Here is a 71,118-nt window from a genome sequence, read left to right as displayed (position 1 = left end):
TGGAGACGGGTCATGGCAGGGGGGGGGGGGGGGCGTCCACAATCACTCCCTGGATGTGTGCGACATTATCCCGACAACTAAACCTCCCTGGAAAAACAAGCACGGGAGGACGAGGAGGAGTGGAGGAAGACGAGGAGGACAAGGAGGACCAGGAGGACGTACAGCGAGCGACCACGTTTCCCCACTCTCCAGGAGCATGAGGGACGAAGCAGGACAAACACACTCTGGGGAGGTCGGTCTTTGTTGTGTGAGGAGCAGGACGGAGACTCCAGGGAGGAGACGGACACAAGCGGTGGCCTGATGAGGCGTGGCTAATTGAGTTTTGTGCAGCATGGCGGGGTCAGGGGTCAGCTGAGCGACAGACTCCCCTCGAGTGGCGACTCTGCCAAACAATAGCTCATTAAAGCAGAACGCGTCTCACACACACACACACACATAAACACACACACACACACACACACACACACACACAAACACACACACAGCCTCAGTGGGCAGTGAGGCAGTTGATCCGCTCAGCTCTGCTCTCCACTGTCAGATCTGATATGGAGGGAGAGGAGGAGGAGGAGGAGGAGGAGGAGAAGGAGGGGGAGGAGGAGGAGGAGAAGGAGGGGGAGGAGGAGGCAGAGGAGGAGGAGGAGGAGGAGGTGTATTCAGGAGGATGAAGAGCTACGTCATGTGGATAGAGAGAGAAGAAGCAAACAGTGAGTGGAGGCTGATGTTAGAGTTTAGCTGCGAGTCAACTAGGGTTGCAAAATTCCGGGAATATTCAAAGCTGGAAACTTTCCATGGGAATTAACGGGAATATACGGGAATTAGCGGGAATTAACGGGAATAAACTGGAAATTGTGTGGGTAATTTATACTAACTGTATTTACCTTGTCATATACAGACATAAATTTAAAAAAAATTGATTTGTCATTGGCTGATTTCAGCCCTGAGGAAACTTTGGGCACTTGACTATATGCTTCTGCCTCTTTGTGTCATTCTTAACGTAGGTCTTTGCACAGTACTTGCAAATGTACACAGCCTTTCCTTCTACATTGTCTGGGGTGAAATGTCTCCACACATGCAACCCTACTCAAAACACTGAAATGTTTTTACCTAAGTAGAATCCTTGCAACGTATAAAAACAACATTAAACACGTTCATTCACTCTGACGTCATGAAAATGCTAATTAGCTCGTCTCCTCTTCCTCCTACTCTCAAGAAGATGAAGCCAAAATACACCAGAACACAAATTATGCCACATTTTGATCGATACTCTTGAGCCGTTTTCAGACGTGACCTGTGGGTAAAGTCCAGAGAATTGGATCCAGAGGTCACCCAGAGGTCGATGTACAAATATCAAATACACTGAGTAAGGAAGATGTGTCATGGCTTGAAAATGGTCAAATATATAATAATATAAAAAATCATCTTTCATTCACGTCTCCTCTCTGAGAAACGTTGGTATAAACCCACTGTGCACACGCAGGATACATCCGAGCTGCGCCTGGTAAATCGATGACTGATTGTAATCTGCTAATAAACCGAGCATCTGTGCAGCCGACAAACACCAGTGAGGTTTCATCGTACAGACGTGAAGCATTACTGGAAACCACCACTCACCACGAAACCACAGCCACGTCCGTCAGAGACACACAACACAGTGAAATGTGTGTTTGTTTGGTTGAGGTTCATTTTGCTTGGTTACAGCTTCTGGACCGAGAACTTTTAACTGAGTTTAGAGAATTTAAGGTTAGACTCTATGTTATTGTTTGTTTTATTATTTCTGATGTAAATAGTTGGTAACCAATGATAACCAGACGTTGCTGTTGTATATTTCATAAACCCCGCCTCCTCCATGTAAGCAGATGGGACATGGACTAAAAAATGATGACATGAGATGAGATAAAAAATCAGATTAGATAAATGTTTCTCAAAGATGGTTTCTCCTATTTCAGGTGGATCTCATCACACTGATGCTTAAGTGTTGATGTTTCTGATAGATGTGGTTTTATAGTTATATATTTGATGATATAGAAATTATGTGAAACATCATCCTTCCATCGATCGCAGCTGCACAGCCTCTCGCTCCGATTACATCTTCGGCATTAGGTGGCAGCATTCGTCATATGTGAGTGCGTCATCCATCTTTATTTACAGTCCATTACTTTGAAACTGGACAGAGAAAAGATCAGATGTAAAGACTCAGGGCTCAAAAGATGATTTCCAGGAATCACGTAACATTAGAAACAGCATCACCGTATCGATAACTGGTACAAAAGCTTAAAAACAATAACTGGATCTAAAACAAAACCTTGCAAAAGTACAAACTTCTGATTGTCTTTGTCCTGGTGTGACCCCTGAGGTGATTCTACAAGCACCACAGGAAACATCATCAAAGTCCCAACAAGGTGAAGGACAGAAATGAGAACATCTATAGAAACTGCTCCACTTCCCCAATTCACATTTTAAAGATTCAAACCCAGTTCAGAACAGACTTTCTCTGAGTTTTCACTGTCGTCTCCCTTATTTTCACCTCCCTCCTCCTCCTCTTCCTCTCTATAACACCTCCCCTCACCAGTCCTCCTCCTTCCTCTCCTCCTCCCCACCTCCTCCTCTTCATCTGACAGCCTGATAACAACCCTCCTCCTCCTCACTGCCCCCATCGCACACACATTCAGGACTAATGGCACTTCAGTAGCAGCCTCTCTCCCACTGAGGGGCTGCAGGGAAGATGGTTCGGTGTGTGTGTGTGTGTGTGTGTGTGTGTGTGTGTGTGTGTGTGTGTGTGTGTGTGTGTGTGTGCGTGTGTGTGTGTGTGTGCGTGTGTGTGTGCGTGTGTGAGAAAGGTGAAAGAACTGGGAACTAAAAGTGAAAATAAAATAATTTGTCTACTAATAACTGTTGTTTTCCCCACCTACACCAAAGTGTAAATCCATTTAGGCTGAACACCCGCTCAGAATTACACATATGACGTTAAATTTCCAGTAACTCCATGCAATGTCCTCATAAGTGTGTCTGTGTGTGTGTGTGTGTGTGTGTGTGTGTGTGTGTGTGGCGTCATTGTGTGCACGTGGCAGCTCAGTTTCCCGCTCTCTACTCACCGCGTCAGTCGCTAACGCTAATCCTCTGCACACTCGATTAGCCGTCTCACTGGCGGCAATACATTATGGCACACACACAGACACACACACACACACACACACAAGACACACACACTTGAACGTACACACTTGCACAGCTTGATTCATATTTTTATTTCATGCCCAATTTGTATAATGATGCATGGAGATAATAAACGAGTGTGTGTGTGTGTGTGTTTTCAGTGTGCGACTGGGTCCCGTGTTCATGTTTGAGTTGTTGGTCTCTACTACTAATACTCAAGTACCAAAACACAAATCTGTGGAAACTTTGAACGTTTTTCTTTCGAAAATATAACTTTTACAGAACTTAATGATGTCAAAGTGAAGTTAACCTTTGACCTTCAGTAGTTAACGAGTCATTGATTTATCCTTTTATCCATTTAGACCTTTGTTATCATTCATAAGTGTGAAAAGCTTTTGCAAATCAACACAATTATTGTCGTCTCTCTGCTGGTGTCTATCATGAGTATATTCTAAACTCCTGAGGACAATAACCTGTTTCTAGAAGTCACTGGTCCCAGTGCAGCAGAAACCATCTGACTCCTGCTCTTTACTCTTTCCTCTGATTAGACTTCACACACTCGCAGACACACATTCCCCCCCGCTCTCTCTCGTTCTCACACACATTCCTCTTCTCTCTGCTCAAACAGCCGAGCTCATCAGGGCATCCATTTTTCAGCGCTGCCATGACAATCCGACGATTGGGGGGGGGGGGGGGGGGATGCAGTCACCTTGATAAATGACTCTCTTATTGCCGACTGTCTCCCAGGGAATACTGTACACACACACACGTCTCTATCCAACACACACACACCACTAACTCTGTGTCCCCGAGTGGCCAGCACACACACACACACACACACACACACACACACACACACACTCACACACACACACACACACACACACACACACACACACACACACAGATCACTTTACATGCTAATTGGGCGACAAGCCCTTTAACAAATAGCAGTTTAATGAGTCACTCCTCTCCACTGTCTGAGTCCACAGGGCGGTCGGCTGGTGAAGCTCTGGGGGGGGGGGGGGCTCAGAGGTCAAAAGGTCACACTGGCCACGTCTACATGGAACAAGCGGTTGTTGGTCCTTCTCTGGTGTCGTTCAAATCACCCATGGGAAGAGTTCCCCTGCAGAGAGTTGGAATTCTACCAATCTGGGTTTTGTTGTGAACAGAGATTCATCTTTCTACAAACAACGTCGTGATTGATTCTTATTCTTAAGTTTCTGGACGGCCTCGTTTTCCAGACTGTGGAGGTGTTAGGGTCAAAGTTCAAGTTGTCGCTCACACTAGTGAAGGGAAGAGGATATCGCACCTTCTACAGATTATTGAGGTAAATGTGTGATTTGTGAATACGGGTGGTTTTCACATCACTTATCAATGTTTTCAGATCACTGCACTGATCCTGGGTCAGTCTGCTGATGAGAGCCACTTCTGGGATGGAACAGAACCACTGCTGCTCACCACCAGGTCCCAGAGTTCACTGCTGACGGTGGTGAACCAGGAGACAGCTAGATGAGAAGTATCTTCATTGTGCCTCATTGTACAAGACACAGAATTGGACCAATCACAAGAAGTAGAGACAGCAATAAACAATAGAAGAAGAAGAAGAAGAAAAAGAAGAAGAAGAAGAAGAAGAAGAAGAAGAAGAAGTCCTAGCATCACTTGAACCTGTGGATTCTGCTGAACGCTCCCTGTCCACCGACCCACAGCAGCAGCACTTCTGTCTGAGACGCGGTTCGATGCTGAGCCACTTTCCTCCGCTTCCCCACTGTCAGTTGCTCTTAGAGAGAGAAGCTGTGACCCTCTCAGCGACGTCAGGGGACAAACGGACAAGTGGCTCTGAGATGTTTCCAGGCCATTTCACTTTGACCGGGAGCCCGAGCCCCCCCCCGTCCCCGATCATAGAGCGATCCGCCTCAGAGGGGAAAACATCCTCCACGCTACAGTGAACCAGAGGAGGACGGATAGTGTGTCTGTGCTGGCACCGCTGACAATCATCAATTATTCACACACAGGCACTCTGGAACCTGGAGTACACACACACACACACAACACAAACACACACCACAAACAGGACACTTAGAGAGGCAAACAGATAAAGTGTGTCCTTATCATATTTTGATATATAAATTCAGATTTTCTTAGGTTAGAGTTTCAAAGGAGGACAACCTCGTGTTTCTAGACTCTATTTATGGGACAAGTGGGTCGATACCATAAGAATCCATCAGTGAGTCGTTATTTCACACAAACACAAGTAGAACCTCTCTGGAGGACGGACCAGGAAACCAGCAGCGTCATCAGGAGATAAGAGGAACTTTGGATCTGAGCGCTCGTGGGCGTGCACGAGGCGGAGGGAAGATTAACGACTCCTGGAGGTTTCAGGAAAACTAGATCAGTGGGTCAGAACGAGAAGTTCTCTCAAAATATCTACAGCGACGTGAGTCACTTCTCAAAAAGTGGCACCAAACGTTTATCTGGAAGGGAGAATATAAATATTAGATGGATTGATATTTCACTTTTCAGTTTAAAGACGAATCGACAAAGTGCTTCAGAGAAATCTTTCAAGGCCTTTTTTATCTGAATGAATTAGATTCAACACTTTGATGTTTTTGACATATTAAGGAGCCTCCTTGTAAACTTACAAATATAATAATGTTCACTTTGTTTTACTATATCATGTATTTATTGATGAGGCTGCAGTTTGTCTAATGTTTTGTCCAAATCAATAATAAACATGAAGGAGGAAGAACAAACACATTCAGTACAATGCAGTTTGTCTATAGCACCATCTTCAGCCTCATATTAAAATCCACATAGTTAAATTAACACGTGTTGGAAAGTTTAAATAAATAAATCTGAGTCATTACAGAGAACACGATTCGCCTCATTAAGGAGAAAGATTTACTGACGACCCAAACACGAATAAAATGAGATTTACTACGATGTTCTGAACCTTCTGCAGTTTCACTATATGAGTTCAGACCAGATGCAGAAGAGAGTGAAATGAAATAAAGAGAACGGAGACATGGATCTGCTCTGAGAGACGATGAGGACGTGTGAATGATATAAACATGGAGATCTGGACCAAAAATAAAAATAAAACCGATTAAATGTGAAATTACAACAGGGAAAAAAGCTGGAAGAGGAACGATGCCGCAGAGCAGCACTGTGAAGAAGGTGTGTGTGTGTGTGTGTGTGTGAGTGTGTGTGTGTTTGTGTGTGTGTGTGATGAAGTTAAACAGACGTAAAGAGACCTAATGAGCACCAGAGAAGAGACACTGCAGCAAAGCAGAAATGACACAAAGCCACACACACACACACACACACACACACACACACACACACACACACACACACACACACACACACACACACACACACACACACACATCCTATCATATACAAATTGCAGATATCTGTGTTTTCACATACATGTGAGGACCTTCAGGCTCTGACCTATAAAGACCAAACATAGAACCTGGTCCTTCACATGAAGCAAGGTGCCGTCACTCTGAAGGATTCCCCTCATCTCACATGAACACACACACACACACACACACACCTCTCACGTGAACACACACCTCTCATGAACACACACACACACCTCACGTGAACACACACACACGGTCAGTGTACTCACAGCCTCTCGGTCCCTCGGGGGATGTTCTTGGGCACCGAGTGGATCCCCAGGCCGTGGCAGTCCACCGTGTTCCCCAGGCAGCTGCACAGAGCCGGGCACGCCTCCGCACATCCTCCTCCACCGGCCAGCAGCACCACACCGGCCCACAGCACCATCCTCCACAGCCCGGGGCCAGGAGCCCGACCAGGGGCCACCGCCGGCGTCCCCCGGCCCGGTCCTGACCCGGCTCCATCCCCTCCTCTCCCAGCAGGCATCCTGCGGCACCACACTGCAGACACTGGTCGTGGGATGAGTGACCACAACCAGCAGCACCTTGAAGAGGGAGAAGTGGAGGAACAAAAGCCTGAAGAGGAACGAGTGAGACGCTTCAGGAGACGGAGAGAGAGAGAGACGAGCAGCCAGGTGAAGTTGAGCTGGGACTGAACGGCTGCCACTTGATCCCAGAGTGGCCTTTCAGAGAGAGAGAGAGAGAGAGAGAGGAGGGGGGGAGAGACCAGTATATCCTCCCCTTCTGTTGTCCACAGCCTCACAGCTCCCTCCAATCACCTCCCCTTCCTCTTCTCCTTCCTCCTCTTCTTCCTCTTCTTCTTCTTCTTCCTCTTCCTCTCTGCTCTGTGTCCTCTGCTCCCTCTCTCTCCCTCATGCAGACGTACAGTGTGCTCGCCCCTCCACTTTTCATTGAGTCATTGTGCACCGAACAGTGAGCCACTAGAAAAAAAGAAAAGGAGAAGGGGGGGACTCCCTCACTCCCTCTGTCTCTCTCTCTCACACACACACACACCAACACACACACACACACACACACACACACAAACACACACACACAGAGCAATCATCCATCAAAAGCTTTTACAAATAACAGCACTTAGACTCCTCCCATAACACCCCCCTCCACACATATACATACACACACACACACCCCTCCACACAAACACACACAGACACACACACACACACACACCCAGGGTGAACTCACATCTCTTCAGTGACAGCAGCAGCGGAGGAGCCGGCACCTCCAGTGACAGAAGTATTTTCCTCTCTCTCTCTCTCTCTCTCCCTGTTTCTGTCTATCTCTCTCGACCACATGCTCTCTCCTCCCTTGACGGTGGTGGGGGGGGGAGAGAAAGGAGCCTAGGGCGAGACGGACGTGATGAGAGGAGAGACAGAAGAGGGGAGGAAGGGGGGGAGAGAGAGAGAGAGAGAGAGAGAGAGAGAGAGGAAATCGTGATGAGGCTGAAGCATCCGACCGGGAAGCTCCAGGGACAGAAAGAAAAAAACAATTTGTGTTGCGATGGAACAATAAACGTGAAATGAAAGGAGACGCAGGCGGTTCAGCTTCTGGTAAAATGTGATAACACATAATAACAATCTGGTGTTTTCGACTCAGTACCAAAGAAAACTGCAGGAACTCAGAGGAGGAAGGTGTGCGTTTGGGGGGGGGGGTCTTCTGAAACTGGCATAACTGGAATGCCATAAGCTGCCACAGAGCTTACTCAGAAGTCTATTATGAATTCACTGGCGAGGCTTTGAAATTCAAATAGGGCTGTTTTCTCTTTTTTTTTAAATCTCCACAGAAACGCTGGCTCCAGCTTTTGTGACATATTACCAAGGAGAGGAGGAAGGGGGGGGGGGGGGGGGGGGAGAGAAATCTGAATCAGTGGGGAAAGCTAAACAACAACCAGAACCTAAACCTCCTGTGAGACTCCAGCTTCCCTGTTTACTACGTGTGTGGCAGCAGGTCTCACTGGTTCGATTCCCTGCTCGATCAGAACTCGCCCACGAGCCACAGGAGAAGTTTCAAACCCTCACACGTGATCTGCAGCTTCTTCTCTCCATGAACAACAGACTGTGACAGATTCAACCTTTTTTAAATCACAGAGAACAGATGTCCCAGCAGCAGTCAGGGCAGATATTAAAGATGGAGTCCCTGTTTGCAGCAGTTGTGGTATTTATCACCACATCAGGCGGGTACGTGGTCTATGAAGAGATTCCCCCGGCTCACAGGTCTGATCTGGTTTGTTTACAGTACGGAGATCAGCAGCCGCGGGGCGGAGTTTACCAGGCTTTTTATTTACCAGCGTACGTGAGTGATTATTGCTCGTGGCCTCACTTTGTCTTCTCCCTGCAGAGCCGCGATGACGGGTTCATTTAACCAGGCGCTCTTCAGAAGTGATGGAAAACAAATTGGCCACAGGCAGAGTCCCGGCTGCTTCCTTTGTGCGTCTGGACTGAACGACTCATTCAGCGATAATCTGCAACAAAGGGAGGGACGAGATGTTGACATCTCCAGGGGGGGGGGACCCCCTCATTCCTGGGGCCATAATAGCTTTTTTCTAAGGCAGGGGTTGGTGGGTGGGGGGTGGGGGGGGGGTTTCTGCAGACGCGTCTGAATTGATTTCTTGGAGGTCGGAGCAGATGCTTTTGTCTCAAACACATGAATTCACAATAACCTCAGATTGAGAAAAGTCCCTGCAGCAAATATCATGTGACACCAAACAAGAGGAGGAAACCTATTAATAAACTAATAAACTATTAATAAGCTAATAAATAAATCATTAGATTAACCTGATGAATCCAGAGGACGTACAGGTGGTAGAGATGGAGCAGAATATCTATACAGGAATATAGATATGAGTGATATCTACATATTGTGCGGTGTGGCCTAGGGGGTAGAGTGGTCGTTCTCCAACAAGAAGGTTGCCGGTTCAAACCCCAATCTTCCCTAATTGCATTCCGAAGTGTCCTTGGCAAGATACTGAACCCCTAAATGGCCCCTCATAAATGTTGAGTGTTCTAATTGTAAGTCGCTTTGGACAAAAGCCAAATGACATGTAATGTAGTATTTCAGTCATATAGTTATATAAATATATATATTGCACATTATGGATGTTTTAAATTATAACGATGGCAGATGTGGACATTGAGAAGTTACAGTGTCTTTGTTAAAGACTAAAGAGACATTAAAATAAGACTTGATGAAACCAAATCACAGTGAATTAACACACATCCTGCACTTCACCTCTTTTGGGGACATTTTGCATCTTCTTCAGTTTGACAGATTTCATGATGTATGATTCTCTTGCATTATATCGTGGAGTTATCGTTATCGTGGGACATGTAGCGCGTATCGTGAGTTAACCTGCGATTCCCAAAACTTCTAGAGACGTTTCAACGTGAGATTTCTAGAGCTGAAACAATCTGCCTGTTAATTGGCACCTTCTCTAATAATTGATTAATCAACTTAACTTATCCTTAAATTATATTCAACATAGATTTTATAAAAGCCAAACATGGTCATGGTCAATCTCAATTATTCTGCACTTGCATCCAGACACTGTTTTAAAGACTTTAAATTTGGTGATTTCTGCTCATTTACTCTGAATATGTTTAAATGTTAAGTTTTGATTTAAGAAACTCTACCAACAAGTTAAGTCAACACATAAATTAAAAGTTTATTTCCCAATTGAAAAGTCTCCCTGTGATTCTCTGATGTCAGGTTCTGAGTTATTGGCAGTTATGTGATGTTTGCTTTGTACAAATAGAAAGTTAATCTTACTTCCCTTTAAACACACAGGTGCAGGTTCATTACAGTGGAGATGTAATAAAACTATAAACTATAATCACATCCTGTGTGTGTTCTACTGACTGATGAGGTCTTTGCTCTGCACTCTTCACAGACGTGTTTTCTTTTCTCTAATTTGTGGGATTGTGTTGAAGCCACTTCAGTAAAGCTCAGTTGTGTAACTGTCACTGAAACAGGAACGTTTCTTCTACTCTACCTCTAAACAGGAATCAGGGGAGTGAAGCTACTTGTTCTGTGGAGTCAAGAAGGACGATGTGCGTCTCTGCTGAATCTCTACCAGTCACTTCACTTCCTGACCTCTGACCTTCCTGAAAGGGGGGGGGGGGCACACAGTGTCTCTGATGAGGAGTTTGAACATTTAACAGAGAAGCTGAGTGTTGACTCAATATTATTATATACTGTTATCTAGATATGTCCTCCTGATATTTAGCAGATTGTGACTTTAACTTGATGTCTGTGTTAATTCAGCTTGAACCAGATGAACACTTCTCTATGTTGTCCAATAACTCCCCCTGCTGAGCAAACAGAGGCACTACAGAAACTAAAAGCACAACCTGCAGGACATTTGTTCAACTTTACTTTTAAATAAAGATGGACGACTCAGCCAAAGCGTATGATCGCCCCCTGGTGGTTGGGGATTGTATCCAGGGTATTTTAGCTTATTTTGAAGATAACGGGAGGAAGTGGAGACGAGTCGTCCATATTTAAATAAAGTCTAAAATACAGTGAGAAGTAAGAATACAGTGGAAACAACTGAGACATTTAAAATAAAAAATAACATCAGACTTTCTGTAGTAAACATAAAAAAAAGGTTTAATCCAAAGCGGAGCATTCGCCAAGGAATCCAATTTACAGGGTTAAATTATTTTACACAAAAAAAACTAAAACAAAAAACAAACATGTTACCACAGTTTGAACCACACGGTCCAGCAGTCACTGACATGAGTTCATCAGGACATCAGGGAGTTTCAGTTCAAAGTCAAACTGACATTTCAACATCTTATTGTCTCAGTAAACAAACGGATCAGACGCTGGTCAGGGAGAGTTTTTAAATGTACACATGTCCCCCTGATATCTAGTGTTGGTCTTCATTTTCACAGCGTGCACAGGAACTCAGAGACGATGCTCAACAAGCAGAGGAACTTCCTGTTTCACATTCATGTTGAAGTCACCGACAGAACAGCTCCAGGGAAACAGAGGAGAAAATGACTCAAAAAGAAAAAACAGTGTCACTTAAGTCTTTTTAGGAAAATACCACAGATATGCAAACTCTGTGTTATTTTAAATAATCAAAGTTGCAAGAGGAATAAATACAAGAGAAAAACAATTTGACCTTCCCTCAAAACTGGCTCGTCAAACTGCAGAGAACCGAAAAACTGATGAGGAGGAATCTTCAGAAGAGGAAACTGAGACAAGGAGACGTCTCAGTTCAAAAGCTTGTTTCTCCTCCGAGATGAAATCAGTCCAAACAGAAAGGAAGTAAATCTGTAGTGTTTATCTGTAGAGGACGTTTCCCACTTCTTCACTTCCACAAACCCATCGATACAACATCCACAAAACCTTCAACCACCGGATGCACCAGACACACACTCAGCAGAACAGACACATTTCAAAACAAATACACAATTAGAACCATGAGAAAAAAACAAACCTTTTTAAAGTTTTATAAAAAAAAAAACTACTGAACACAGAGTTCTGGGTTCAGCAGGAGAGCCGAGGGGCCACTGAGCAAGGCAGTGGACGCCCACCGGCTCTGGAGTGTTTAGAAAAAAAGGCTGAACATAAAAACAAATGTATTTCTCTGGTGCTGGAAACTCTGGTGCATCCGAACTGACGATACAACAAACTGACTCAGTTTAAATCAAACCATGAACAGTGAAGTCGAGGATCTGAGAACAACACATTTAAAAACTATTAATTATATAGTTCAAAATATATAAAAGGGACATAAAGTAACAATTTTAGTTTCTGTAAATACAAAATAAGTTTTCTGTGTGTTAAACATCACAGAAAACCTATTCCTCCATTGCCATCTAAACCGTTAATGCTCAATAGTGAAAAAATATGAGAAAATATTCCAAATTGATCAACTAATTAGACAGATGTTTGTGTTAATTCCTTATAGACGCTCTTATTTTGTAGTTTTGGGGGAGAATCATCATGTCTCTCCAGAACTCAAAGATTCATCCTGTAAATTACTTAATGTCCCTTAAATCACACAATCCTGAAAAACTCTGTTCGGGATGAAACACATGAAATCAAAATCTGTAACAGTCGCATGTTTTATCAGAACACATGAACGTGACGTGTTAATAAAACAACCAGGTGACGCCGTCCAATCACATCGCGATCCTTTCTTACTTCACTCAGACTCTTCTTCGTAACACAATCACCCTTCGATAGAACACAACATGCACACACAGAGGAAGACTCTTCATCTGAGGAAGACTCTTCCTCTCTGTAACAGATTGCTTATGTAAAAACATAAAATCCTTTCATTTCAACAAAAACAAAACCCTCAAGCACTTTTGTTCAAATTAAGACAAATGACTCCATCACCAGCTGCAGTTAAAAAAAAAAAAAACTAAATTAAATTAAAAAAGCTCCTCGAGATATTCAGGGAAAGTTTCATATTTGACAGATTCACAGGGATCCCAGTCCGTGGGATGATTATTAATTATTGTTTTTCATATCAGGAGGAGGAGATGTTTGAAAAATTCAAATCGAGCTGATTCCAGATCAGCAGCACAATCCTGAGACATCTTTCACCCAAGTGTCGTACCCAGAGCGCTCATCACAGTTCCCATAAGAATAAAGTGTAAAAACTTTCAGAACATGCATATCACACACACACACACACACACACACACATATTACAACATATATATACATATTCTACCTGCTCCAGTAAACTATGAGCTCCGCTAACTACAGGCCGGTGATTCTGATACAGCAGCTTCGAGCCAGAGACGCAGAACCAAAGTGAAGAAGCTGCTTCAGATCAATCGTTGTTGATTAGATCAGAACTGAAATTTAATATCTTTCATGTTTTAATGTCTTAATAATGTTAAAATATACTGTTAGAACATTTAAAACGTGAAAAAAAATCATGAGAACAATAAACTTTTCCTGCTGCAACAGGATATTCATCCATTTTTCTTTTTCTCAAGTCGCAGCAACAAACCTTTTGGTTGTCATTACACTTGTTGAATTATTATTTCCAAATTAAAAACAAACAAAATGCCTAAAAATGACGTCAGACTGATTCTCAAAGTATTCGAGAAGTGCACTGTGGGGTCTAAAATTTTAATTATTTAAAAGAATATTAACGTCTTTAGCATCTAAAGACAATATTAGATCTGAACTTAACCATATAAAACATGAGAAACCCTTTTAAGTCCCATGTTAAGTGCAGCTGATGATTCCAGATTGTTGATTTTGGCCTAATTTCAAATCAGAATTCCCCAAAAAACAAACATTAAAAACTATCAACCATGAATTTTCTTCACCATCCTTCAATCAACAGCATGTAGAATAAAAGCTGCTGGTACCAGTTAAGTTCAGTGGTGAAGTGAACCCAGTGGCTGACTTTGGTTCAGCTGCTCTGGCTTAAATCTGCTGAATATTACTCACAGTTAAATCAGACTCACAACAATGAATACACAATGACACAAGATGAGGGTTAATTAAACTAATCCGGTCTGAGGTGAGAGGAAGGGGTCGGGTTTTACAAGGAGATCTCCTGAGCAGGAGAGAAACACATCCTGGTCACAGGGAGGGAGGCCTGCTGAGGGATGGAGGGGAGGAGGGAGGAGGGAGGAGGGAGGAGGGAGGAGAGAGGAGGGAGGAGGGAGGAGGAAGGAGGGAGGAGGGAGGACGGATGGAGGGACAGAAAACAACACTTTAACAATCCACCGTCATGTTCAGGAGAACTTGAAGCACACGTTGTTGGTATTTAGAATCCTTCAACCTCTGAGATTTAACAGAGGTGATGATACACAGCAAGTCGGAGATCACCACAGGTTGTGTGTGTGTCCCCCCCCCCCACCAAGTCTTTGTTGGTTTGTTTGTTGGATTTTACTTGAGGTTCTTTTTGAACGGTGATTTTTCTACTTTCAGACGTGAAGAAGAAACCGTTTCATACCTTGGAAACCTTCAGAGCCTTGTTCTCTGTAAAAGTAAAGTCTGGGTTTTTTACCACCAGTCCCAGCTTCCCCAGCACAGGACCAGTTAAGGGACTGTTCACCTGCACACACACAACACAACAACACTATTATCACTCTACTGTGACAGATTAAATAAAAAGGGTAAATAACAGAGATGATCCCAAACCAGAGAGTTTAGTGTCTCACCCCTTGGAGGATGACGTTCTCTTTCCCAGCTTTCCTTCCAGGCCGGTTGAAGGCGTCGGGGGAGATGTGCCGGACCCGCCTGTCCTCCGTCAGCTGCTCCGCTCGGGCTTTACGCTGTCAGCAGAGCATCAGGTGTGAAGGTTAGAGAGAGAGGTCAGAGCCGTGGAGAACACAAACCTCATCGTGTGTACGTTTTGAGAATCGATCACACAGATCATTGCTTTGTTTCTGTCACTAAACCTCTGATTGATAGATAGATAGATAGATAGATAGATAGATAGATAGATAGATAGATAGATACTTTATTAATCCCGTGGGAAATTCAGATCATCCAGTAGCTTGTACACTAAACACCTCACTGACATACATAAATAAATTACATACGCAGAACATATTTACAGATACAGAATGGAATGCAATGATGTGATTGTGTCAGTGTCCAGTAGGAAAGTGTTCTTGTGCTACTGGAGTGAAAAGTACAATAAAATATAAAATGTATATATATAAAAACAGCAGAAAAACATATATATATAAATATATAAATATATAAGAATGTGTAGTGGTAAAGTCTGTGCATGGGGCTAGTATAGCCAGTAAAGGGATGGACAGTGGGTTGGTATATAATAATGAGATGAGAAGAGAAGAGTAGAGTAGAGAAGAGAGAGAGAAGGGAGAGAGAAGAGAGAGAGAAGGGGAGGGTAGACTGAGGTAGACTCATGCAGGGAGGATCCCCCCCCCCCTCCTCCTCCTCTTCTGAATGGCGTTGTGGACCTCCATACCTTGATGAGGCCGCCGAAGGACCGTGAGCGGGGGTGTTTCTTGCTGGGAGCTATGGGCGCCTGCTGGTGCTCGTTGGTCGGCGTCCCTGACGTCGTCTGTTTGACCAGCTGACCACAGGAAACACAACATCACCTCATGCTACAAGACATTCAACACTCTGAGACACTCCCCAGCCGGACGGTGGGACGGAGGGAAGACGCTGAGGCCAACCTGTCGGACGAGTTTCTTTTTCTTGGCGGAGTCCGGCATGTTGTGATGGACGTGTCTGAAGAGGTCCTTCAGGGCTTCCTCTGTGTACTGCTGAGCCGGGGACTGGCAGGTCTCCGGAGCAGCCGTCCTCTTGAGGGGCAGCACGGCACGCCGGGCCGGAGAGCTCCTCGCCGCCAGCAGCTCCAGATCGTCCTGAGAGCACAGAGCTGGTTTAACTGGTTTGACTCAGAGCTTTAATCTACTTCTCAGTTCTCTAACGTTGGAGTTTTAAATGAAAAGGGGCCGATCTACTGTGACTCTGTGAACTCACCTTGGTCTGAAGAGCCTTGGTCCCAGCGAAGTGAACTCTGGCATAATCCCGTAGGTAAACTGGAGCCTGAGCATCGAACCGGGGACACGTGACACACTTCAATCATTACAACAGACACACACTGTATCTCCAGGACCTGGTTTTAAGAGCATATAACTGATGTAGCTCTACTGGTTTGGCCGTGTGGTCAATAATCACCCTGAAGAGCTTCTGTGAGTGTTTGATGAGGAACGCCATGCTGCTGTTCAGTTTCTTCAGGTTGTCTTTCAGGTCCCCGGCCGTCATCTGGAGGACAACACAACAACAGAAACAAACTAAATAACACACATTTACTACATATACAGATTTTCCTGATCAAACATCCTGTGTTCAGCCTCTGGCTCAGTGTTCTAAAGTCGTACGTGTCTGGGCCACAGGACGTGCGGCGCGAACATGAGGGCCAGGTTGAAGGCGGACATCTTGTTCTTGTCCTGCTGCTTGGCTGTGTAGTACAGCAGGTCCAGCAGCAGCTTGAGCAGCGAGCGGTTGGCCTGAGGCAGCAGCAGGAAGAGAAGCTGCAGGGCCTCGATCTGACGCTCCTTGTTGGGCGCCTCGGTCTTGTTCCCCTGCTCGTCAAACAGAGTCATGTCTGGGACAGAGAGGATGATGGAGGATGTAGAGTTAGACAGGGTTTGACCTTTTCCCGCTCGTTATCCATTTCCCAGGGACATAAACATTTAAAAAACCAAATGTCACCTAAAATTTTGAACATCTTGACTACTTACAGAATACTGGTATATGTGTGTCTGTTTGTGTGTGTGTCTGTGCTCCTACCAGCTATCTTAAGGTGTGCATGGAAGTGTCGGTGTGTGAGCAGTGGCTCGGGCAGCTCTCCCAGGAAGGTCTTGAGCAGCGTGGCCACGTCGTTGGGGTGGAAGTCTCCAGACGCCAGGTCCACGTCGGCGCCGCTGTTGAGAAGCTCCTTCAGGGTCTGCTGCCGCACGCTGTTCCCCGGGACCCGGAACAGACCCTCCACATGCAGGTCTGAGGACGGAGGAGCAGGGGCTGAGCACGGCATAGAGCCAGGATGGGTTAAGTTGCTTTTTCTGAAGGACAAAACACTCACTTTTGCTGAGGTACTCGATGAGCTGGTAGATCTGAGCGATGCAGCCTTCTGTCAGCGGGGTTCCGAACACAGCGTCCTTATCTGTGATGTACAGGGAGATTATTTGAGAGTGAGCGATTATTCTACAAGTTGCTGAAGTTCCCATCAAACAAACTGCTCCGGTGTTTCTGCTCCAGGCTCGTCACAGACGCACAATTTCCTCAAAAACAACCTCAAAGCTTGAAAGAGTGGTGAGGCCTCAACTCAACTCACTCGACCTCTCACCTTTGCGTTTGAGGAAGTTGAAAGAGCGGAAGAAGCCTCCGTTCCCCCCCGTCGGGGTCTTGGGACTCTCCTCGCCGAGGAGCTGGGAGAACTCGGTCCCGGGAAGGTCGATGAGGCGAGTGATGTTACTGAGCACCAGCTCCAGGAACACCTCCGGGCTCTCGTGGCGCAGCTTCTCCACAAAAAAGTCTGGATTGAAGATAACAGGCGGTCGACCTGCTCGAGAGTCGCCCGGTGATTCCTCTTGATTCATCACCATGCTGGACACTGCACCTCTGAGGAGGACACACACACACACACACACACACACACACACACACACACACACACACACACACACACACACACACACACACACACACACACACACACACACACACACACACACACACACACACACACACACACAATGTTGTCAACAATTTTTGATGGATCCAAGTCTGCTTTACCTACAACTGGAGTTTGGTAATAAAGGAAAGGAATGGGACCGGAGGGTAAATAGATGGATAGAGTTCTTTATTAAATTCCATAAAGTAATGCCAGCTGCCATTTCAAATTAATCAAGAAAGAAACAACACAATTAAATGTAGAGACTCAAGATAAACACGTAATAATTCTATGTGCTGAACATACACACTGTCTTTATGTGATGTCGTCTTCTTATGTTTCATTGCTTTTATGTAACGTCATCGTTGTAACGTTGTTGTGTTGCTATTAATGAAAATGATATCGGGATAATTCTGGATATTGTTGTGAAGGTCTGCTGTGACTGATGTCTACTCAGTCCTTTGATGTCCTGATGTTATTATGAGCCCTCTGAGCTGCTTCCTGGCCTCGGTCCATCATCACAGGAGGATCAAAGGCAGCAACATGGTTCTGATCACACACAGCCACACACATGTGCGATGTAAACATGTAAACAAACATGTAAACAAAGCGTGTACACACCACACTCCATCACAGTGCTGTGTGTTTAGCCGGTTAGCTCCACAGACGCTAGCACAGACGTGTGGGAGCTCCCTGGGCTAACGGGGCTAACGTTAGCTAACCCCGACGTGATTTCAAAATAAAGGTTTAAATCACGGACACCATCGGAACACGAACTTCTGGTCCTCGTGACGTCAACGCGGTTTGTCAACACGTCGGGTTGAGCTAGGCGAGCTGACGTCACGGGATGACATCCCTGCTCGATCGGTAACGTGACGTTTTTCGTCTTTAAATCGCGCAGGTGGAAGTTTCTCTGTGAGTGAGGGGAAGTGCGCGTGTAGCTGCACGAGACTTCACCGTCACCCTCACGTGCACATCCTGCTCGGCTCGCGCTTACCTTTTGTTTTGACTGTTTTCATCGACTTGTTTCCCAGCAGCCATTTTCACTTTGAATCCTCCGCTCTCTGCTCACAGGCCCCGCCCATCGAGGCTGCCAATGGCTGTTTTTCGCACGTAGGCATGGAGGGATTGGCTCCGATTTGCATGTTCCTCGCTCTGATTGGTCGGTTTGAATTCACAGCGTTTGACAACGGGATAACAATATGAACGCGTTGATGGAGAGAGAGGAAGAGAAAGAGAGAGAGAGAGAGAGAGAGAGAGAGAGAGAGAGAGAGAGAGAGAGAGAGAGAGAGAGAGAGATGGATAGATGAATAGAGAGAGAGAGTGAGTGTGTATGAGAGAGAGAGAGGGGGGCGGGGAGAGGGAGGGATGGATGGAGGGAGAGAGAAATGGAGATGTAGAGAGAGGGAGATAGAGAGAGGGATGGATAGATAGATAGATAGATAGATATAGAAAAGAGAGAGTGAGAGAGAGAGAGGAAAAGAGTGAGAGAATAACACAAAATAACACAAAGTCTCCTACACAACAGGCCCAAAATGTCCACTGTCTTCAGGACATCATGTCTCATACACTTTCTGTCCCTTGTCTCTGCTGGGAACCTCCCATCATCAATTATTTCCCAGCATGCTGCTGTTCCCAGAGGCCTGCTACAGTCTCCCCCTGGTGGTTGTTCTGAGGTGGTGGTCGAGAACGTACAACAAGAATCTTCATCTACGTTTGTATAAAACGTCCTCGGGTCAGTTTTCTATTAAATATGGTAAAATGTTTATTAAACAGTTTCCTCAGAGACTTAAAGATGCTCTGCTCTTCATCGTCTCTTCTTCATCCTGTAAATGTCTCATTCACTTTTCTTCTTATTGTTTCCATTATGTCAAACTGGTGATTTTGTTCTTTTACCTGCACCAAGGACGAGATGTTTCCACCAGTTTGTTTGAAGAGGAAAGAAAAGCTGAGTCATGATTCCAGTGAAGTCGGTGGAAGGATGTTTATTGAGCATTAAAGCAGAGACAAGTAGAAACAGAACTTTTCTCTCTGGGATGTTTTTCTTCTCGTTACATCTGGTTTGTCACAGAGGAAATGATCCATGTGTTTGACTCATAGACTGAATATAAAGGCTTTGACTGGGATGTGCTGCTGTTATACTGCAGCGCCACCTGTGGGTCAAAAGTAGAAAAGCCACCACCGCTCTGCACCTGATGCAGAAATGAAAACGTCAAATTTTTAAGTCCAGAGTTTTGATCTTTTGTGTCAAAGACAAAACTCTGATTTTAAACTCAAAGTGATTTCAATGTGTTGAACTTTGTGTTGAACTAAATCAATTTGTGACGTGAATCCAGGAACTTTAAGATCATAAACAAACATATACACAGAATGTGGTTCTACACACATGGAGACACACTGAGGGACAAAGGTGGACAATAATAAAGACAAACTTAAACACACTGTATGTGACTCTTTATAGAGGGTTTATATATTCTGCTTGTGTTGTGTCATTTCAATAAACACATTCATCATGTGAATAAACACAATCGGGGCAAGAAGGTTGCTGGTTTGAATCCGGTTCAGATGGGGTCTTCCTGTGTGGAGTCTACATGTTCTCCCCGTGTTTTCTCCAGGTGCTCCGGCTTCATCTCACAAACACATGCAGATTAGGGGTTGTGTAGATTGGAGACTACACACAAGCTGCTGCTGCTTCAGCCTCTGGATCCTCAGGACACAGCTCAGCCTCCGTCCACACACACTGTCCTCTTCACACTGTCCTCTTCACTCTCACCTTCGATAAGATATCTTCCACCTGTTGAGAGAAGAAGACATCAGTGTCACAGAGACTCTCTTCATCAGCTGTGAGTCAGTGATGCAGCTCATCCAGTAGAAAGAGCAGCAGGGACTTCAGTCCTGTTCAGAGGTGGAGCAGCTTCCTCTCTGCTTCATGTTCACGTGTTGGAATGAACACGCTAAGAGCTCAGTGTGTGTCCTCTGCATGTCAAAGTGCAGAGTGGACACCTGAGAGGTGGATTTACTGCTGTTACAGGTGAAGCCATGTTTCACTGTGTGTTGATGAACATCTGCTTCTGACAAACTGGGACCAGAGGAGACAGATGGACCTCAGCAGAGGTTCTGCTCTGTATAAAGAGCTCCTGGTTACCATGTGATGAGGAGAGGCTTCAGTCCCACTGATCTCAGAGCTGTGACAAAGATCCACCTGATCAGTTCTTCACTGATGAAGTGAGAGAACAAACTGTCTCAGATCAGATGAAGACGACACCGTCTCTGTCCCTCGTGTGAGGCTGTCAGCTGTGGTCCAGCTTGTGTAAGTTACAGCGCCTCCTGGTGGCATCTGGTAAAAACGAGCTCTGAATCTGTTCTTTACTAACAAGACGATACTGTATGTATATACTGTATATATTATTGTTCTATATTGTTGTTTTTATATTGTTGTTTTATGTACAGTGCACCAACCAAACAAAGGCAATTTCCTGTATGTGCAAATATACATGGCAATCAAAATAATTCTGATTCTGAAGACAAGACTATTCTTGAAGAGAAACGTTTGAGTCCCAGGATGTGATACACACTGTCTCACTGTCTCTGAGGACACACACATGGACCTGTCTCCAGGAAGCTGAGGTCCTCTGGTGTTTTGGGGACAGGATGAGTCTGGAGACATTGAGATGTTCTGGGTGAGTTAGAGATCAACTGAACCAACCAGACGTTGATTTAAACTTCCCTTATCCGTCCCTTTAAGGAGAGTGTGCACCACACAACAGGGTAGAGTCACTGTGGTCAGTGGGCGGAGCTTCTATACGGGTTGATCTCCAACTTAACCTGGAGCAGGTTAGCTGTTCATCAGAAGTTACCATGGTGATTGACCTGGTTAAGAAGTGGACGAGCTTCGTAGAACTGAAAAAACTAAACCTGAAGTGAACCTGATAACCACAAATCCTGCTTGGTAGCAGAGACCCTGGATCTGTGATAAGGACTGTGTTTAGTAAAATACTGATGAAAGCAGCGTGGACTGACTCCAACCATCTACTGACCTCAGAGTCTCCAGTCGACAGGTTGGACTCTGCTGTAGATCAAGAAGCTCCTTCACTCCTGAGTCCTGCAGGTTGTTGTCACTCAGATCCAGTTCTCTCAGATGAGAGTGGTTTGACTTCAGAGCTGAAGCCAGAGAAGAACAGCTGATCTCTGACAGACAGCAGTCCTTCAACCTGGATAAAGAAATATGAATATTAGAATGTGTCCTCCTGTTGTTGTGGATCGTCATCATGTCAACACAGACTCTCAACATGCTGCTGACCTCAGTCCAGTCTGTGACCTGAAGATAAATATCAGATCAGACATGTTGGACCATTGTTTCATTCATCAGCTTCTTCTCTGTGTGTTGGTCACTGAGCAGGTTTGTGTAATTAAACACTGTTCAAAGTAGGGATGGCTCCTGATGTCACTTCCTGTTTGTTTCTATACTTATCAACTGTCCAATGTGTTTCAATAAGAATGTGTCTTATTCTGAAAACCTGAGGAGGACGAGTGCTCGGCCTCAGTCCACATGTTATTTACTGTCACTTTCTTAGTGCTCAGGAGCAGGTGAGTGCAGGTGAATGGAGTTGATGAGGTGGACGTGACTGACAGGCTGGGTGAGTGACAGATGACTGAGGGACAGTGAGCAGAGCAGAACTGAGACAATTTAAATAAATAATGACCCAATAAGATAGAAAGTCTGAAAAGTGAAGAAGGATTTAAGGACCTCAGAGTCTCCAGTCGACAGTTTGGACTCTCCAGTCCAGAACACAGCAGCTTCACTCCTGAATCCAGCAGCTTGTTGTTTCCACTCAGATCCAGTTCTCTCAGATGTGAGGGATCTGACTTCAGAGCTGAGGCCACGACTTCACAGTGAGTCACTGAGAGGTGACAACCCACGAGTCTATAATTAAAGAAAATATCAAATCAGTGAGAATTAAATCAGAAAACACAACATTCATACAAAACGTGATCATGTGACCCTCACCCTGGTAAATCCCCTCTTTGTTAAAAACTCCTCAAGAGAATCCTTTCAGATTTGGTCCAAGCGTTCATTCAGACTAACAGAGCAACTCATTAGATTCAGGTGGTCAGAGGTCAAAGGTCAAGGTCACAGAACATGTTCATGTCCTCTTGAACATGATATCTCAAGTCTGTCTTTAGGGGATTTCTTCACATTTTGACTCAAAGAGAAACTGATTAGATTTCAGTGGTCAAAGGTCAAAGGTCAAAGGTCACAGTGACCTAATTTTGTTGTGAAGTCAACATGTCAGGAACCTGGAGGGATGGACACTGCACTGGTTGGTGGTGGAGGACAAACTCAGGGTGGGAACTCTTGACAAGAAAGATATATATATATATTAGTGCTGTCAAACGATTAAAATATTTAACCACGATTAATCGTAATTAAGTGATTAACCGCGAGGACACACACACACATACACGTGTGAGAGTTGGCAGCTCTGCGTTAATCTCGCTTAAAAAATTAACGGCATTAAAATGGGTTTGCGTTAACGCCATTAATAACGCACTAATATATATATATATCTTTCAATTTCTATTTTACTATTGTTGTGTTACAATTCACAGCTCCTGTATATAGGCATTCCTCCTTGTATATACTTTATTTTCTTAGACCGTTGCACTGTTGCACTGTTTGTATTGTTTTGTGTTGTGATGTGTATTCACACTGAGAGCCACTTTACCGAAGCAAATTCCTTGTTTGTGCAAACTAACTTGGCCAATAAAACCTGATTCTGTCAGGTTTTGATGTCTTATGGTTTGTGGAGGAAGCTGGAGAAGCCAGAGAAAACCCTGCAGACACCAGGAGAACCTCCTCCTCACAGAAAGGCTGAACTAACAATGTTGACCACTGCAACACCATGAGGATCATTTAACACTGAGTGTATTTGAAGAACGACTCATCTCCACTGATTGAACATGTTATTGATCATGTCTGGACTCACTCAGCCTTCCTGCAGTTCCTCACAGCTGGGATCAGTCTCAGTCGACCCTGGACTGATGTGTTGAACTTCTTCAGGTTCAACTCATCCAGAACCTCCTCTGACATCTGCAGCATGTAGGCCAGAGCTGAGCAGTGGATCTCAGAGAGTTTCTCCTCCGATCTGTTCTCTGACGTCAGGAACTGTTTCATCTGCTGATGAACAGAGTGGTCGTTCATCTCAGTCAGACAGTGGAAGATGTTGATGCTTCTGTCAGGAGAAACGCTACCACTCTCCATCTTCTTCAGGTTGTTGAGGACTCTCTTGATGATCTTTGAATTGTTCCCTGTCCGACCCAGCAGGCCTCCTAAGACTCTCTGGTTGGACTCCAGACTGAGGCCGTGAAGGAAGCGAACAAACAGGTCCAGATGACCATTTGTACTGGTGAGGGATTTCTCCATGGCTCTCTTCAGAAAGTCATCCAGGGACAAGGTTCTGTCTGTGTTCCCATATTTTCCCAATAAGTTGTTAAGTTCTTCTTTGTTACTCCCGGTGTAACAGTGGAACATGTAGACTGCAGCCAGAAACTCCTGAACGCTCAGATGAACAAAGCAGTAGACTGATTTCTGGAAGATCACACACTCTCTTCTGAAGATCTCAGTACAAACTCCTGAGTACACCGAGGCCTCTGTGACATTAAGACCACACCGCTCCAGCTCTTCTTGGTAGAACATGATGTTTCCTTTCCTCAGATGTTTAAGTGCCAGCCTCCCCAGCTTCAGGAGAACGTCCCTGTCAGCCTCCGTCAGCTGCTGTGGACTCGTCTCATGTCCCTCACCGTACTTGATGTTCTTCCTCTTTGTCTGAACCAGCAGGAAGTGTGAGTACAGGTCAGTCAGGGTCTTGGGCAGCTCTCCTCTCTGGTCTGTGGTCAACATGTGCTCCAGAACTGTAGCACTGATCCAGCAGAAGACTGGGATTTGACACATGATGTGGAGGCTCCTGGACGTCTTGATGTGTGAGATGATTCTGCTGCACAGCTCTTCATCACTGAATCTCCTCCTGAAGTACTCCTCCTTCTGGGCGTCAGTGAAGCCTCGTACTTCTGTGACCCTGTCAACACATGCAGGAGGGATCTGATTGGCCGCTGCAGGTCTGGAGGTTATCCAGACAAGAGCCGAGGGAAGCAGATTCCCCCGGATGAGGTTTGTCAGCAGCACGTTGACTGATGACCTCTGTGTGACCTCAGACACAAGCTCCCTGTGGTTGAAGTCCAGAGAAGGTCTGCTTTCATCCAGGCCGTCAAAGATGAACAAAGGTTTACAGACAGCGAGCGTCTCTGCCGTGAGCTTCTGTAACGCTGGATGGAAAACATGGAGCAGTGTGAGAAGACTGTGCTGCTGGTCCTTCACCAGGTTCAGCTCCCTGAACGAAAGCAGAGTCAGCAGACCCACATCCTGGTTCTCTAAACCCTCTGCCCAGTCCAGAGTGAACTTCTGCACCGAGAAGGTTTTTCCAACGCCAGCGACGCCGTTGGTCAGGACGACTCTGATGCTGCTCTGCTGGTCAGTGGAGGCTTTAAAGATGTCCTGGACCTTGATGGGAGTGTCCTGGAGGATCTTCATCTTGGAAGCCGTCTCAAGCTGCCTCACCTCATGTTGAGTATTAACCTCTTCACTCTGTCCCACTGTGATGTAGAGCTCAGTGTAGATCCTGTTGAGGAGGGTTCTACTTCCTGTTTCATCACTTCCTTCAGTCACATGTTCACATCTCCTCCTCAGACTGAGCTTATGTTCATCTGAAACCTCCTGCAGACCACGATCTGCTGAAAGACAAGAAACAATGTGAGACACAGAGAATCTGAGAATCTGCTGATTGTTTTCATCAGATACAGAAAAACTACAGAAAATAAAAGCTTTTTAACTTTGTGCTTTTCTAACGATGTTAAATGTTGATGCTGTATGAAGGAACAAAATAAAACCACATGTGCTGTTGTCAGAAGTGAAGACATCAGCAGACACATGTACAGTGCTGCTCCGACCGGCTGTCTGACCTCCAGCTCCTGTTCTGGATCTTTGTCCACACTGGGGACAGGAGGAGTCTCCTGAAGAACCAGACTGGTCCCAGTATGAGGTGATGCACTGTCTGCAGAACCAGTGTCCACAGCTGGTGGAGACTGGATCCTTCAGGACGTCCTGACACGAAGCACAGCAGGACGACTGCTCCTCCTCAGAAACATGACTCCTCTTCCTCTCCCTGTGAAGACATGTCCTGATAACTCACATGTCACAGTCACAGGTTGTCATCACTTCTGTCAAGGAGGTTTTGTTTTCACCCAGTATGTTTGTGTGTTGGTTGGTTCGTTAGTGGGATCATAAAAAATGACAGATTACCAGTAAACTTGGTGGAAGGTTGTAGTCAGTGAACCAGATCGGAGTGTGGGGGGGGGGGGTCCTCTTTCACAGACATGTTCAGAGGACTGATGTTTACCAGTGTGTGGAATTTGGTGCAGATCCAAATCAGAATGAGTCTCTAGTGGATTTCAAAGTGGTTTCATAAGGAGCGTGTTGGTTCTTGGTGGAGGTCTGAGCTCTTTGAGTGATTCTGAGAGATTAGTCACCAACTTCAATGAAGCTGTGTCCTAATGCAGGGGCCACACTAGAGGAAACTAGATCCTCTTCAGAGCAGGTCCCAGTAGAAACAGTCTCTTACTCTGTGTGTGAGGGTCCAGGTTCTTTACTGAAGTTTAGAGGAGGAAACTCTTTGGACATGTCGCTCTTCAGAGACAGACAGCTGGACCCTGGAGACTCTGCTCTCAGTCTGTGGTCCTGACCTCTGCAAACACAAACGTTTTTTTATTCAGAACACATCATTCACTGGTTCATTCTCTGAGGATTCAGTTTGGAGGTTCACATGTTTGTAGCAGGTCTCTTACTTTGAGTGTGAGGGTCCAGGTTCTTTACTGAAGTTTATAGAAAGTCCTTTGGACATGTCACTCTTCAGAGACAGACAGCTGAACCCTGGAGACTCTGCTCTGTCCTCTTCTTCCTCATAACCACTCATCTTCAGTCTGAGAGGAAAAACACTGTGAGCTCAAACACAAACTTGTTTTTATTCAGAACACATCATTCACTGGTTCATTCTCTGAGGATTCAGTTTGGAGCTTCACATGTTTGTAGCAGGTCTCTTACTTTGTGTGTGAGGGTTCAACTTGCTTTGAAGTGTCCTCGTCCATGTTGCACCGGCTGCGGCTCAGTTGTGGTTCAGGCCACGCTGCTCTTCTAGATATTCAAGGTCCGGTCTATTTCCTTCTGGTTCTGCGCTCAGTTTACAGCAGAACACAGTGAAATTATCTTTCACACCAGTTTCAATGTTTATCTGTTGAAAACGTCACAAACACAAATATTTGCAACACTTCCTGTAGCCGACCCATTTCAAAATAAAAGCACTCCAGTTTTTCTGTCGACTTAATCAATTCATTTATTTTTTAATGTTTTTATTGGGAAGTAGATGCAGGGCTTCATAGTTTGTAGTACCGGTATTTATTTGAGTACACAGGACTTCTTATATACAAGGAAATACTGTGATCACATCAGAACTTCAGGTGAAGGACAATAGTCGTAGTATTGTACCACTCAATAAGGGTGTGGAGGTGGACTATTGTACAAGTACAATAATAAAGTTCCCTTTCATGTAATATTGGTTTATGCCAGTTGTAAATCCACCAATAAACCTGCATAGCCACAAACAAACGTTGAATAACAAAGTATTTTTGCAACTTGAGCATTTCCTAATCTTCACTCAAACCAATCAACTGCATTAAAGTTAATGAATAGAAGTGTGTGTGTGTGTGTACCTTGCTCTGCAGGTCGATGTTCCTCACACCTCAGCCAGTGAGTCCAGAGCTTTACTGGGATCCACAGTGAAGACTCTCCACTGGTTGGTGACCACTGCTGTAACGTATGATTGTGAAAACACGTTGTGTTATTAAACACTTGATGAACAGATGAAGATAAAAAGTGAAGCTGTGAGTTAACTCTGTTAATTAGTCCTTTGAAGTTTCTTTGATCCAGACCTGCTGTTCACATCTGTCTCTGGGATCCGATCACATGACGTCTGTCACCAGGTGTGAACTGACAAACTTAGAGTCATGTGATCAGCAGACGGATGTTAACAGCAGGTGTGAGAGTGAGACAGTGAAACTTTCAGAAAGTTGTGTTCACACTCACCTGCTCACTTTCCTTCCTTCTGCTCGTCCAGGTGAAAATGGAGTCTGACCGCTCCCTGTTCTCATGCTCCTCCTCCCTGTGGAACCAGTTCACTCTTGAAACCTCCCAGTTCAAAGTCCAGTTCATACCCATGAAGATGAACTGATTCGCAGTTAATGTTTTATTGTGATGTTATGATGTAGATAACAAACTTAGGATCTTGTGTTTAGTTAATAATGGACGGTGTGGTATCATGAATCCAGATCTTCACTTTCACACTGAGTCCTGACTGGGAGCGTCTACTGGGACTGAGCCGTACAATGTGATTCATCATGATGTTTAAATGAGCCTCAGAAACTCTGGAGTCAAACACGTCTTCATCATGTGAACTCGATGAAGACGTGTTTCCTTGAGATCGGTCTGATCCGTCAATAGTTTGTTAACATGTGGAAAACTCCCAAACGGCCCAACTCCATCAAATGAAGCCTGAGCTCAAACCCATGTTTCCTCCTGTGAGTTGAAGGTTGTTATATTTGGTGTTGGAGCTGAATGTGTGACTCCATCTGCAGAACTCTGCCACGTCAGGTCACATTCATACAGTCCAGTCACAGTGTTGGTTTATAGATCTAGAGAAATACAGCTGCATTGTGATGCATCATTTGACCGTTGTGTATTTCAATAACTGCTGAGATTTGCATCCCAACAGTAACAGTGTTTGACCACAAGGTGTCAGCCAAGAGCCAGAGTACCTGGCTGCAGACAACATTGTTTTCCCATCAAGTCTAAACTGGATTAACTGGAATTCCACCAGAGAAACTACTTTCTATGAAAACAACAAAATAAAACTGATGTGAGTGAAAATTCTATTTCACAGAAAACTTGACCAAAGCCTTGATCATCTTTTCATTGGATTTGACATGTAAGTTGTCATTTAGTGTTTTATTCACATACAGTAATAAACAAGTTGATCTCAAAGCTTATTGGAGAATCATGACTTAAAAAAACTGTTTTTATTTGATTCAAAGAAAAACACACGTTTGTTTAAATATAAACACAAAATACTAAACTGTAACACATGAAGGAAGAAAACCATAGAAAATAGAGTTCTTTAATATACATCGTCGTGAATAATAATTATTAATTACATGGCAGAGCTGATAAGATGTACATACCAGGTATTTACAACCAAGGTCCATTTCATGTGTGTCTCCGCACAGGCCTTTAATCCACCCACTGTAATAATCCTTATTAATCAGCATAAACAAGTTCTCGATTTGTCACAGAACATAAAACATCTTGAAAACACCACAGGTCATTAAAAGAGTCCAGGTCACCTGCTGCGTTATAAAAATTAAAATCAACCAATATTCTGGATTTAATCATGTTGACACAGACAAAGACCAACTCAATGTGGACGTCCTGCTCTACCTTCCTCTTCCTGGTTATATACACGGCCATCTTAGCCTGCCCTAAAACAAAGTTTAAAAGCTGGCTTTTCTGTTTTGGTTGGCGAGTGTATTTAAAACCATAAATAAAACCCGTCTTCTAATTCAGGACCAGCTAGCTCCACCACCTGGCCAAGCGTGGAGACCCCAGCAGCCTTCAGCAGTCTGGACAGGGTGCCTTGTGCCCAGTGGGGGGGATCTAAAAAGGTCCCATACAGGACATGCTCCTGCAGCAGCCAGTGCAGGGAGTCCCCCTGTTCGTTCTGTTTTTAAACAGACTTTAAAAACACTTATAAAAACCAGGAAGAGATGGTGAGACGATCTTGTTATCGCTCATTAATAACAGAATAAAATCCAGACCCAGGCTGTTCAAATGTTGCAGGATGCATCGGGACAGAGGTCTCCACAGAGCGTCCCTTGACCCGGTTGTCACAAATTCACCATCTTATTAATATTTTCAGTTTGTCTATTAAGTGTTGTATACTAATTCCCTTGTCTTTTCAGAACTCTGCCACTCCCCTCCTGCTCTGCACCTTCCTCATTCCTATGATCTCTTCACCGGCTCCACCCACAGACGCACCGTTCTTCCATCTTCTCATTAGTCTCCCCTCTATATCTGCATGCCTGTTCCCCTTGTCCTCTGCCAGATCGTTTAGTGTGTTCGAACCTCATCCTTCCAGCGTTTACCTCCTGATTCCTTTCCTGCTTGATCTCCACCGTGACCTGTCTGCTTTTTCCCTGGACTTCTCTTCTGCCTGCCCCTTGTCAGTTTTGTTTGCTTCGGACTGACTACCTGGCTCCTGACCCCTGCTCTGTGTTGTGCAATAGTAGTAGTAGATTTGACGATGGCTAATCAGGAGAAATGATTATTAAAATAGAAATTATTTATTAAAAATAATTAAAAATTATAAAGCTATTAATTAAGAATAGTAAAATAATTAATTAGAAATGATACGGTTATCCATTAATAATGGTTAAATAATTAATGAAAACAATAAAATTATCAATTAAGAATAATACAATCTGTAATTATTGCTTATCGTTGCGGGGCACCACCCTAGTTACAGGGACCAACAAGTCAATCTCTAAATATCAGTCTCAAGTGATATACGTTATATTAATAATCTCAATAATCAATATTAATGATTATATAATAAACAATGAAGGGTTTTAAGTTTGAGCACAGGCTATAGTAATCCAGCTGCATTCACATACACATGTACAAATAATCACAGAAATACAAATGCTTTAATTACAAAAGTATCTATTAAAGGGAAATAAAGTTAATGTTATTCCATGAGTCTTCATTTAACAAACTCCAATATTTCAAAGATGGCAACAGCAGCAGCAGCACTTATCACAATTGTCACACATGTAATACTGAGTATCTACTGGTGTGTGTGTGGTCGTGTGTGTCTGCCTGTCTGTGTCTCTGTGTGTGTGTAAGAGAAAGGGGAGTGGCTATGGCGTAATGACAAGATCACGTGGTGACGTAGTCTGGCCGTGATCAAGATGTTACGTACAAGATGGAGGTTTCCTAAGTGAAGCCACGTTGCGAAAAGCAAAATGGCTGCCGGTCACTGACCTTAACAAAGGGGATCTTTAGACAAAGAGATTTCTTATCTCCTGGTTCTGGCGCAGAATGGCGTCGAGATGTATTAAGGCTCTTTAAATCTAGAATTTTCTATGCCACATGAAATATGTAAGTGTAGGTCGGGACGTGTGTAAAAACCGGTTTAGGAGAAAAGAGAGAGAGAGGGAGAGATAGAGAGAAATCGGGAAAGCTCTCAAAACATCGTCAGAGACAAACTTCCGGCGAAGCGGGGAGTCCAGTTACGTGAGATTTATCTTTTAACAGATGTAAATCTCCGCACAATATCTCTGACGGTAACACGTAAACAAGGAAGTGCCGGCTTGTTACGCGCGCTTCTCAGAACATAGTAGACAAAGGAACCGGATGTGACGTCTCCAGTTCGCCGCGCGTTACACGGCTAAAAACAGATCAGCGATCTACAAACAAACACACTCAAATAACATGACACGCTAAATATTTAAACTAGTCTCTGCCCAGACAATAAAACCTCTTACTGTGACCTCACGTGTTGCATGCCAGTGTTGCATGCGCGTGTCGCGCGGATATTCCGGAAGTCCAGTGAATGATCGTGGCCGCTCAAGCTCGGTGGCGCTGGTTCCTCGGTTGCAGCGGCGTCGGCTGGGCCGAATAGGAGCTGATTCGTCTTGCTCCTCTACGGGATGAAACATCGTTCTTCTGCAGTGTTGAACAGCGGTGGCACAGTTGTTTTGGAGATAGTGGAAAAGAAAAGTCTTTGTCTCGGCCGGCGAATGAGCTTCCTGTTGCGCGGCCTTTTCAAGTTAAAAACAACGTTTGTTAAAGTTGCCCCTTTAGAGCTGGAACATCTGGGAGGCCCCGAAGGGGCCTGGTCGAAGTCCTTAGCAGGGAGAAATGGCAGCGATTATTTGGAGTCCCAGGGCTTTTAAATTACCTGAGAGGTCCTCCTCCTTGAGGAGTTGGTCATAGGATGATGCTGGCTTTAAGCCAATTGAGTGTCAGAGCTGGACCCCAGTGGGAGGGGCTCGGCCCTCACTGGGCGTCTACAGACCCAGCAGAGGTTCCCCTGGTCCTGCGGGGGGCTTGAAACCTGCTGGGGTTTCTCGAAACTGCCAGGAAAATGTACTCACAGGTGGATAGGAATGTTCCACAAGGCCTTGATTTATACAGGCCTTTGTTTAGATTTTCTTTGTGTTAACCTCTGACCTGTGTCTTGTGGCCATCCGCTGGGCTCTGGCCCAACATCTGTCTACCCTGGATTATCTCTGGCATGCTCCTTATTGGATTTGTTTGCATCGGACTGACTGCCTGGTATCTGACCCCTGCTATGAACTTTGCTTATTCCTTCTCTGTCGTTGCTTTTGGGTTCACGCCTGCCATTCTGCCAGCCCTGACACCGGTCAGCAATCTCTGGATGAACTGGAGGCGGAAGGCAGCGCCCCTGCTGGCCAGATGGACCAGGCCCTGCCACCCCCCTCCTCACTAGGAAGGAAAAGAACACTCTGTGGGATCCAGTGCATCCTGCCCCAAAAGAAATCTAATAAAACCCTTTGTACCTCTGCCAGGAGAGAAGGTGGAGGATCGACACAGGCCAGCCAGTGTCACAGGGTAGATGAGACCAGGTTGTTTATTATTAATGTCCGGCCTCTGTACGACTATTTGGGCAACAGCCACTTCCATTTTTTTAATCTACCTTTGAACTTTTGTAGGACATTGTCCCAATTTTTCCTGATTTTGTTCTCATCTCCCAGGAAGACTCTGAGGTAAAGGAGTCCACCTTTCTTCCAGGCCAGACCTCCAGGCAGCCTGAGCCGATCCCCCAGCTTCTCTCCAACCATCAGAACGCTCTTCCCCAGTTCACCTTTGCAGAAGAGATAAAACCAAAGTCATTTACAGTATCAGATAAAATATCGATGTCTTTTTGTGAATTCACAAATAAACAAAACTTGATTGATCAGTAAAACCCAAAGGCTGAATAAAACACCTTTTTAAAATATTTAAATGGTGTTAAAAGTCAATCCAGTCTAGCCAGGGATAAAACATTGTCTCTGGCATGGCTCCAGGTGTATTGTCTGTCTCCCCGCACTCAGAACACTTCAACGTCTCTGATGAAAGAAAAAAACATATAATTAAATCCCCCATTTTAAAAGAGAAGGACAGGTTCAGATCCTTGGTGTTGTCTCTGAGGACCATGAACACTTGCCATGTTGACCATACCGGTGTAACAGGCCAAATTAACCCCCGCCCAAATTAAACCCGGGTATACTTTGGCCCGGGCCAGAGTATACCCCGGGGGATAAACTGTCCAAGGCAAAATGATACATGGTGGATATGTGGTTGATTTAGCTCTAAGGTCAGATAGGCATAGTAGTTGTATTGTGCTATCAAAGCATTTGAATGTTCAAAATCTAGGCTTGATATTCTCTTATATTTGAATGATAATTTACACTGCATTAATTGGAATTCAGCGGTAGGCATATACTAGGAGACCGCTTAATCAGACCGGATTCAACTAATCAACAGTGTGATGCTAGGGAGTGGAATGTAAATAGTTCTTGAGACAAAATTAATTTACACTATTTATTTATTTGTTTGTTTATTTTGCATATTCTATTTTGATTATTTAATACGTGTAACATATTTTACAATATATCATTTTAATTGAAAGCAAACTTGCATAAATTATTTTATTTCTTATTATTATAATTATAATTTTTTGCTAGCTAAGTTGTCATTTGTTTTGATTCTTTAGAGTGCACTATGCATTTCTTCTTATATCTCGTTCTTGTGATAAATAAAGGTGCAGTACTTAAATATGGCAACGCCTGCGAGCTAGTTCTGGCAGGCAACTCGAGCTGCGCTGCGCCAATCATGTGACATACATCATGTGACATACATCATGTGACATACATCATGTGACATACCTCAATCTCCACACCTTATCAGGTGGTCTATTTAACCAGAGAGACATTTCCCATCAACCCCTCTTGCTCGCACTGCTGCTGCAGTATTGCTACCTGTTGCTTCAGCGTCTCAGCCGTTGACCAAGTGACCGTTGTTCCTCCGTGGGTCGTTGTCTCTCTCAATCCGAGTGATTCCTCCTCCGAAGAAGTTCGCTTTATTTCCGAAATTTCGTCTCGGTCCTTCGAGATTCACTACGTGTGAATCGGACGTCCAGCGTCTGCGCCACAACTCCCTCAGGCCTCTCGGCGTGCACCAAATCCATTCATCGGGTCTGAGCCACGAGATAGTTTCAACTACTTCTTGACTAAAGGCGGCTCCGTGAGGCCAAACAAACGGACGGATTCTTCCCGGGACATCTCTGCTCGACCAACTTCTCCCTCACCGCGGGATGTTGTCCCTCGGAGGCAGAGGAAGCGCGCCTGGATCCGCTGGGGCTTTCATCCTGTCTCCTCTGCTGAATGAAGTCTGCACTGAACGTTATGAATGAAACAATTCAGTCTCGAATCACACGCCATCTTCCCGGCACGTGATGTAAACAAAACTTGGGTGCCGGGTCGTGTTATACTACCTACTGGTACGTCACTCCAGCAGGATTATGGGAGTTGTAGTCCAATCTCCAGCCATGGGTTCGAAGCTCCTGTCTCCTGAAAATCTTGGGCAAGATACTGAACCCTCAAATGGGCCCTCATAGATGTTGAATGCAATAATTGTAAATAACTTGTATATATGACTTTCTTATGACTTCTGGCATGCGCACATGGCACGGACGTGCCATGTGCTATATTTGTCGCATTGCACATGCCCGAGTTTCAGGGATAGGGATCCATCAGCACCGCCGGTAAAATAAAGTTTATTACAGCTGCACAAATCACACGCGCTATGAGGTAACTAACGAATTATCGAATATTAAATTCACGGCCAACTATTTTGTCTTCTCTTTGTCGACTACAATCTGGTGCACTTTGAGAAACTAGTTTTTTCACCTGAGAGAAAATTACCATCTGCCAGTATCGAACGTGGACATCGGGTTGTTATTCTTTGTGGATTGAGGCTCTCATCCAACAACAGCACAAACTGCCCAGCCTTGTTGACGCCATCAACAAGCTGTTGCTCTATTTATGGTGCTATTCCGAATATGGTTATGTACCCGGGTTTTCCTTTCCGCAGATGAACGTCTTGGCGATGTCCGAATCGGGAAACCTTCTTTGAAAATTTCTGAACATCCTTCATTGGATGTGAGAGAGTGGTGGTTTACTGTTGTGTCGAGACACCACAACACTTCTGTGCGCAGCGTTGTCGTAAGGCCTGCATGATTATGGCCAAAATCATAATCACGATTATTTAGATCAATATTAAGATCATGATTATTCATACATTTTAGGAACAATATATTTTTATAGCATTTTCATGTTTAAATGCACAAGAACACTGCTTTCACTTCCATGTTGTGCTACATTCCAGCTAATGTACACATCTTTCATTAGGTCCTGGGCAATCGACTCTCCTGTGGGTTCTTATGGGAAAAAATGGCGTCCGTAAGCATAGACTCTTCATTGCAAATTACAATCGATGCAGTGAATTGTCAGGGACATGTACGGCTCCATTCTTGTGCTTGATCATTGCTCACAGTATTTATTGGACACATGTCTTTGGCCAAATGAAATGCGATAGCATCTGTTATTTCAGTGTGTCTTCGGGAGGTGGTTTTCTCTGTTGATGTTGGACATGGACGGAGATTCAGGGAGGTAGTGTTAGCTTTGGCCTTGATGCACTTGTCGTACTATGGTTTTTGGGAATTTTTTTCAGGTGGTTAAACAAGGTAGTTGTATTGCTATGCGGCGCAGACACAACTCTAAATGCACTCTGTGCAAGATTTGTTCTTGGTTATCATCACTTGCCCTAAATTCCAAAACTACCAAGCAACGGATGACGATCCTTTTCGAAGGACTAGCTCCTCGCCTTCTGCTCCTGATAATTGATTTACCTTTCACACGACACTGTGACTGGCTACTCTCTGTCTCTCTACTATTCTAATAAATACCGGAATCGGCTGCAGACAAAACGTTTGTTCTGGCTACCGCTGCAGGGTGCATGCATGACAACTCCCATCTTGTTCTCCCTCTGGTGGTAAGCGAATGTTAGTCGAGAAAGCGCTTGATTTTATATGTAGCTGTAGGAGCCGCATTTAAGTTTCTTATGATTTGAGTGACTCACTAATTTCTCCTTCTTTCCCACCTTTGCTGAGTGTAAACCTGCGACAAGGGCTGATTGGTGCACCCTTTAAATAGGACACGGAAGTGCATGACGAGAAGAAGGCTGGCAAGCAGATACAGTTATTGACCGTCTGTTTGTGAACTGTGCAACTTGATGTATATATGCATCCTTAATTTGTTATATTTTATTTACAATAAATGACGGCCAAAGGACGGCCTTGGACAGTCAAACTCTTACTCTTTTTTGGACACAAACTGCGCGTCAAACAATGCCATCACCAGCTTTCTCCGTGTGGCAAAAGGACAACTTGGGATCTTGGGGTTATAGGAAAAACCCAACCACGGTTTATTCGCCATAACAATAGTCAATAACTATGCTTCGATTTTTTGATTTTTTCCCAATGATATTTGGATTCATGCGATCTGGAGACAAAGGAACGTCGGCCAAACGCGTGGAACAAGTAGAACAAAGGAACGCTTCACAGAGGTTTGTGAGTGAAGATACCATTATGTTAATGGATTTTTCGTTAACATGTAATAATGGACTAATTTAGAAACATGTTTCGTTGATGATTTTTTCGTTAATCAACTGAGATATTTAGTTTTTGTTTTTGGAAAATACATGAAATGTTTTGAATCTTTTTTGGAGATATTTCGAATCATCTGAAAGAGGATAACTACCTTTCGTTATTTTTGGAAGTTTATTTTAAGCACAATGGACAGTTCGGACGAAGCCGAAATGTCACCGGTGGAAGGAATCGGCGAGCAGGCAGCGCGTTTACGCGCAGCAAGGTCCAGTAAAATGTCTCACCTTACACGAAGGATGAACATTATGAATAATTTGATGGTAGGGAATGAGTATCTTGAGGAATTGAGAGGAAACTTAACCAAGTTTGAGGAAATGCTTGACTCATTCCAAACCTTGCATTCGAATTACGCACAGTTTTTGGATGAGGAAGCACGCAAGGAGGATAACGAGGCATGGTATAAGCCGCGACGAATGCAGATCATGGCTTTCGTGAGGCGTGTGAATAACTGGATTTCGCAGGCAGACGACGCTGGTGCCCCTAGCGAAGGTGGGGTTGCCTCTTCTGCCGTCATGCAGGAGGAGGAGGACCCAGCTGAATCTGGTAATGTTGCAGACGTCGATAACACCGATGCGCAATCAGTTTCAGTTTCCCATAGGTCCAACAGATCTACATTGTCTTCGTCATTGCGCATCGGCGCAGAGGCAGAACGATTAGCTTTAGTGGCAAAAGCTTCAAGATTAAAGGAGAAGCATGCAATAGAAGAACAGGAACAAATGTTAAGGAAAAAGAGAGAAACATTGGAATTGGATGCAGAAATTGAAGCTGCTACAGTAAAAATCAACTATCTAAATGCTGCAACGAATATGTCTAACCCTGTGCAATCTGACACTGTTGTATCTAACCCTGTGCATTCTATTAAAGGGCCCGTATTAGGTGCTGAAGCAGCTCAAGTCACATCTGATACATCAACAGCTACACAAGCGAAGCTGGAGGAAAGGTTAGACTATTCGCTTCATCCTCATGATGGGACTGCTCCAGCAGTCAGGAGTAAGACGGGTACCCATGTTAAATTTCCCCTGCTTAAGTCAGGTGCAGATAGGCAACATTTAGGCGCAGACAGGCCTACTTTCCATCCCAGTTCCGGCAGTGATATTAGGTCACAACAGCCACGCACCTCCACATATAGCTTTCCCTCTGCCCAACACTCATCTCATAGCTATTCCTCTGACATTCCCCCTGTTATTCCACATGCTAGCTCAGATCAGGGGAATCACATCATCCACGTTTTGGAGAATCAAAGTGAGCTGACAAGGATGCTCATGAAACAACAACTTCTAGCTACCCTACCCCAACGAAACATCCCACTCTTCGACGGACATGTTCTGGAATACAAATCGTTCATCCATTCAATTGAACAGAACATTGAAAGGAAAACAGACAACAATACAGACAGGTTACAGTTCCTTATTCAATATACTAAGGGCCAAGCACAACGAATGGTCAAGAGTTGTGAATACATGTCACCAGATAGAGGCTATCAGAAAGCAAAGCAGTTACTAAAAGATAACTTTGGAAACGAATATAAGATCTCTTGTGCATATTTGGAAAAGGTTTTATCATGGACTCAAATTAAATCTGATGATTCTAAAATGCTACAAGATTATGCCATGTTTCTCAGGAGCTGCTGCAACGCCATGGAGGAAATGGAATACATGCAGGAGCTGGACACCATATCCAGCATGAGAAGCATTGTCCTCAAGTTGCCATTCAAGCTCAGGGAGAAATGGCTTAACAAGGCATTTGAGCTGCAAGAACGTCAAGGACGTAGGGTGAGAATTTTAGATCTTTTTTCCTTCATTGAAAAACAAGCCCGTATAGCAGCTGATCCAATTTTTGGTAATCTACAGGATCAGTCATCTAGTAGAGTTAGGGCTAAATCCCCAATTAAGTCACAGCCCTCAAAGTCGTATGGCAGTAGCTATGCCACTAGCATTGCTCTTGCCCAAAAAGAGACAAAGCCTGAACCCTCTTGCCCCTTCTGTAGCTCAGAGCACACATTGGACTTGTGCAAAGACTTCTTAAAGAAAATACATAGGGACAAGATTAGTTTTTTAAAGACCAAGGGCATATGCTTTGGATGTCTATCCGCAGGCCACATTAGCAAAGAATGCAAAAAGCGACTTATTTGTAAAGTGTGCGAGAAGGCTCACCCAAGCGCTTTGCATATTGAGTTTAAGGACGTCACAGCTAAAGAAGCAGGAAAACCCTCTGGTGTTACAGGCAGTGCATCAGCAGAGTTATGTGGTCATATAGGGGCCGGAGACCAAGAGTGCGCACTTTCAATCGTCCCAGTTAGGGTTAAGGCAGCAAAGGGCGGCCAAGTCTTGCAGGTGTATGCTCTCTTGGACCCAGGGTCTTCTGCCACATTCTGCTCTGAGGAGCTCATGACGCGTCTTAATCTGTTTAAGGAAAACACAAATCCTTCTACGCACAATGAATCAGGAAAAATCTGTTCCCACTCATGTTGTTTCAGGAATTGAAGTGTCAGCATTGGACAGCGATTACTTCTCACCTCTTCCTGACACTTTCACTCAAAAGGAGATGCCAGTAACAACTAGCAACATCCCCAGGCAGCATGACTTAGCGCAATGGGGGTATTTAAGTAAAGTCAAAATCCCTTCCATTAGTGCCAAGGTAGAGCTGTTAATTGGAACTAATGCTCCAAACCTGATAGAACCATGGGAGGTTGTTAATAGCCAAAGTGGGGGCCCCTATGCAGTCAGAACACTACTGGGGTGGGTGGTAAATGGGCCACTTAGAAAGGGAACTGGCAATGTAAGGAGTGTTTCTGTGAATGGGATTTCAGTGGCAAGGCTGGAAGAGCTTCTGATCTCCCAGTACAATCAGGATTTTAATGAAGTTGCATCTGAGGAGAAAACTGAAATTTCCATTGAGGACAAAGGATTTTTGAAAATGGCCAACGAGGCAGTTCTGAATGATGGACATTACAATCTGAAATTGCCCTTCAGAAAGGCGGAGGTCTGTATGCCAAACAATCGCCAAATTACAGAACAGCGCCTCCAGAGCCTAAAAAGGAAAATGAACAAGGACGAGCAATATAAACAGGAATATGTTGCATTTCTTGGTGACATCTTTGAGAGCAGTTATGCAGAGGAGGTCCCACAGGAAGAACTCGGACAGTCAACAGGAAAAGTATGGTACTTGCCACACCATGGGGTGTACCACCCTAAAAAGAAAAAGCTTAGAGTGGTCTTTGATTGTGCCGCCTCTTACCAGGGTGTATCCCTCAACACAGAACTGCTGCAGGGACCCGACCTGACAAATTCCCTCATTGGAGTCATCCTGAGATTTCGCAAAGAGCCTGTTGGAATCATGTCCGACATCAAGTCAATGTTCCATCAGGTTAGAGTAGCCAAGTCTGATGTTAATTACTTGCGATTCCTGTGGTGGCCACAAGGTGACACCAGTCAAGCACCCAAGTCACACCGTATGCTTGTACACATCTTCGGTGCTGTGTCTTCCCCAAGCATTGCAAGCTTTGCATTAAGAAAAACTGCTATTGACAATGAACACTGTTTCCCCCCTCAAGTAGCTGAAACAGTCCGGCACAACTTTTACGTCGATGACTGTGCCAAGTCTGTGGCCAAGGAATCCGATGCCATCCAGCTGGTAAAAGATCTCACTGCACTATGCAGCAAAGGTGGGTTTCAGCTCACTCAGTGGGTCAGCAATAGCCGAGCAGTTTTGGCATCAATCCCCAAAGAACACAGGGCAAAGCAAATTAAAACACTGGATCTTGACAAAGACAGTTTGCCCATTGAAAGAGCACTAGGACTGCAGTGGTGTGCGGATTCAGACAATTTCCAATTTAACATCAAATTAAGCCAAAAGCCACACACCCGCAGAGGCATACTCTCTGTTGTTAGTTCCATCTTTGACCCACTAGGCTTTCTTGCTCCTCTCATTCTCCCAGCCAAGCAGTTGCTACAGGAGCTCTGCCAGCGAGGCTACGGATGGGATGAGCCTTTGCCCGAGCCAGTATCTGAAAGGTGGATGGAATGGACCAACAGCCTGGAGAGGATCAAAGGCTTCAGTGTTCCCCGCTGTCTGAAACCAAAGGGCTATGGAGTGACTAACTGTGCCGAGCTGCATCATTTTGCTGACGCCAGTGAGAGCGGCTATGGATCGGTAAGCTACATCAGACAGTTGAACAATCAGGATGTTATTCATGTCAATTTTGTCCTTGGAAAGTCCAGAGTCCTTCCCCTTAAGAACATCACAGTGCCACGACTGGAACTGGCAGCTGCAGCATTACTTGTGAAGGTAGATCGAATGGTGAGAAGAGAGTTACACCTTGACCTAAAGCCTTCATTTTTCTGGACTGATAGCCAAACAGTGCTAAAATACATTGCAAATGACCATGCTAGGTACAAGACCTATGTAGCCAATAGGGTTTCACTGATTAGGGACAATACAGACCTGTCTCAGTGGAGACATGTACGCAGCAAGGACAATCCTGCTGATGATTCATCGAGAGGATTGAATGCAGGAACATTCATGGAGCAAAGGAGATGGATACATGGCCCTGAATTCTTATGGAACACTCAGGAAAGTTGGCCGGTGGAGGAAGCATTGGGATCAGTGTCACAGGACGATCCAGAGGTCAGGAAAAAGGCTACTGTTTTGGCAGCAGTAGTGAACACTGGAACACCCACAGACCAGCTTATTTCTTTCTTTTCAGACTGGATGAGACTACTTAAAGCAGTGGCATGGTACCTCAGGCTGAGAAAGATTTTGATGCTGATTGGGAAAGGGGGAAAAGAGCAGCCATCATGTCAAATAAGTACCCGCTCAAACAGGAAAAGGTTAAGGATAAAAATTGAAGATCTCAGGGCTCACCTTGGTGGACAGCTTCTCACAGTAAAAGACATGGCAGAGGCAGAAAGGTCAGTCATCACGTACATGCAAAGAAGAGCATTCCCTGCTGAAATAGCAACACTAGAGATGACCCCGCCTAGAGTGCACAAGGGCAGCAAGATCTGCAGGCTTGATCCTGTGCTGGACGAGGGCATTCTAAGAGTAGGTGGCCGACTGCACAAATCTGCAATGCCCGAGGAAACAAAACACCCCTGCATCTTGTCCAAAGATTCACACGTTTCCATACTGCTCTTAAGACACATCCATGAACGCTTTGGCCACAATGGAAGAAACCACATGCTGTCAGAGCTCCGGAAAAGGTACTGGATTGTAAAGGGCAACTCGGTAGCAAGGAAGGTGCTCTCAAGATGTGTCGTTTGTCGGCGTGCAAGGGGAAAAGCAGGTGAACAGAAAATGGCAGATTTGCCGCTGGAAAGAATCCTACCTGACCTCCCCCCCTTTACAAATGTCGGGTTGGACTACTTCGGCCCAATTGTAGTGAAGCGAGGAAGAACCACCATCAAAAGACTCGTGCATCCATGCTTTGAGGAGATTTGTCTGCAGGAGGGGCCAAGTTAAGCACATCAGGTCAGACAATGGAACCAACCTGAGGGGTGCTGACGTGGAGCTCAAGAAGGCCCTGAAGTCACTGAATGAGCGGAAAATCCAAGATGCCCTGCTCCCAGATGGAATCGAATGGAGTTTCAATCCACCAGCAGCATCACACTATGGAGGAGTCTGGGAAAGGCTCATAAGATCTGTCCGCCAGGTGCTGAACTCCACTCTCCAACAGCAGTCCATCGATGATGAAGGCCTTCAAACGCTGCTCTGCGAGGTAGAGGCAATCCTGAACAACCGTCCTCTCTCCACAGTGTCCTCAGACCCACATGACCTTGAGCCACTGACTCCAAATCACATCCTCCTGTTGAAAACCCAGCCAATCCTACCCCCTGGAACCTTCCTGAAGTCCGACCTCTATGCCAGGCGCCGCTGGAAACAGGTCCAGTACATGGCTGATCTATTCTGGCACAGGTGGACTAAAGAATATCTTCTACTGCTGCAGGAGAGACAGAAATGGACTGCAGTAAAGAAGAATCTGAGCGTCGGAGACATTGTCCTGGTCGTTGACCCCACCGCTCCACGAGGGTCCTGGCCATTAGGAAGAGTGCTGGAGACCAAACCTGATGCAAGGGGTCTGGTGCGGTCAGTGAAGCTCCAGACACAGACTTCAGTCCTTGAGAGGCCCATTACCAAACTGTGCCCAATCCTTGAAGCTGAAGAGTGACCAGGGTTCCTGATCACCTTTCAAAGGAATGTAATGTATATATGTTTTCACACCTTCTAAAAAAACATTATGCATTACATATACCTAAAAGCATTAAGTGCTTATTCAATTCAACAATAATTGCCCCTCTTATGGCTCCTTTATTATTAATTTGAGTAATTGGTTCTATAGAGAACAATTAGGGGCCGGTGTGTAGGAGCCGCATTTAAGTTTCTTATGATTTGAGTGACTCACTAATTTCTCCTTCTTTCCCACCTTTGCTGAGTGCACACCTGCGACAAGGGCTGATTGGTGCACCCTTTAAATAGGACACGGAAGTGCATGACGAGAAGAAGGCTGGCAAGCAGATACAGTTATTGACCGTCTGTTTGTGAACTGTGCAACTTGATGTATATATGCATCCTTAATTTGTTATATTTTATTTATTTTAACAAAGGATTTATGGATTCTTTGTGCTCTTTTTGTGTAAGTATGTATTGTTATGATGTATGGGTTGTGTGTGACTACTGTTTACAAACTAAATGGCCCCCCGGAGGCAGTAAAGACGACCTTAACCTGAACTTTACCTTTAATCTACTTTGTTAGTTTTTCATTCTTCGTTGAATGAGTTTGTATTTGTTATTTTATGAGTTTTTCTTTGTTAGTTTTGAGATGTAACTTATAAATAAAGATGTGATTTATTATTATTAAAGTCATCTATTTGATTTGACTGTAATTGTTCCTGTGTGTTGTGAATGAAGGGAAACACACTCTGCCTCTCACTGAATCTCCTCTTAACACCAGGTGAGAACAGGCCACTGGGAAATGCAGTAAATCCTGAAATACCAACAACTTCTTCCTCAAACACAACCAGCTCCTCCCAGTCAGGACATGTCTGTGTCTCCTCCCTTCACAGGTGTGTCAGTGTAAGAACCAGTGAACAACAAGCTGGGAACTGTGGGAGATGAGTCACTGCAGGGAGTGAACGAGAGGGAGGAGGAGAGATCTGTTTCTATTCAGAGGAAGGGAACCTGTTCTTCAGTCACTGGCAGCAGCTGAAATGGCGCAGCAAGAAATTCAACTGGACAGAGAAAGATTCTGCTGTTCGATCTGTCTGGATCTACTGAAGGATCCTGTGACTACTGTCTGTGGACACAGCTACTGTAAGAGCTGCATTAACAACCACTGGGACAAAGGGGAGGAGAGAAGAAGCTACAGCTGTCCTCAGTGTAGAGAGACCTTCACACCGAGGCCTGTCCTGGAGAAAAACACCATGTTAGCTGATTTAGTGGAGGAGCTGAAGAAGACTGGACTTCAAGCTGCTCCTACTGATCACTGCTATGCTGGACCTGGAGATGTGGTCTGTGATCTCTGCACTGGGAGAAAACTGAAAGCTCTCAAGTCCTGTATGGATTGTTTGGCCTCTTATTGTGAAAAACACCTCCAGCCTCATCTTGAGTCAGCTGCATTTAAGAAGCACAAGCTGGTGGAGCCCTCGGAGAAGCTCAAGGAGAACATCTGCTCTCGTCACGACGAGGTGATGAAGATGTTCTGCCGCACTGATCAGCAGTGTATCTGTTCTCTCTGCTCTGTGGAGGAACATAAAGACCACGACACAGTGTCAGCTGCAGCAGAAAGGACTGAGAGGCAGAGAGAGCTCGGGCTGAGGAGACAAACAATCCAGCAGAGAGTCCAGGACACAGAGAAAGACCTGAAGCTGCTTCAACAGGAGGAGAAGGCCCTCAATGGCTCTGCTGATAAAGCAGTGAAGGACAGTGAGGAGATCTTCACTGAGATGATCCATCTGCTGGAGAAAAGAAGCTCTGATGTGAAGCAGCAGATCAGATCCCAGCAGGAAACTGAAGTGAGTCGAGTCAGAGAGCTTCAGGAGAGACTGGAGCAGGAGATCACTGAGCTGAAGAGGAGAGACCAGGAACTGAAGCAGCTCTCAGACACAGAGGATCACAACCAGTTTCTACACAACTACCCCTCACTGTCACCACTCAGTGGATCTACACACTCATCCAGCATCAGGATCCGTCCTCTGAGGAACTTTGAGGACGTGACAGCAGCTGTGTCCCAGGTCAGAGGTCGACTACAGGACATTCTGAGTTACACAGAGAAAAAGATTTTAAAGATTGTGTCTCAAGTGGATGTTTTACTGCTACAACCAGAGCCAGAGACCAGAGCTGACCTCTTAAGATATTCACAGAAAATCACACTGGATCCAAACACAGCAAACAAATATCTGTTATTATCTGAGGGAAACAGAAAAGTAAAACATATGAGAGGAGAACAGTCTTATTCTAAACATCGAGACAGATTCTTTCTTTGGTTTCAGGTCCTGAGTAGAGAGAGTCTGACTGGACGTTGTTACTGGGAGGTGGAGGTGAATGTGGGGGTGGGAATGGGAGCTCGTGTAGCAGTCTCATACAAAAATATCAGCAGAGCAGGATTAACAGAATGTGTATTTGGAATGAATGATAAATCTTGGTCATTATATTGTAATGTAAACAGTTATATCTTCCAATACAACAGCATCAAGACTCCAGTGTCAGGTCCATTGTCCTCCAGAGTAGGAGTGTACGCGTCTCTGACACCATGACTCTCCTCCACAGAGTCCAGACCAGATTCACTCAGCCTCTCTATGCTGGAGTTAATGTTTTTTGTCCTGGAGACACAGCTGAGTTCTGTAAACTCAAATAGACTCGAGTCATTAAAAGCAGTGATTTAGATTCAGCTCCACAGAACAACACAGGGTCACATAATGCTCATGACTGTTTAGTTTACAGTGTTTTGGAAAAAAAAAGAAGGTTCCTCACCTTTGAGACGCTGGTACCAGAGGACGTTTGATATTTTCTCTTGTGTAACTTCATGTTTTGATTTTCTGATGTGAAATTATGTTTTATAATATATATATATAATCTACTTGTATCATGTAAATTCTGATTGTATTCACTTGTTAACTGTGTGCATCAGTGGTAATAAACTCATATTCAAATTGGATTTCGACTGATCCTAAACGTTAATGCATCTGACGCTCGACTCTTCAGTTTAACAAATACTCCAAAGAAATATCTGAATTGATTATTAAATCTAAAATTCTCACAATCAATAATCAATCTTGACAAATTGTTGAAAATAAGAACTTTGGAGATCTTCACATTCAAGAAGCTGAGGTTTGTGTTTTTTGTTTTTACATCTTTTGATTAAATAAATGATCAAATTATTATTTAAATCATATAATAAAAAAAGTTAATTTGTCTCAGTTGAATAATCAATAAACCCTCTATTTGTTGAGCTTCAGAGAACTGGTTGATTTCTTAGTAATCTGAGAAGCTGTCAAAAACACAAAGATGTTGAGTTGACACTAATTTAAAAGTAAACTGTGTGTGTGAGACAGCCGAGGGACAGGAGAGGACGGGGGACGTCTCCTAATGGAAGACAATGTGGTGATTTTGAGGTTTAGTTTCAGCAGAGATTTGAAAATGAGTCCATATTTCCAGGTTCACGTTCTCAAGCAGTCGCTGGAGGCAGGGAGCCGCCCACCTTTAATCCCAGTGTGTGAACTGGTTCTCTTGGCGTCCTGGATGGGCTGCTTCTCAGAGTCTTCCTCATTACGTCTTCATCCTTGGTCCAGAAACGTGCACAGTATGTCAGAGTGCTGGTCATTCGAAGGCGTGGCTCGTTTTCTGGAGTCCCCCCCCCCCCCCCGCAAATGTTATGAAACATTATATTTGGGACACGAACGTACACAATAATAATATTATCCGTGTACATGAAAATGACTTATCAATATACAAAAATAATTGACTCTACAAAACTGACGAAAATGCTGTAATTAGCATCACAAAGAAAATGCACTTGTCTTCTATGTGTGTGGCTTCACTTTTCCATCCGGAGATATTTGTTTTCTTTTTGTTTTCATCGTTGCATCTGTTGCCTGTTGAGCGTCATGGACCCCCCCCCCTGTGATGACACAGAAAACACATGAACCAGATTCTTTCTCCTGAATGGGCACCAGAGGAACCAGCTCCACTTTCAATTCATGTAAATGGTGAAATATTGGTAATGGAATTTTAATTTGTGGCCGAAGAGGAGACCTGGACAGCTTCTCAGACACACAGTGTTAGGTTGGGGGTTTACAAAAAGAAAAACCTCCAGGAAATGTAAAGTGAACAACAGAGGCTTCATTTACATGCAAATTAATAACCAGGATATCAGCAGTGGTTATTTCATATCCTGCTAATAAGCCCAGTGAGTCCTGGAGTATTTACCACAAAGACTGAACTCACACAAACCACAAAGTCCGACTGGGAAACAGATCCAGATCCAGACATGAGCCTCCAGCACTTGTTGCATATTCATTCCAGAAGTCTCTCTGTGTCTCATACGTCATGAGAACTGTTCATCTTATCATCTTATCTTATAAATAAACTTTTAATAACTAGATGACCAGTGTCCTGTGGCGCCAGGGACTCATCAACGAGGTTGTCAATCACGACAATGGTAACAACAGATTCTTCACTTTCAGTCTCATCTGTCAATCATGAGTTATCACAAAGTTTCTATATTATAACGGACTGGGGTTATGTTTATGTGCAGTTTTGACGTTGTTCAGGAAAACAGTGTGTTTAAGGAGTATTCTGATATCCTGGGGTCAGTGAAGGGGTCGGGGGTGGGACATGTGATTGTTTGGACCAATAGGATGGGGTTATTTGGGGAAGACAGTCTCTCATTGGTTGATTTTTTGGGGGAGCGGGAATCAATGAGGAAGTGAAGTTGTTGTTGAGGTGTACCAGTGACGGAGTGAAGCGAGAAGTGCACATGTTCATAAAAGTTGTAAAACGACGAAGAAGTAAGCGAGGACACTACAATATTATCAAATAACTAATTAAAACCAAACTAGTTAATTTGAAGTGGAGCTCTTTCGCCCCCTGGTGGTAGCACAGCCTGTGACAACTTCTAAAGCTGATTCTCGCTGCTCTCATTTGCTGCGAGTCATGTAAATGTGTGTTGATAACAGTGCAGCCACACAAGTTTAAATCACTTCCAATACACATCAATATTGTTTTACTCAAATAAATACCAGCACTTTACTGTATGAAGCCGGTGCTGCACACTTTTCAAAATAAAAACCTTTTAAAAACAAATGAATGGATTCAGTCAAGAGAATCACTGCAGGGGTTTTATTTTGAAACATGTAGGCAACAGGAAGTGCCGCAAAAATGTTTTTGTCCTGAATAAACTGGCTGTGTAACTCTGCTTTCTGCACAATGTGGTGCTGCTGAACTGGGAATACTGGTCAAACTCAAGTTTCAGTACAGGTGTGTTGAGGATCATCACAAAGTCACATGATGACCTCTCCACACAGTGAGAACTGGAGCCTGTCAGGAACTGACTCTGTCAAACATTTCTGATCCTGAAGTCACAAAGAACTGAGACGGGCTTGAACAGGAAGTGAAACCATCATGTTGAGACAAGTGTCTCCACAAAATAACACAAACTGTTCAACACAACAGCCCAAAATGTCCACTGTCTTCAGGACATCATCTCTCAGGCACTCTCTGTCCCTTGTCTCTGCTGGGAACCTCCCATCATCAATTATTTCCCAGCATGCAGCTGTTCCCAGAGGCCTGCTACAGTCTCCCCCTGGTGGTTGTTCTGAGGTGGTGGTCGAGAACGTACAACAAGAATCTTCATCTACGTTTGTATGAAACGTCCTCGGGTCAGTTTTCTACTAAATATGGTAAAATGTTCACTAAACAGTTTCCTCAGAGACTTAAAGATGCTCTGCTCTTCATCGACTCTTCTTCATTCTGTAAATGTCTCATTCACTTTTCTTCTGCTTGTTTCCATTATGTCAAACTGGTGATTTTGTTCTTTTACCTGCACCAAGGACGAGATGTTTCCACCAGTTTGTTTTTTAAATCAAAATCTGTTTATTGAAGGATTTTCAATATATATATGAGTGCAACAATCAACACCAATGTGTCCAGACAGACATGAATTGGGCAATATAACTTCAGGAAAAGAAAACACAAGGTAACAACAGAAAAAAACAAATGCAACGTTATACAGAAAAGAAAGAGAATATATCAAATATAATCTTCAAATGAAAAATAATCCCTTCCCAGTCACTGCCAATACACTACAATAATATGAGCACATTGTCACATCTAGAACCTGCGCTAAAAATAACCTAATGGCCAGGTTTTCACAGAGTCTGGAATGCATCAAGAAAAGGACCCCACGCTTTCTGAAATTTTCCACTTGATTGTTTAAGCGAGTATCTAACCTTCTCCAATTTTAAGCAGGACATGATTTCTTCTAGCCATTGTGCGTGAGTGGGGGAGGAGGCATCGCTCCATCTGAGCAGGATCAGTCGCCTAGCTAGCAGGGAGACAAAGGATATAGTACGTCGTTTTTCTATTGACAACTCGATCTCCGCCTCCATGAGCCCAAAAAGAGCAATCAACGGGCTTGGTTCCAATCTGATGCCTAACACCCGAGAGAGTGTATGGAAAATTTCTCTCCAGTAGTTGGAAAGGCTCGAACAGGACCAGTACATGTGGATGAGTGAAGCTTCAGCAAAACCACATTTGATACAATGTGGGCTAATATTAGGGTACATAGATGATAGTTTTGCTTTGGAGATATGAGCCCTGTGCACCACTTTGAACTGAATTAAACTGTGACGTGCACAGAGGGAGGTCGATCTAACCAGTTTAAGTATGGAAGTCCAAGTGTCCTCTGATAGAGAGAGACCCAAGTCTTCCTCCCATGCTGTTCTAAGCCGATCTGTGGAGGCACGCCCAAGATCCAAAACCATGCTATACAGAGCGGAAATTAACTTTTTTTTAAGTGGATTCACAGAGAGGACTCTATCAACAGTGGTCAAGTCTGTTGATATTAAAGAGCCAGGTAAGTGAGAAAAAACAAAATGCCTCGCTTGAAGATATATTTGAAAAAATTTGACTTGGGAAGACTGAATTTTTCACTTAGCTGCTCAAAAGACGCCAGGCTGTTGCCTATGAACAGGTCTTTAAAGCGCATGATACCCCTCCTGTGCCATTCCCGAAAAGCTGAATCCTGACAGGACGGTTTAAAAAGATAGTTTGATGCGATGGGGCTCAGAAGAGAGAAGCTGTGAAATCCAAAATATTTCCTAAATTGTGCCCAGATTTTTAAAGAATGTTTAACCACCAGATTTTTTATGAATCTGAGTGAGGGAAGTGGGAGTGGGGATCCGAGAAGTGCAAGAATTGACATATTATCATCCGACTGTAGCTCGATCTCTACCCAGTCAGGGCAGTCAGATCGGCTGTAATAAAAAGACCAAAACGCAAGACAGCGCAAGTTAGCATCCCAGTAATAGAAACGAAAATTTGGGAGAGCAAGACCACCAGCAGCCTTGGTTTTCTGTAGGTGGTTCCTGCTCAAACGTGGTCGTTTACCTTGCCATAAATATGAAGAAATAACTGAGTCAAGAAGTTGAAAAAAGGATCCAGGGATAAAGAGAGGTAGGGCCTGGAAGAGGTACAGAAATTTTGGTAAAATGGTCATTTTGACAGAGTTAATACGTCCGACAAGAGATAATGACATGGGTGACCACTGTGCTAATATTTGTTTAGTCTGATTCAATAACATGGTGAAATTGTCTTGGAATAGATCTTTGTGCTTTCTTGTAACTGAGATGCCTAGATAGGAAAACTTCTTATTCTCAATTCTAAAAGGCAAATTGGCAAGGTCTAAAGCTTGTGCGATGTTGTTGATAGGAAACAGCTCGCTTTTGTTAAGGTTTAACTTATAGCCTGAAAATTTACCAAACTGACTGAGCAGCGAAAGAGCGGCAGGTAGTGAGGCGGTCGGATAAGAAATAAAAAGCAAAAGATCGTCAGCATAAGGTGAAACTCTATGCTCCGTGCTACCTCTCCAGATGCCAGATATGTCCTTGCAAGTACGGAGTGCTGTAGCAAGCGGCTCAATGGCCATATCGAAAAGCATGGGACTAAGGGGGCATCCCTGGCGGGTTCCGCGATGCAAATCGAACGGTCTTGACCGCTGTGAGTTCGTGCGAATTGTGGCTGTGGGGTGTGAATAAAGTAACTTAACCCATGAAGTAAATTTTGGGCCAAAGCCAAATTTGTCAAGCACAGCAAATAAGTACCCCCACTCAACCCGGTCGAATGCCTTCTCTGCATCGAGAGAGCATTCTGGGATATCTTCAGAGGGAGAGTAGATAATGTCAAGCAGTCGTCTAATATTAAAATAGGATTGCCTACCTTTAACAAAGCCAGTTTGGTCTTTGGATATGATTATAGAGAGGGCAGTCTCCAATCTATGGGCTAGGACCTTGGCTACAATTTTAGCATCCGTGTTAAGGAGGGAAATAGGCCTGTAGGAGGCACATTCAGTCGGATCTTTACCCTTCCTTGCAATAAGGGTAATACAGGCCTCAGTAAATGATGGAGGAAGAGAACCTTGCCTGCAAGATTCAGAGAGGACTGAGCATAACAGTGGGGAAAGCAGCAGAGAGAATTTCTTAAAAAATTCTGCCGGGAAGCCATCGGGGCCTGGGCACTTGCCTGACTGCATTGAAGAAATGGCTGAAGCTATTTCTGTCTGGGATATAGGTTCTTCCAATCTTTTCGTTATGTCTGATGAAAGACTAGGGATGTTAAGACCACATAGAAAGTCAGAGATTGCATTAGAATCACTCTGACAATCTGAGGTATAAAGCTGGGTGTAAAAGTCCCTGAATGCTTCATTAATCTGTAGGCGATCTGCAGTTAAAAGGCCATTTGCTAACCGGATCTTAGAAATATTTTGTTTTGCTTTGTGACCTTTGAGTTGATTGGCTAATAATTTTTCAGATTTGTCTCCATATATGTAAAACATGGTTTTACTCTTTAAAAGTGATTGTTCAATTGAGTAGGCGGTGAGCAGATCGAATCTGGTCTTAAGTTCCAGCCGTTTTTTTATACAAATCTGGACACTTAGTCTGGGCGTATTGTTTGTCAATCTCTCTGATTTGGTGGGCAAGGTCTGATTGTTCTTGGTGAGATGTTCGCTTCACTTGTGCGGTGTAGGCTATAATCTGCCCCCGAAGGTAGGCCTTGAGAGCATCCCACACAATTAAACAAGAAATGTCTGGAGACATATTTGTAGTAAGAAAAAAGGCTATTTCCTCCTGCATGAATTTGACGAAGTTATCATCCGATAGCAAAGTTGAATTGAATCGCCACTGTCTGTTCCTCTGAGGGAGGCCAGGGAAAGACATGGTCAGGACAATAGGTGCGTGATCCAAGATGACAATACTTTGATAAGCGCATGAATGAACCAGTGGAATAAGTTCGTTATCGATAAAGAAATAATCGATCCTTGAGTACGTGTGATGGACGTGCGAAAAAAAAGAGTATTCTCTGTCGTATGGATTCAAAGAACGCCATATATCACAAGCATCATAGTTAGAGAGAAAATCTCGAATAGAACGGGCTGACCTACTCGCTGTGCTGGGTTTAGTAGAAGATCGGTCCAAAACCGGGTCTAACCAACAGTTAAAATCACCTCCGAGGATAAGAGAATATGTATTAAGATCTGGGAGCAATGAAAACATTAGGAGCTTAAAACATTTACGAATACTACTAAGTGTGTTACATAGTTTACCTGAGACAATCACATACCGACCGAACCTATCAGAGATCACCTCATGTTGCACAAAGGGAATATCTTGACTGATGAGAATTGAAACTCCCCGGGCTTTTGCTTGGAAAGGAGTGAAATCCCTGTCCCGACCATCGTGACAACAGACGGACGTTATCTGAACTGTGAATATGGGTTTCTTGTAGGAAAGCTATTTCTGCTTTAAGTTGTTTCAAATGTGAGAAGACCTTTCTTCTTTTTACAGGATGCTTCAGACCCTTAACATTCCAACTCACTAGACCCAGATGTCTGTTCATAGCGCTTGATAAATAAAGTTGAAACATGAGCGCGGTGACCTAAGCAAAATGTTAAGAGATAAGGTGTGACTAGTGCATTGTGCTGGATTCGAAAAGATTACAAAATTACAGGCAGTGACATCTAAACCTAACCCACCCTCCCCAACGAAGACAGCTGCTAGAAAAAAAAGCAGCAAACTCTTCAGAACAAACATCATTCAACAACACCTCTTCCTGTCTCACACACAACTAACTATTGCTCCCGTGTCATACACATAAGGGGAGTCAGCACCTCTTAAAAAAAAAAGAAACATGTGTAGACCTAATCTAGGGGGTCTTTACAGACAAAATAGAAAGAATAAAAAATAAACAAATGTGAGCTCTAAGATATGATTACAAATAACATAAAGCGTCTAGTTCCAGGAAACGTAGAGTTAAAATTGTCTCCCAACGTAAACAAGCGCTCACAGCTGGAAAAGTGCATTGTCAATATTAATAACACTCATAGTAGGACCGCACCTCATATGAAAACGAATAAGTAAATTCTGTTTTAGATACATTATTTATGCAAAGTGACCAAACACCGTGAGATTTGCTTGTAATATTAGTAATAGTCTGTGGAAGCTGTCAAAAGGAACAGCGTTAAAATACTCACGTATGAACCACTGGATTGAACATATTCACCAGTATAAACAAGTCGCGCGAAGTTTTCGAGGATTTAGGGAGAGACCTGACGTACTTGCGCGCCTCGTCCGCAGAGCTGATCCACTTTCTGGCTCCGCTGGGCAGCGTCAGCCGGAGCCTGGCGGGGAAGAGCAGAGCAGGCTTCAGACCCAATTTATAAGGTTCAGTCATCACGCCTCTGTACTCCGCTCGCTGGGTGACAACTTCGATGGGATGGGCCCTGTCGATTTCTGGTGGAGTTTGCAGTAACTCGCTTCCAAATACCTCACACAGCAGCTTCGAAAAAAAGTCGGTGGGGCGTCCGCTTTCGGTAGACTCCGGCAGGCCCAAGATGCTGACGTTTTGACGTCTGCTTCGGCTCTCCAGGTCGGAGACTTTAGCCTTAAGTTTAGCATTGTCATCTCTCAGAGTCGAGCAGATGTCTTCAAGGTCCGAGACTCTTTGACTGATGTCCTCTGCAGCGAGTTCAAGTGACGAGACACGCTGGCCGTGTTCCTCTACTGCGAGCCGCGTCTGGTCGAGCTTTGAGTCGAGCTGGCTGAATGTTGTCTTGAACTCGGTGGCTAGAGAGTCACGATGCTGCTCGAGCAGCGCAGTGATGGCTTCCAGCGTTAAGCTAGCGTTAGCTTCTTCTTTTTTGCTCGGTTTTCCGCTTTTCGAAGCCATTTCAGAAAGAAAATTAGTTTTTTCCGGACAAAACAGGACAGGAGATTAAAGAAAACAGAAAATAATTATTCCTAACAATTAAGTTTGAGGGCTGGGTTGTTCGAAAAGTTCAGCATTCACGGGAGCTCTCACCTACACGTCTACTCCATCTGCCCAACCGACCGGCCCACCAGTTTGTTTGAAGAGGAAAGAAAAGCTGAGTCATGATTCCAGTGAAGAGATGTTTTTCTTCTCGTTACATCTGGTTTGTCACAGAGGAAATGATCCATGTGTTTGACTCATAGACTGAATATAAAGGCTTTGACTGGGATGTGCTGCTGTTATACTGCAGCGCCACCTGTTGGTCAAAAGTAGAAAAGCCACCACCGCTCTGCACCTGATGCAGAAATGAAAACGTCCCATTTTTAAGTCCAGAGTTTTGATCTTTTGTGTCAAAGACAAAACTCTGATTTTAAACTCAAAGTGATTTCAATGTGTTGAACTTTGTGTTGAACTAAATCAATTTGTGACATGAATCCAGGAACTTTAAGATCATAAACAAACATCTACACAGAATGTGGTTCTACACACATGGAGACACACTGAGGGACAAAGGTGGACAATAATAAAGACAAACTTAAACACACTGTATGTGACTCTTTATAGAGGGTTTATATATTCTGCTTGTGTTGTGTCATTTCAATAAACACATTCTTCATGTGAATAAACACAATCTGGTCAAGAAGGTTGCTGGTTTGAATCCGGTTCAGATGGGGTCTTCCTGTGTGGAGTCTGCATGTTCTCCCCGTGTTTTCTCCAGGTGCTCCGGCTTCATCTCACAAACACATGCAGATTAGGGGTTGTGTAGATTGGAGACTACACACAAGCTGCTGCTGCTTCAGCCTCTGGATCCTCAGGACACAGCTAAGCCTCCGTCCACACACACTGTCCTCTTCACACTCTCCTCCACAAAGATCACCTCCACCTCCACCTGTTGAGAGAAGAAGACATCAGTGTCACAGAGACTCACTTCATCAGCTGTGAGTAAGTGTTGCAGCTCATCCAGTAGAAAGAGCAGCAGGGACTTCAGTCCTGTTCAGAGGTGGAGCAGCTTCCTCTCTGCTTCATGTTCACGTGTTGGAATGAACACGCTAAGAGCTCAGTGTGTGTCCTCTGCATGTCAAAGTGCAGAGTGGACACCTGAGAGGTGGATTTACTGCTGTTACAGGTGAAGCCATGTTTCACTGTGTGTTGATGAACATCTGCTTCTGACAAACTGGGACCAGAGGAGACAGATGGACCTCAGCAGAGGTTCTGCTCTGTATAAAGAGCTCCTGGTTACCATGTGATGAGGAGAGGCTTCAGTCCCACTGATCTCAGAGCTGTGACAAACATCCACCTGATCAGTTCTTCACTGATGAAGTGAGAGGACAAACTGTCTCAGATCAGATGAAGACGACACCGTCTCTGTCCCTCGTGTGAGGCTGTCAGCTGTGGTGCAGCTTGTGTAAGTTACAGCGCCCCCTGGTGGCATCTGGTAAAAATATATTACCTGACCACGACATAATAACGTGTGAAAGAGATAAATAACTCGAGGCCACGAGATCTGAATCTGTTGTTTACTAACAAGACGAGTGGAAGAGAAGAAGACACACACTGTCTCACTGACTCTGAGGACACACACTGTCTCTAAGGACACACACTGTCTCACTGTCTCTGAGGACACACACATGGACCTGTCACCAGGAAGCTGACTGAGGTCATCTGTTGTTTTGGGGACAGGATGAGTCTGGAGACATTGAGATGTTCTGGGTGAGTTAGAGATCAACTGAACCAACCAGACGTTGATTTAAACCTTATCCGTCCCTTTAAGGAGAGTGAGCACCACACAACAGTGTAGAGTCACTGTGGTCAGTGGGCGGAGCTTCTATACGGGTTGATCTCCAACTTAACCTGGAGCAGGTTAGCTGTTCATCAGAAGTTGCCATGGTGATTTACCTGGTTAAGAAGTGGACGAGCTTCGTAGAACTGAAAAAACTAAACCTGAAGTTAACCTGATAACCACAAATCCTGCTTGGTAGCACAGACCCTGGATCTGTGATACTGACTGTGTTTAGTAACATACTGATGAAAGCAGCGTGGACTGACTCCAACCATCTACTGACCTCAGAGTCTCCAGTCGACAGGTTGGACTCTGCTGTAGATCAAGCAGCTCCTTCACTCCTGAGTCCTTCAGGAAGTTGTGGCTCAGATCCAGTTCTCTCAGATGAGAGGGGTTTGACCTCAGAGCTGAAGCCAGAGAAGAACAGCTGATCTCTGACAGTCTGCAGTGAATCAACCTGGATAAAGAAATATGAATATTAGAATGTGTCCTCCTGTTGTTGTGGATCGTCATCATGTCAACACAGACTCTCAACATGCTGCTGACCTCAGTCAAGTCTGTGACCTGAAGATTAATATCAGATCAGACATGTTGGACCATTGTTTCATTCATCAGCTTCTTCTCTGTGTGTTGGTCACTGAGCAGGTTTGTGTAATTAAACACTGTTTAAAGTAGGGATGGCTCCTGATGTCACTTCCTGTTTGTTTCTATACTTATCAACTGTCCAACGTGTTTCAATAAGAATGTGTCTTATTTTGAAAACCTGAGGAGGACGAGTGCTCGGCCTCAGTCCACATGTTATTTACTGACACTTTCTTAGTGATCAGGAGCAGGTGAGTGCAGGTGAATGGAGTTGATGAGGTGGACGTGACTGACAGGCTGGGTGAGTGACAGATGACTGAGGGACAGTGAGCAGAGCAGAACTGAGACAATTTAAATAAATAATGACCCAATAAGAAAGAAAGTCTGAAAAGTGAAGAAGGATTTAAGGACCTCAGAGTCTCCAGTCGACAGTTTGGACTCTCCAGTCCAGAACACAGCAGCTTCACTTCTGAATCCTGCAGGTAGTTGTGGCTCAGATCCAGTTCTCTCAGATGTGAGGGGTTTGACTTCAGAGCTGAGGCCACGACTTCACAGTGAGTGTCTGAGAGTTCACAACGACTGAATCTGTAATTAAAGAAAATATCAAATCTGTGAGAATGAAATCAGAAAACACAACATTCATACAAAATGTGATCATGTGACCCTCACCCTGGTAAATCCCCTCTTTGTTAAAAACTCCTCAAGAGAATCCTTTCAGATTTGGTTCAAGAGTTCATTCAGACTAACAGAGGAACTCATTATGTTGATATTATGTTAATATTCAGGTGGTCAGAGGTCAAAGGTCAAGGTCACAGAACAGGTTCATGGCCTCTTGAACATGATATCTCAAGTCTGTCTTCAGGGGATTTCTTCAACTGATAAGACTTCAGTGGTCAAAGGTCAAAGGTCACAGTGACCTCATATTGTTGTGAAGTCAACATGTCAGGAACCTGGAGGGACGGACACTGCACTGGTTGGTGGTGGAGGACAAACGCAGAGTGGGAACTCTGGTTTGACAAGAAAGAAGAATAAACTATATTTCCTGCTTCTTCAGTTTCAAAGAACCGTCAGTGATTCTCATCCAAACACTGATTCATTGATCGTCTCCTCACTCTGTGCTAGATGTTTGATCATATATATCAAGTCCCCCTCCTCGTTCCTCCCTTCTACCAAGCCACTTTGTCAACTACTTTACAAAAAAGATAGATGACATACGTTCTTCATTTTCTGCGCTGGAATGTGAATGATTTTAACTGGATGAACTGAGTACGGCCATAGAGATATGAGCGGAACCAGTGAGAGGAGAACCAAGGGGCAGGGTGGGTGAATGAGACAGTCCGAGTTTTGAGGGGAGCAAGTGAGTTCAGCAGAGTTTGGAGACCATTATTGTAGAGAGAAACAAGATGATCCGGGGTGCATGGGTAACTGATGGAGGGGAAATTGTCAATGCCTGTTCTGAAATCAGCTAAATTAATGTTTTTTATGTTACGGAAGGACATAACCTGTGACTGTTTGGTTTTGGATAGTGTTAGAGTCAGTTTAAACGAAACAAGCCTGTGATCAGAGATGGGGAGATCGACAGCAGAACAGTTAAAAGGAGTGGCACCTGAGCAACAGACCAAGTCCAAAATATGACCTTTAGAGTGGGTAGGGAAATCAATATATTGTTGGAGGCCAAAGCTGTCCAGGCAAGAAGTGTACTCCTTAGTGAAAGCATTGTTAATGTTGTCCATGCGAACATTGAGATCACCCAGGAGAATTATATTGGATGAGAGTGAGCAGATGTGGGTGAGAAATGTGGTGAATTCATCAATGAAATCCTTATTAGGTTTAGGTGGACGGTAAATGTTGACTAAGACAGTTGGAGTGGGTCCATTCAATTGTAGAGCGACAGATTCAAATGACTGGAACTCTGGCACAGTGACAGGCGAAACCTTCCAGGTCTCGCGGTGAATTATCGCGAGACTACCTCCTCTGCCGGTGAGACGGGGTTGAGAAGTGTAAACAAACCCAGGTGGGGTAGACTCATTCAGTTGAGAAAAGTCTCTGTGTTCCTGCCACGTCTCCGTTAGACAAAGAAAGTCATACTTGCGGTCGAGGAGGAGGTCCTGTAGTAGTTGTCCTTTGCCACTGAGGGAGCGGATGTTAAATAATCCAAGATTGATGTCACTCTGTTCGTTGGAGAAGCCAGCGTTAGCCGACCTGGCTAGGCTAGCTAACGCGTTGTGGTCCACCTTCCTGGGGGCCTTTCTCGGAGGTCGGCAGCGGGATGAGGACCAGAAGGAGCCGATAGCAGAGGAGTCATCGATGTGGTAGCTTCGTCCGGATCCCCGGTGGGAGTACCTCCGACAGGGAAGGCGAGCGATGTCCGGGAAGTGGTGTAGCACCGGCGGGGGAGCGGACCGGAGGAACCGAAATTGGAGGAGCTCCGCATTCATGTATTGGATCAGGGTCAACGCCGGTCCCATTAGGAAGGACAGGACAGTCCAGAAGAGCACAAAGCCCAAAGCGAGTCCGCAGATCCACACGATGAATGGGCAAATGCCACGTTCACCGAGCATCAGGAGCAGTGGCCAGGCGAGAAGAAGCCAACACGCTACAGGTACGTTTGAACAGACTAAAGCAGGATACTGACAAAACCGATCGTATTGACAGTAGGATCAGGATCAAATCAACAGTACCACGTTCGCCGAGAGTAAATGGTCTGCTGCAAACTGTGCAGATAATCATAAAATCATTAAAAAACAACCGGAGAGCAGCGGCGGCTAATTGCGCCAGCGTTCACCCCCAGCGTTGACGTACCCCTTTGCAACCCTAGCTCCAAATTTCAATTTCAAAGATTTTTGTTGGGACATCAAGCCAGAGCATCATCTTCTTTGTCAACTACTTTACAAAAAAGATAGATGACATACGTTCTTCATTTTCTGCGCTCTATTTAATCAACTCTCCTCCCATCTGAACCACAATAACCTTCTTGACCCTCACCAGTCTGGTTTCAAGGCAGGTCACTCAACTGAGACTGCCCTCCTTGTGTTACGGTTTGTGGAAGGAGATGGACCCAGGAGCAGAGGTATATAACAAAACGAGTATTTAATATAAAAAGAATCTTAACTAGACAAAAACACAAAACATAAACACTAAAGAGTGGAAAAACTTGAAAGACAAGAACAAGAGGACAAAAACACAAGGAAGCTTAGAAGAGGCTTAGGAGATCAGGACAGGGAAGGAACGCAGGAAAGGACAGCACCATGGAACAACGACAAGAGGAACCAGACCAAGAACAGCAAGAGCAAGACAGCGAGACAACGGCAACAGCAACAACTCAAGAAGCAAGAAAAGCAACAACACAAGAAGCAAGAACAATCCGACAAGGACAAAGGGAAAGACAGAGGCTTAAATACACAGAGGGAAAGCAGGGCCAATTAAACACAGGTGAAACACATGAGTACTGGGAAGACAATCACCGACAGGAAGTGAAGACAGAAAAAAACACAAAAGGAACAGAAACTACAAAATAAAGCAGGAAACAGAAACACAGAGTGCAAACATGAAAACAACTCAAACATAAAACAGAGATCTACCAGTTTAACAGAAAATACTTTTACAAATTCTAAACTGCCAGATCGTTACACCTTGCTGTCTCTGAGCAGCTTCACACTGCTAGAGCAGCCTCTCTGTCCTCTGTCCTCATCCTTCTAGACCTCTCTGCTGCATTTGACACAGTGAACCACCAGATCCTTATTTCCTCCCTTCAGGACCTTGGTGTCTCAGGCTCTGCTCTCTCCCTGCTCTCTTCCTACCTCAATGAACGCACTTATTGGGTAACTTGGAGAGGATCTGTGTCTGAACCTTGTCCTCTCACTACAGGGGTCCCTCAAGGTTCTGTCCTGGGTCCTCTCCTCTTCTCTCTGTGCACCAACTCTCTCGGCTCCTTCATTCACTCACACGGCATTTCCTACCATAGCTATGCTGATGACACCCAACTAATCCTGTCTTTTCCCCGATCGGAAACACAGGTAGCAGCACGAATCTCTGCCTGTCTGACCGACATCTCTCAGTGGATGTCTGCACACCACCTGAAGATTAACCTGGACAAGACTGAACTTTTTTCCAGGGAAAGACTCTCCCATCCACGACCTGACTATTAACTTTGACAACTCTGTGTTATCCCCACTCAGACGGCTAGGAACCTGGGTGTGACACTCGATAGCCAACTCTCCCTTACTGCCAACATTACTGCAACAACACGTTCCTGTAGATTCAGTTCACATACCGCTCTGCATCGGCTAATCGGCTCATTGCTCCTTCACTGCTAAACACTCATCAACATCACAACTGTTTGCCGTCCTGGCTCCTAATTGGTGGAATGAGCTCCCCATCGACATCCGGACATCAGAAAGTTTACACATCTTCCGCCGAAAACTAAAAACACACCTCTTCCGACTATACCTTGAATAAAAAAAACTAAAACCTACAACAAACACTTTAGTAGCACTTAAATGTCACTTACTTATAGCACTTTGTAGTTTTGCTTTATTTTGAAGAAATTGTACTTTCTCGATTCTTGTCGTCCTGGGTCTATACCCTCGTGGTTGAATGCACTTATTGTAAGTCGCTTTGGATAAAAGCGTCAGTTAAATGAAATGTCATGTAATGTCATATATATATATATATATATATATATACAGTATATACAATAAGCTCCCTTGGACCCCACATGCCGTATGTCTGAACCCTCAAACTCCAACAGAGCGATCACATTGGATTTCACTCTCCACATCTGATCTAGTTCTTCTCATATGTACATGAGAACTATGAGAATGTATATGTACATAATAATAATAACTTCATTACACACACACACACACACACACACACACACACTGAGTGTATTTGAAGAACGACTCATCTCCACTGATTGAACATGTTATTGATCATGTCTGGACTCACACAAACTTCCTGCAGTTCCTCACAGCTGGGATCAGTCTCCATCGACCGTCGTATGACGTGTTGAACTTCTTCAGGTCCAACTCATCCAGAACCTCCTCTGACATCTGCAGCATGTAGGCCAGAGCTGAGCAGTGGATCCCAGAGAGTTCCTCCTCTGATCTGTTCTTTGACGTCAGGAACTGTTTCATCTGCTGATGAACTGAGTGGTCGTTCATCTCAGTCAGACAGTGGAAGATGTTGATGCTTCTGTCAGGAGAAATGTTACCACTCTTCATCTTCTTCAGGTTGTTGATGACTCTCTGGATGATCTCCGGATTGTTCTCTGTCCGACCCAGCAGGCCTCCTAAGACTCTCTGGTTGGACTCCAGACTGAGGCCGTGAAGGAAGCGAACAAACAGGTCCAGATGACCATTTCTACTGGTGAGGGATATCTTCATGGTTCTCTTCAGGAAGTCATCCAGGGAGAAGGTTCTGTCTGTTTTCTCATATGTTCCCAAAAAGTTGTTGAGTTCTTCTGTGTTCCTCTCGGTGTAACAGTGGAACATGTAGACTGCAGCCAGGAACTCCTGAACGCTCAGATGAACAAAGCAGTAGACTGATTTCTGGAAGATCACACACTCTCTTCTGAAGATCTCAGTACAAACTCCTGAGTACATCGAGGCCTCTGTGACATTAAGACCACACCGCTCCAGGTCTTCTTGGTAGAACATGATGTTTCCTTCCTCCAGATGTTTCAGTGCCAGCCTCCCCAGCTTCAGGAGAACGTCCCTGTCAGCCTCCGTCAGCTGCTGTGGACTCGTCTCATGTCCCTCACCGTACTTGTTGTTCTTCCTCTTTGTCTGAACCAGCAGGAAGTGTGAGTACAGGTCAGTCAGGGTCTTGGGCAGCTCTCCTCTCAGGTCTGTGGTCAACATGTCCTCCAGAACTGTAGCACTGATCCAGCAGAAGACTGGGATTTGACACATGATGTGGAGGCTCCTGGACGTCTTGATGTGTGAGATGATTCTGCTGCACAGCTCTTCATCACTGAATCTCCTCCTGAAGTACTCCTCCTTCTGGGCCTCAGTGAAGCCTCGTACTTCTGTGACCCTGTCAACACATGCAGGAGGGATCTGATTGGCCGCCGCAGGTCTGGAGGTTATCCAGACGAGAGCCGAGGGAAGCAGATTCCCCCGGATGAGGTTTGTCAGCAGCACGTTGACTGATGACCTCTGTGTGACCTCAGACACAAGCTCCCTGTGGTTGAAGTCCAGAGAAGGTCTGCTTTCATCCAGGCCCTCAAAGATGAACAAAGGTTTACAGACAGCGAGCGTCTCTGCAGTGAGCTTCTGTAACGCTGGATGGAAAACATGGAGCAGCGTGAGAAGACTGTGCTGCTGGTCCTTCACCAGGTTCAGCTCCCTGAACGAAAGCACAGCCAGCAGACCCACATCCTGGTTCTCTAAACCCTCTGCCCAGTCCAGAGTGAACTTCTGCACCAAGAAGGTTTTTCCAACGCCAGCGACGCCGTTGGTCAGGACGACTCTGATGCTGCTCTGCTGGTCAGTGGAGGCTTTAAAGATGTCGTGGACCTTGATGGGAGTGTCGTGGAGGATCTTCATCTTGGAAGCCGTCTCAAGCTGCCTCACCTCATGTTGAGTATTAACCTCTTCACTCTGTCCCTCTGTGATGTAGAGCTCAGTGTAGATCCTGTTGAGGAGGGTTCTACTTCCTGTTTCATCACTTCCTTCAGTCACATGTTCACATCTCCTCCTCAGACTGAGCTTATGTTTATCTGAAACCTCCTGCAGACCACGATCTGCTGAAAGACAAGAAACAATGTGAGAGACAGAGAATCTGAGAATCTGCTGATTGTTTTCATCAGATACAGAAAAACTACAGAAAATAAAAGCTTTTTAACTTTGTGCTTTTCTAACGATGTTAAATGTTGATGCTGTATGAAGGAACAAAATAAAACCACATGTGCTGTTGTCAGAAGTGAAGACATCAGCAGACACATGTACAGTGCTGCTCTGACCGGCTGTCTGACCTCCAGCTCCTGTTCTGGATCTTTGTCCACACTGGGGACAGGAGGAGTCTCCTGAAGAACCAGACTGGTCCCAGTATGAGGTGATGCACTGTCTGCAGAACCAGTGTCCACAGCTGGTGGAGACTGGATCCTTCAGGACGTCCTGACACGAAGCACAGCAGGACGACTGCTCCTCCTCAGAAACATGACTCCTCTTCCTCTCCCTGTGAAGACATGTCCTGATAACTCACATGTCACAGTCACAGGTTGTCATCACTTCTGTCAAGGAGGTTTTGTTTTCACCCAGTATGTCTGTGTGTTGGTTGGTTCGTTAGTGGGATCATAAAAAACAACAGATTACCAGTGAACCTGGTGGAAGGTTGTGGTCTGTGAACCAGATCGGGGGGGGGGGGGGGGGCTCTTTCACAGACATGTTCAGAGGACTGATGTTTACCAGTGTGTGGAATTTGGTGCAGATCCAAATCAAAATGAGTCTCTAGTGGATTTCAAAGTGGTTTCATAAGGAGCGTGTTGGTTCTTGGTGGAGGTCTGAGCTCTTTGAGTGATTCTGAGAGATTAGTCACCAACTTCAATGAAGCTGTGTCCTAATGCAGGGGCCACACTAGAGGAAACTAGATCCTCTTCAGAGCAGGTCCCAGTAGAAACAGTCTCTTACTCTGTGTGTGAGGGTCCAGGTTCATTACTGAAGTTTAGAGGTTGAGCCATGGACCGGTCACTCTTCAGAGACAGACAGCTGGACCCTGGAGACTCTGCTCTCAGTCTGTGGTCCTGACCTCTGCAAAAACAAACATGTTTTTATTCAGAACACATCATTCACTGGTTCATTCTGTGAGGATTCAGTTTGGAGCTTCACATGTTTGGAGCAGGTCTCTTACTTTGTGGTTGAGGGTCCAACTTGCTTTGAAGTGTCTGAGCCCATGTTGCACCAGCTGCGGCTCAGTTGTGGTTCAGGCCACGCTGCTCTTCTAGATATTCAAGGTCTGGTCTATTTCCTTCTGGTTCTGTTCTCAGTTTACAGCAGAACACAGTGAAATGATCTTTCACACCAGTTTCAATGTTTATCTGTTGAAAATGTCACAAACACAAATATTTGCAACACTTCCTGTAGCCGACCCATTTCAAAATAAAAGCACTCCAACGTTTCGGTCGACTGAATCAATTCATTTATTTGTAAATGTCTTTAGTGTGAAATAGATGAAGGGCTTCATATTTAGCAGTACTGGTATTTATTTGAGTACACCGGACTTACAAGGAAATACAGTGATCACATCCTGTATTTCCTTGTTCCTCAGGAGAGCTGTGGTTAAATTAAAAGTAAAAACTTCGGGTGAAGGACAATAGTCTCTCTCTCTCTCTCTCTCTCTCTCTCTCTCTCTCTCTCTCTCTCTCTCTCTCTCTCTCTCTTCTCTTTCTCTTTCTCCTGACAGGTGACCTCAGGAAGTCTCCATAATTATCATATATATATATTTCAGTCAATCACTCGATTTATTCAGCCAATTTCAACCATTTCATTGTTCCCTTTCATGTAATATTGGTTTAAGTCATTTGTAAATCCACCAATAAACCTGCAGAGCCACAAACAAACGTTGAATAAAAAAGTATTTTTTTAACTTGAGCATTTCCTGATCTACACTCAAACCTATCAACTACATTAAAGTGAATCAGAGTCCATAGCTTTACTGGGATCCACAGTGAAGACTCTCGACTGGTTGGTGACCACTGCTGTAACGTATGATTGTGAAAAAACGTTGTGTTATTAAACACTTGATGAACAGATGAAGATGAAAAGTGAAACTGTGAGTTAACTCTGTTAATTAGTCCTTTGAAGGCTCTTTGATCCAGACCTGCTGTTCACATCTGTCTCTGGATCCAGTGAAAAACACTGACTGTAAAATAATATGAATGAATAATATAAATGTTGCTGATCACTCACCAGCCTCAGACTTCACGTCTCCTCCGTCTGCTCCTTGAAGTTAGAACGAGTCTGAACACTTTCACTTTCATTGGAGGCTCCTCCCCCTCTGCAGTTACTGGAAATCACGTGACTCTGAGTGTGTGTGTGTGTGTGTGTGTGTGTGCGTGTGTGTGTGTGTGTGTGTGTGTGTGTGTGTGTGTGTGTATTTGCGCACGCGGGCGTATTACAGACATTAATACTTACAATAATAATAATGTATATACATTCATTATAATTATTGTTATTAACTGTAACAACATCATGTGAACACGATGAAGACGTGTTTCCTTGAGATCGGTCTGATCCGTCAATAGTAACTGCTGAGACTTGCATCCCAGCAGTAACAGTGTTTGACCACAAGGTGTCAGCAAAGAGCCAGAGTACCTGGCTGCAGACGACATGGTTTTCCCATCAAGTCTAAACTGGATTCACTGGAATTCCACCATAGAAACTAATTTCTATGAAAACAAGAAATAAAACTGAAGTGAGTGTAAATTCTATTTCACAGAAAACTTGACCAAAGCCTTGATCATCTTTTCATTGGATTTATTTGACATGTAAGTTGTGATTTAGTGTTTTATTCACATACAGTAATAAACAAGTTGATCTCAAAGCTTATTGGAGAATCGTGACGTTAAAAAAACAGTTTGCTTCAAAGAAAAACACATGTTTGTTTAAATATAAACACAAAATACTAAACTCTAACACATGAAGGAAGAAAACCATAGAAAATAGAGTTCTTTAATATACATCGTCCTGAATAATAATTATTAGTCACATGGCAGAACTGATAAGATGCACATACCAGGTGTTTTCAAGCAAGGTCCATTTCATGTGTGCGTCTCCACTCAGGCCTTTAATCCACCCACTGTAATAAGTATGAGGTCTAGATCTCATCAGTGTAGATCAGCAATACATTACCCGATCCTGAGTGTTTTTACCGTTTACTGTTTTAACTGCAGAAATTACAAAACCTCTTCCACCCGACTCCACCCTGCTGTGCAAAATCTAGATGATCCCTCAGAGGCTGAGGAAACCTCCCCTGGTAAATCTCTCCAGCTGCTCCCGTGTCAGCTGGTGAAATGTAGGTCAGGTTACATCAGGTCTACCTTCTCCTGACGTGTTACTGCACAAACTGCTCAGAGAACAAGAAGCACATGAAATAAAGAAAAGAAACATGAGATCTGTTTGATGCCTGAATATCACAAAGCTTCATTTTATTAATGGAACTTCATCTGAACAACTCCTTTTGTTAAAGTGAAAAACACTTTATTCATCATTTCATTTTGGTTTAAAGGTGGGATCTGTATTTTATTATATCTTTACTTTACATTTTACAGTTCTATCTACTTATTTTCTAATATTTTATTTCCTTCATTCATTTTATTTTTAAAGTTTTTATACAGATTCATCCCTTTTAGTCCTTTTACTTTTTTTAATCCCTTTACTGATTTTATTCTCCTCTTTTTTTACCCCTTTTATTTAACCTGAAAGTTTTTAAACTTTCTTTTAATTTTGACTCAGTGATGTATTTTGAGATTTGGCCTCATGCAACTTTATAATCTGAAGAGAAAATAGATTCTGATTCGGAGGAGGAGTCTCAAATGAAGCTGTGCAGGTCAGAGTGGGAGAAACCAGTTTGTAACTTTCTTTGAGGTGGCACCGAGGATCTGGATAAATCTCTGAAGGAGGAGGAATCTTCTTCTCTGGCTCTTGAAGGTGTGACGCCTCCGAGGAGAAAGAATCAGGCTCCATATGCTGATGTAATCCGGGCCAGGTGGTCCTGTCTGCTCCCATTAGAGGAGCCTCCACCGTCAGACCCTGAATCCCAGAGCTCCAGCAAAGTCACACCAGGAGATCCATCTCTTGTTTCCTTCACTCTGAGGCTTTTCCTCTGAATGCATGGAATTCTATCAAGGTCAAGATTTATTTCTGCATGTGAACCTGTGTGATGCTGCGGAGTCACTGGGTCAGGACGCGTCAGGAAGGATCAGAAACCGGATGAGACATCAAGACCTTGATCCTCATTAACGCTGCAGCAGCTCCTGTTCAGACTCGGGTGGACACACACTCACACTCACACACTTACACACTCACACATACACACACTCACACACTCACACAAGAGACAACACATACCTTCTCACTGTTATAAACTTTAATCAAGGCTTCTGAACATTCTCCCATGATCAGTGATGGCAAATAATAATAATAATAATATTCAATAAATAGATAAATACTCTACAAAGTACTGGTCACGTTGGGGGTGTAAAACAAGTGAAAAACAAAATAAATACGAGTCATAAAATGGTTTGATCCGAGTCCGAGTCGCTGCATCGATCCAACCTGGGTCCGGGAACGTTTGTGGTGTTTGTTTTAACTGGCTGTGTGCCTCAGACGGGCGGGGATAACAGCACCAGGCCGAATTCAGAAGGAATCAGGTCAGTTTGAAGAAAGATTAGCACAAATAATGATCCCGCTATATGAAAATATTATATCAAATATAATTCTGCAGGAACCCACACATACAGAAGCATATTTATACTCTGCACTTTTAAATCTCTGGTTTGTCTTATTGGCAAGAATTCACCACTAAGAGGCCACGTTTAAAAATGTTCTTTTCTATTCTCAGAACATTTTAAAAGGTAAATGTAGAGTGTATTTACTTTCTGCTCTTTTGAAGCACTGGTTTGACTGGTGTCTGGTTGAACATCTCACTGTCCTGACTGGGTTTCTAGTGGCTCAGTGACCACACGTCTCTGCTGGAGGCCACAGAGCAGCAGACGTTTAAGTAAAGATCAGGGGGATCAGAGGAGGAGACGTCCTGTCCCTCAGTGTCTCGTGTCCCTGGATGCAGCTAGTTTCTCCTCAGTGGAACCTTTGCATTTAAACCCCACCCACCCTGACACTCAGCAGGTTGAAACAAGCATCCCCTGACCCTGGTGTGGGACTTGTTCACTGGAAGTCACAGCTCTGCTCTCCCATCAGACAGTTCATCTTCCTCCACCAGGTCTCTGACAGACTCTTGATCTTGTCTGGTGTCTTCCTCCTCAGAGTCGTCCTCTGCTGCTGGATGCTGCTACTGTCCAACTGCTGGATACTGGCCAAGATGGCCGAATCGAACGCATCCTTCAGGTTCTTCTGGGTCAGCGCCGAGCACTCGGCAAAGCTCACAGCCCCGAGCTCCTGGGCGAGCCGCTGGCCCTCCTCGGTGTCCACCGGCCGTTGCTGGTTCTGGGCCAAGTGGATCAGCACCTGGACGTCCTCCTTCAGGTCCAACTGGGTTCCGACCAGGACCAGGGGGGCGCCGGGGCAGTGCTGACGGATCTCAGGGACCCATCTGTCCATCAGGTTACGGAAGGAGCAGGGCCGCACCACGCTGTAGCAGAGCAGGAAGACGTCTGCGTTCCTGTAGCAAAGAGGCCGGAGACGCTCCAGCTCGTCCTTCATGAGGTCAAGAGACAGAGAGGTCACTCAACTCAGACACTAGAAAGAAGGAGTCTGTGTTTCTAATGAACAAATCCTCTGAAACAACTAATACCACCAACACGTGCATCTTGAAAGACTTGTCACAAATATACAGTTTTATGTTGTTTCTCTTGTTTTCTGAAATGGAGGAAAGCTGAAGTTTTAATCGGACGTCAAACAGAAGGGAAACTTGTTTATGGGGATTATGTTCATATGTACATTTTAAAGGTCAATTTCACAACAACAACAAAACCACTCAAATTCTTACTCTGGTATTAAACTGCCTTTTGATTCTGTTTTTACTAAATCAACCAAAGAAACATTTATTTAAGATTGTATATGACTGATTATGCTTATATAAGAATTCAGGGATTAAAAAGTATTTGGATCAGGCAGAGTAACGGGACTGATGCTTTAACTTCATCAGGCAAAAGACAAACTGGGTGAATTCTGTTGTTTCCTGTTTAGGTTTGAAAAGTTCACATTCTAGTTGTGCAGCTCAGTCTCATTTGAAACGAGGCTGGAAGGGGGGGGGGGGGTGAGACACTGTTGGCAATGAACCAGAAGGGGGGCGATGGAGCACAAAGTGACAGAGGGGGCAATACTAACTCACTTAATTCCTGCAGGGGGCGCTGTTTACCGGGCTACGAACAACTTAAACTACAGGGTCTCCTCTCAGACTACAAGCTGTCTGCAGGGGGCGACACACACAACAACTACAGGACCCATTAGTGAGAAATACCTATCGACTTACATTGATTGATCCATCGACCAGCCCCCATTTCTATCATGACAGAGCAGAGTGATGAAGAAGATGAAGAGTCTCAGGCTATAAACACACGCACCTGTTGTAGAGTCACACATTAAATTCAAACCGCTCACCTGTCCGGCCATGTCACAGAGCTGCAGCCTCACTGGTTTCTCGTCCACCACGACCATCACTGGGAAAAACACAGTTCACTGAGCGCGTTGGAGCTTTTTCTCCTAGAGTTACATGAGCTGCACCAGTTTATCAATGAGATGCAACACAGACACGTGCACAACCACAGTAAAACATCGCGTGTGGTTGATATACAGAGAAGGTTCACGGTGTTTAAGGCTGGTGCGTAAAACCTGTGCGTAAAACCTGTGCGTAAAACCTGTGCGTAAAAACCTGTGCGTAAAGCTCAAGCTCAGCCGCACAGGTGACATATCTACCTGTGAAGTTGTCAAACGCGGTGGGAACATAGTCTGTCGGGTATCCGTTGGTGGTGTAGCTCACGATGAGGCTGGTCTTGCCCACGGCTCCGTCCCCGACCAGCACGCAGTTCACCTTGCGCTCAGGTGCGGATCCGGAGCGCCGGCGCCTCGCGCACAGCGGGAAGTCGCGGTTCTTGAAGCGCCGAGGCGGGACCGGAGGACCGTCTCCCCCGCACACCGGCTCGGACACGCGGCGCGGCTTCTGCGGCCTCCCGACGTCCTGCGGGAGCATGGCTCACCCTCCCTGCGCTGGAGAGGATCTGTCTCAGGTCGTGTGACGCCTCAGAGCCGCCGGAGACTCCCGGCGAGCTCCATCCACTGATCACGTGTTTTATGTCGCACTCGCAGGTTGTTTACCGCAAAATAAAAACCATCTCCAGCGCCACAAACATCACTCGGTCCATGAGAAGCGTGATGGCGCAGCTCTGAGGAGCACACTGGCACAGCCGCCGGGGTGTGCGCTCAGCAGGAGCCGCTGATTGGCATTCTCCCTGCATCTGCTGCGGGTGATTCCTAAGAGGCTTAGCGCGCCCTGCGCCATATGAAGCTCCAGAGCTTTCAGCTGAAGTCAAACTAAGCTCAGGAGACTTTATCCCACAGGCCGCATGCAGCAGGGCTCCATCTGGAAGGCCAATTACAACATGGAAGTGAAACATTCATATGCTCAAGTGTTTTCAAAACAACAAACTGTTTAAAGTTCATGTTGTATCATCAAAGGAAGAGAGAGCAGCTGACTCTATCTGTCCTGTAAATTATATCTGATCATAAAACATGGACAGAATCTGCAGCTGCTGAATAAATTAGTTCTAATATAGTTCAGACAACAGTTCAGTGTCTTGTTTCTCATTCTACTTCTGTCCTGTAACATCCAATCAATTCCCCCCCCCCAGGCTCTCACCTCCACCTGGAGAGCTGATGTGGTGGA

At 44.6% G+C, this 71,118-nt stretch overlaps 4 protein-coding genes and 1 pseudogene across 8 annotated transcripts in view; 1 reads left to right on the top strand and 4 right to left on the bottom strand.

The window, feature by feature from the left end:
- LOC128437504 (slit homolog 1 protein) overlaps positions 1-7,047 on the bottom strand; it is a 90,526-nt gene extending 83,479 nt beyond the window's left edge. The window contains exon 1 of the mRNA XM_053419689.1: positions 6,794-7,047. Coding sequence (XP_053275664.1) covers positions 6,794-7,047 — 254 coding nt within the window. The remainder of the gene's footprint in view (positions 1-6,793) is intronic.
- Positions 7,048-11,040: 3,993 nt separating this feature from the next.
- Positions 11,041-18,847, bottom strand: arhgap19 (Rho GTPase activating protein 19). Its single transcript, XM_053418899.1, has 12 exons — positions 18,722-18,847; positions 17,398-17,672; positions 17,134-17,214; positions 16,842-17,051; positions 16,430-16,656; positions 16,227-16,313; positions 16,029-16,094; positions 15,719-15,910; positions 15,508-15,615; positions 14,729-14,842; positions 14,521-14,622; positions 11,041-14,163 (listed from the first exon to the last, which is right to left on the bottom strand). Exons 1-12 carry the CDS (start codon positions 18,763-18,765, stop codon positions 14,104-14,106), a joined length of 1,566 nt encoding a protein of 521 aa, XP_053274874.1. The 5' UTR covers positions 18,766-18,847; the 3' UTR covers positions 11,041-14,103.
- An 847-nt stretch (positions 18,848-19,694) lies between these two features.
- On the bottom strand, positions 19,695-65,546 carry LOC128436928 (NACHT, LRR and PYD domains-containing protein 12-like). 5 transcript variants are annotated; one of them, XM_053418868.1, is made up of 10 exons: positions 65,466-65,525; positions 65,224-65,254; positions 27,573-27,607; positions 26,623-26,772; positions 26,400-26,522; positions 25,741-25,943; positions 23,712-25,512; positions 22,472-22,648; positions 21,722-21,935; positions 19,695-20,518 (listed from the first exon to the last, which is right to left on the bottom strand). In XM_053418868.1, exons 4-10 carry the CDS (start codon positions 26,748-26,750, stop codon positions 20,474-20,476), a joined length of 2,691 nt encoding a protein of 896 aa, XP_053274843.1. In that variant the 5' UTR covers positions 26,751-26,772; positions 27,573-27,607; positions 65,224-65,254; positions 65,466-65,525; the 3' UTR covers positions 19,695-20,473. The 5 variants fall into 5 exon arrangements, with proteins under 5 accessions (XP_053274843.1, XP_053274842.1, XP_053274845.1 ...); XM_053418867.1 differs by lacking the exons at positions 27,573-27,607; positions 65,224-65,254 and having other exon boundaries at positions 26,623-26,757; positions 65,466-65,546; XM_053418870.1 differs by lacking the exons at positions 27,573-27,607; positions 65,224-65,254 and having other exon boundaries at positions 21,762-21,935; positions 26,623-26,757; positions 65,466-65,546.
- LOC128436943 (tripartite motif-containing protein 16-like) lies at positions 43,758-45,825 on the top strand (annotated as a pseudogene).
- A 2,895-nt stretch (positions 65,547-68,441) lies between the features above and the next one.
- Positions 68,442-70,425, bottom strand: LOC128436927 (rho-related GTP-binding protein RhoU-like). The gene is made up of 4 exons (XM_053418866.1): positions 70,152-70,425; positions 69,837-69,895; positions 69,709-69,738; positions 68,442-68,930 (listed from the first exon to the last, which is right to left on the bottom strand). Exons 1-4 carry the CDS (start codon positions 70,423-70,425, stop codon positions 68,442-68,444), a joined length of 852 nt encoding a protein of 283 aa, XP_053274841.1.
- Positions 70,426-71,118: the final 693 nt, after the last annotated feature.

The sequence above is a fragment of the Pleuronectes platessa genome, chromosome 3 (genome assembly GCF_947347685.1).
Source record: "Pleuronectes platessa chromosome 3, fPlePla1.1, whole genome shotgun sequence".
Taxonomy (NCBI): Eukaryota; Metazoa; Chordata; class Actinopteri; order Pleuronectiformes; family Pleuronectidae; genus Pleuronectes; species Pleuronectes platessa.
Note: the sequence above shows the minus strand (reverse complement) of the source record. Positions and strands in the feature narration are given on the sequence as shown.

Coding starts and splice junctions, on each gene's coding strand:
- arhgap19 (XM_053418899.1), bottom strand. CDS start 18,765: ATGGCTGCTGGGAAACAAGTCGATGAAAACAGTCAAAACAAAAG. Junction 16,095..16,226: donor ACTCACAGAAGCTCTTCAGG/GTGATTATTGAC, acceptor TTCGATGCTCAG/GCTCCAGTTTACCTACGGGA. Junction 14,843..15,507: donor CCTTCGGCGGCCTCATCAAG/GTATGGAGGTCC, acceptor CTCTGCTGACAG/CGTAAAGCCCGAGCGGAGCA.
- LOC128436928 (XM_053418867.1), bottom strand. CDS start 26,750: ATGAGTGGTTATGAGGAAGAAGAGGACAGAGCAGAGTCTCCAGGGTTC. Junction 25,513..25,740: donor ATCCAGAACAGGAGCTGGAG/GTCAGACAGCCG, acceptor CTTGTCTTTCAG/CAGATCGTGGTCTGCAGGAG. Junction 21,936..22,471: donor TGTCGACTGGAGACTCTGAG/GTCCTTAAATCC, acceptor TTCTTTATCCAG/GTTGAAGGACTGCTGTCTGT.
- LOC128436927 (XM_053418866.1), bottom strand. CDS start 70,425: ATGCTCCCGCAGGACGTCGGGAGGCCGCAGAAGCCGCGCCGCGTGTCC. Junction 69,896..70,151: donor CGCGTTTGACAACTTCACAG/GTAGATATGTCA, acceptor TGTTTTTCCCAG/TGATGGTCGTGGTGGACGAG. Junction 68,931..69,708: donor TGGTCGATGGATCAATCAAT/GTAAGTCGATAG, acceptor GACCTCATGAAG/GACGAGCTGGAGCGTCTCCG.